The sequence below is a fragment of the Rattus norvegicus genome, chromosome 2 (genome assembly GCF_036323735.1).
Source record: "Rattus norvegicus strain BN/NHsdMcwi chromosome 2, GRCr8, whole genome shotgun sequence".
Lineage (NCBI taxonomy): Eukaryota > Metazoa > Chordata > Mammalia > Rodentia > Muridae > Rattus > Rattus norvegicus.
The window spans coordinates 89,106,560-89,178,648 of NC_086020.1; the positions used below are offsets into that span (position 1 = coordinate 89,106,560).

The following is a 72,089-nucleotide window of genomic DNA, read 5'->3' on the forward strand; positions in this document are numbered from 1 at the left end:
AATCTTTTCAGCTTCTTTAAGTAAATCCTGTAATGTATAGCCCTGCAAATTTTCTAACCTCTGTAACTTAGTCCTGATATCTGGAGCAGCCTGCCAGATGAAGGACATAGAGACACTCGTCATTTGTCCTGGGTCATCTGGGTCATAGGGAGTGTACATACGGTAGGCCTCCTTAAGTCTCTCTAGAAAGGCAGAGGGAGTTTCCCCTGCTTCCTGTAATACCTGTTTTACCTGAGCCAAATTAGTAGGGCGTCGTATAGCCCCTCGGAGACCCGCTAGAAGCAACTGGCGATAAAGGCGTAGGTGTCCCTTACCTTCAGCTGTATTAAAATCCCAGTTTGGTCCTCAGGCAGCTGGGTGGGATGCCCATCATCTCCCAGAACACGCTTTCTGGCCTCTAGGAACACTCTTTGTTTGTTTTTTTTTTTTTTTCTGAGGTTAAGAGGGCCTGTAAGAGCTGTTGGCAGTCATCCCAACCAAGTAGGCTGGTGGGTAAGTAAAACAGATTCTATTAGGTCGGTGAGTGCCACCGGATCTTTGGAGAAAGAAGGGTTGTGTTGTTTCCAATTGTAAATGTCAGCTGCTGAAAACGGCCAGTATTGGGTCTGGCCACCGGTTCCCTGTCTAAGTGGGAAAGCCTTGGAGGTTGAATCTGGCATCACCTCCCGCTTATTGCGCAATCTCCCTGCGACAGGGGAGAAACCCTTATCAGACTGTGGCCCGGCAACTGATCTGGCCGGCGGCTCTGCCTCCTCCATTTCAGCCGGGCCTGTCAGAGAGAAGATCTATGAGAGGGGAGTTTGGGTCTGCCGGGAGGACAGGTTTCTTAGAAGGCTCTGATTTCACAAAGGTAGAGAGAGGAAGACGTGGCCGGCGGACCGGGTGGGGCTGAGCGGACAGGCTGGGGGTTGAGGGGAGGCCAATTCGGGTCCACGAAGGGTTCCGCCCGGGGGGGGGGGTTAAGGCGAGACTCTCTCAAGTGATAATATAAGAAACCTGGTCAGGATGTCCGTGGACGACCCGATCTTTAACCTGTAAAATAATGATCTTATTAAATGTGCCATTCACTGGCCATCCCGCTCCGAAAGTGGGCCACTCGGATGTGCAGAGAGTCTGCCATTTTCCTTTTTTTTAACCTCGACGGACTGGTTGTGTGTCCGGTCGTGGACGTCTTTCTAATGATCAAGAGTGAGACTTAGGGGCATTGTTAGGGACTGTCCCATGTTAGTTCTAAGGAAGATTAGAACACAGAGAAAACAAACAACACCAACAGTCAAACAAACAACAGACAGGCGTGCTGCACGGCTTTGGTACCAAACTGAAAGCAAAAAGTCAGATGGAGGTGGCAAAGGTCCGGGGCCCTCTGAAAGCCAAAAATACAGACAGAGGTGCCGTTAGTCCGGATCCTTCTCCTCTAACCAGAGTCCCAGATTGGGCCCCGAAAAGTCAGGCCCTTAACACCCTTGGAACGTCTTCCAGGGCTGCGGGGCGAGAAGTCCGAGCTCGTCAGCTCCTTCTTCGTCCCGCCCAAATTCCAAACAACCTGGCTGAGCGCTCACAGAACAGACCCGGCTGAGCGCTCACAGAACAGACCCGGCTGAGCACTCACAGAACAGACAGAATAAGGCAGAACGAGACAAAATCAGACAGACAGACAGACGCCGGCCGGCTTACCTCCCAGTGGGTGGTCGGTGGTCCCTGGGTGGAGGATCTCCTTTCCCGGCCAATACACCAAATGAAAAGCTCTCAGGGAGAACTTTCCCTCGGGATGGAGACCCTCCAACTCCAAAGACCAGACCGAGACACCACAGGATGCAATCAGCAAGAGGATTTGGTTTATTGTCGGGATACACAGGCACAGGCACCTGCGGGCGCTTCAGTCACTCGGGGGACTGGCGTGCCCCACGGAACCAAGGATGGGCTTTTATAGGATTTTGGGGAGCAGAAGCAAGCATACAGAAGCAGATGCATGGTTACAGGGATATAATTGGTGGATTCTAATATGGCAAGGGTTTAGCCCGGGGGCAAGTTTCCTAGCTACCTTCCTGAAACATAACGGCTGACTCAGCCCCCCAAGGGTTCAGCCCGGGGGCAAGTTTCTTAGCTACCTTCTTGGAACATAAGGACTGACTCGGCCCCCCACCAGGGTGTGGGACCTCTCCCGGGGCTTTTTTTTCATTGTCAGGTGCTCAACCGAAGTCGTCCTGTTGCCAGGCCTTCAACCAAACACATCCTGCTTGGCAGCCGCTGTGTACTCAGTGTTCTAACCTTTCCCTGAACCAGTCATCTTAAGTACAGCCTTGCAAAATGGCGTTACTGCTGCTAAGCTGGGGTCTTTCAATGCCTTTGTCAACAGAGAGGGCCTCTGTGGTATGCCTTTGAGGTGATTTCTGAGCTCTTTGTAACTTGAGCACAGTGAGAAAGATATGAAATACTAACAGTGAAAATATAATTTTTTGAGAGGTAGGACTAAAAGCATAAAATAACTCCACAGGATGGGGTCAGGTTGAGTGAGCATGATACTCCAAAGTCCCACCTCTTCTGTTCTAGGGACTTTTTATTCATCAAAATATATGGATATGGAGTACTTTTAGAAGGGGTTATCATTTTAGGCTGTGGCAGATGATTCACTGGTTTTGGAGCAGGTTTGTATAATCCTTGAGATGGTCCAGAACTATTCTCTAATGTGTTTTCTTGAGTGTTGAATTCTCAGATTAATGTCTATGTGGCTTATAGTCTTCTGTGTGTGGCTTTATTTTTCTACTTTTGAGAGACCCCGGCTTAGCAACAGTAACGCCATTTTACAAGGCTGTACTTAGATGACTGGTTCAGGGAAGGGTCAAAACACTGAGAACACTGCGGCTGCCAAACAGGATGTTTGTAGTTGAGTGCCTGACAACAAAAGAAAGAAATGTAAAGCCCTGGGAGAGGTCCCACACCCTAGTGGAGGGCCAAGTCAGCCATTATGTTCCAGGAAGGCGGCCAGGGAACTTGCCCTTTGGCTGAACCCTCGCCTCATTAGAATCCACCAATTATGTCCCTGTAACCATGCATCTGCTTCTGTATGCTTGCTTCTGCTCCCCAGAACCCTATAAAAAAACCCGTCCCTGGTTCCGCGGGGCGCGCCAGTCCCTCGAGTAGACTGAAGCGCCCACAAGAGCCTGTGTATCCTGAAAGTAAACCCTCTTGCTGATTGCATCCGGTGGTCTCGGTCTGGTCAATGGGCTTGAGGGTCTCCTTCCTGAGAAAAAGTTCTACTTTTCATTTGGGGTCTCATCTGGAATCCGGAGATCCTCCACCCAGGAGCCACCGACTACCCACCGGGAGGTAAGCCGGCTGGCATCTGTCTTGTCCTGTCTTGTCCTGTAAACAATCGATCAATAGGCTCAGATCTGAGGACTGGTTAGAGGAGAGGGATCCGGACCAACGGCGCCTTTCGAATGGGACCCTTAGTGCCTCCGTTTGGGCGGGCCAGAGAAGGAGCTGATGAGCTCGGACTTCTCCCCCGCAGCCCTGGAAGAAGTTCCAAGGGTGTGTGGAGCCCGATTTTTCGGAGCTCAGCTCGTATTGGAAGGATATGTGGTTTTGGTTGGAGGAGAGGGAACCGGACCCTCGGCGCCTCCGTCTGACTTTTTGTTTTCGGTTTGACACCGAAGCCGCGCGGCGCATCTGTCTGTTACTTGTTTGACTGTTGGAATTGTTTGTCTACAGGTTAAAGATCAGGTCTTCCACAAGGGACCACATGGACACCCTGACCAGGTGCCCTATATTGTCACTTGGGAGAGTCTTGCATTTGCCCCCCCCCCGCCCCCCGTATCGTCTACCTACAGGCTGGGCTGAGGAGGTGGAAGCAGAGCTGCCTGCCAGACCAGTTGCCGGGCCGCAGCCTGAGGCGGTTTCTTCCCCTGAGGCTGGGAGGCTCCGGGGCCCGCGTGAGGTGGCGACGGACTCCACCTCCCAGGCTTTCCCGTTTACACAAGGGGCCGGTGGCCAGACCCAATACTGGCCGTTCTCAGCGGCCGACATTTATAACTGGAAACAGCATGACTCCCCCCCCCCCCCCTTTTTCCAAGGATCTGATGGCCCTTAACGATTTAATAGAATCTGTTTTAATGCTATTTGCCCTGTTCGGCAGATCCGTATCTTCTGGACTCTTGTTTTCTTGCCATCCAATTTGAGATGCTTGTTAGTAACTGTTACAGGTCTTCTTTACCACTGAGGAAAGATAGAATCCTACTAAAGGCCAGAAAAAAAAAGTTCCAGACACGGATGAAAGGCCCTCACTTCTGCCTGTTGGATTCAATACGCCTAAAGGTAGGGAGTGCTCCAGGTCTGCCCCCAGGCTCCAAGGGTGGGTCTCTGAGGGGTTAGAAAATGCCCCACCAATCTGGCTAAGATAAAGAAAAGATATGAAGAGAAAGTTACAGAAATTTAAGTTAGAGAGCTAAAGAGAGATAAAAGACAAGAGAGGAACATATACTGGCCACAGTAGTTAGGGAACCTAAGAAGACAGTACTTGACAACAGAAGAGAATTCCTGGCTAAAAATCAGTGTGCCTAATACAAAGAAAAAGGACACTGGGTCAGGGATTGCCCCAGAAAGAACAAGAGGGGCCACTGGAGAGCCTCTTGGTCCTAGAGTGCTGGCTATGCGCAGAGATAAAAGGGAAGCCCGCCCAGTTATTTTATGGATACAGAGACCCAACACTCTGTGTTCCTATGCCCCAGTGTCAGTATCCAAAGACCTTGGGTACAGGGGACTACTGGCAACAAGCAATACTTATGGACTACCCGAAGAACAGTGGACCTTGGCGTGGGCCAGGTAACCCACTAGTTCATAGTCATCCCTGACTGCCCCATCCCTTGCTCATGAGAAATTTGCTCTCCAAAATGGCTTGTGTGGGCTGAAATGGCTGGGTGAGGCCATGTGTATACATATCTGCAGACTGTGTATGTGGAGCTTAAGACCTGTCTCAGTGCACCAGTACCTGATGCTGGGAGATGTATGGCTTAGTGCCATTCTGCCTGGAACACACCGTTCCTGCCAGCTGGGCACTAACAATTATCACCCAATCCAGGACTTAAACTGTGATAGAGTGGCTGATGTTTTGCCTCTGAATAGAACGTCCCAAAAGATGGGACCACTGGTCAGCTGCCATGGACTAGATTCTCCACCGGTTGGGGGCAATCTGATCACCTTGCTGCCTAATCCTGACCTGGAGCCACCATAACATGAGTATCAAGTACTGACAGCCAATGGGTGGCAAAAAAGACCTCTGCAACTGGCTGATTTATCCCTGCTAAAGGCCGAGGCTACCTTGTCTACCGATGAGAACAGTTCTCTTCCTAAAATTCAGAGATAAGTGCATGCTACAATGAAGGACAACACAAATGTCATCTGGAATGGACAAACCTATACCCCCCAGCACATCAGCGCCACAGATGTCTTACCATCTCTTGGATGCCCTGATGAAGCCAACAACTGTGAGTATTATTCATTGCCCAGGACATCAGGAAGGAAGAGATTCAGTGACATGGGGCAGTAACAAAGCAGATAAAGTGGCTCGGGAAATGGCTATACAGGAGCCTATCCTGGTTACAGGCCTACAAGAGACAGCCACTGGGAACTGGGATTGGACTAAGGGATGGCCTCACTTAGAATGTACAACAGAAGAAAAGGCCCAAATTGCTTAAAAAAAAGACAATGACACACTTGAGGAAAAACTATATTCCTCAGAGAACAAACAAAAGACTCACTTTGCCAAATACAGAAATGGACTCACTTAGATAAGAAGCTTGTCCAAGTAGTTAAGGTGTATATAAAAGACTTTAAGATTTTAGCCAGAGAGACAATAAAAAATATAAGATATGTCAGTAAGTAAATGCTTAGCAAACAAACAGGGCAAAGAGACCTAGAGAGTTTAATAAAAAGTCGAAGTAAACTATGCTGAGAAAAGTATGATCACAAGTATCTCCTAGTGTTTGTAGATACCTTTCCAGGAATAGATAAAAGCTTTCCTCACTAAGCAAGAGACGGCCTCGATAGTCATCCAGAAGATACTAGAAGAAATCTTCCCCTGATTTGGAATGCCCAAGGTAATCTGGTCAGACAATGGCCCTACTTTCGTTGCCAAGGTAAGCCAGAGTGTGGCCAAGTATTTAGAGGTCGATTAAAAATTACATTGTATCTACAGACCTCAAAGTTCAAGACAGAGTAAATAGATAAAGCTCTAAAAGAGACCCTGACCAAATTAACCATGGAGACTGGCACAGACTGGGTGATACTCCTTCCCTCTCGCTCTCTTCAGAGCAAGAAATCTCCCTTCTAGATTCAGCCTAACCCCCTTTGAGATCTTATATGGGGCCTCAGCTCCTCTGACTGTATTAGATGATGTTACTGAACCAACATGTTATAGTAATAAGGATTTGTATTCCAGGCTAAAAGACCTACAGGTGATACAGAAAAAAATCTGCTCACAGCTGACAACAGCCTATACCCCGGGGACCCCCGAGACATCTCATCAGTTCCAGGTCGGAGACTGCAGCTACATACAGCGACATGGAGCCCAGACACTCAAGCCTCGCTAGAAAGGACCGTACCTGGTGCTGCTGACCACCCTGACAGCCATCAAGTCTCAGCCCTCACCAGCTGTATACTAGCTGTTGGGGCTGAGAGCTGGGACCTAGAGGGACACTCAGATCTTCAAAGCTCCCTAGACTTGCACATCAGACATCAGAGACGTGACTGGGAAGTTGCTATAATGCTCACTTGAAGAGTGTGCTTTAGAAACAAGAATTTCATGTTTGCCCTGGGTTCCATCGAGATAGATATAGACATAGGCTTGATTTCTATTACAAATGATATAACATTACATATGTTAGTACTCCTAACACTTCTTGAGACTGTGCCTCAGGGATCACAATCTATATAAGTTTAGAAGTTCTAAAAGACAGTTATGACCTTGGTGTATAGGTTCAGATAGTGTCCAGATTAGAATCTTGATGCTAAAGACTTAATAAGACAAAAAAAAAAAAGAGTTGAGAATTACTTAAGGCTATCTAGGTGCTACAAGGACAGCACAAGGACATCTGCTGTTGCCCTACAATACAAGGCTTATGGAGAATTCAGACCTGCCATTGACTCAGATATAAAAAGAGTAAAAAAGACTTTTTAGATGACCTCCAAGAATACCTAACCTCCCTCTCAGAGGTAGTCCTTCAGAATAAGAAAAGATTAGACCTGATATTCCTTAAAGAAAGAGTCTGTGTGCTACACTTAAAGAAGCTATACAGATCAGACAGGAATAATAAGAGATAATATGGCTAAGCTCCGAGAACGCTTAGCCCAGAGATAAAAGTTGTTTGATTCCCAACAAGGGTGGTTTGAGGGGTGGTTTAACTGATCCCCTTGGTTTGCTACCCTCCTGTCTACCCTGATGGGACCCCTACTTATTCTCCTAATTCTCCTATTTGGACCCTGTATCCTTAACAGGCTGGTACAGTTCATGAGGGATAGACTTTCAGTCATTCAGACTCTCGTACTGACACAACAGTACCATAGGCTGAGACAACAAGAAACAAAGATCTCTTAACCAAGTTAAGTGAAAGATTTCACTCAAAGTTAGCAGAAAAAAAATGAGGAAATGAGAGACCCTAGCTTAGCAACAGTAACACCATTTTACAAGGCTGTACTTAGATGACTGGTTCAGGGAAGGGTCAAAACACTGAGAACACTGCGGCTGCCAAACAGGATGTTTGTAGTTGAGTGCCTGACAACAAAAGAAAGAAATGTAAAGCCCTGGGAGAGGTCCCACACCCTAGTGGAGGGCCAAGTCAGCCATTATGTTCCAGGAAGGCGGCCAGGGAACTTGCCCCTGGGCTGAACCCTCACCTCCTTAGAATCCACCAATTATGTCCCTGTAACCACGCATCTGCTTCTGTATGCTTGCTTCTGCTCCCCAGAACCCTATAAAAAAACCCGTCCCTGGTTCCGCGGGGCGTGCCAGTCCCTCGAGTTGACTGAAGCGCCCACAGGTGCCTGTGTATCCTGAAAGTAAACCCTCTTGCTGATTGTATCTCTCTGAGAACTTTTCACTTTGTCTGTTCTTGAGTGACATGTACTTGAAAATCTTTATAAGAAGCTGAGGCACAGGAAATCTCATCCCCAGTAACTGCTAACAATACAAACACATATTATCTCTATTAGGGATCACGATTTCTCACTTTAAATTATCTAGCTGACACTGTACTTGAATCTTGTTCCAGAATTGATCTGAAAACCTGATATGATAGTAGGAGTTTAATATCATCTTGGTAAGAAGAATGCAATTGATTTAGGATTTTGATTGACAAAATTTGAAGAATAGGACTAGAAAAAACATAAAGACGGACCCTGGGAAGATAAGCAACCAAGACATCTGATATCAAACTATATAACATGAGTCCTGTGATTCAGATAGTTGCTCAATTTTCTGGACATTACCAATTAAATTTTATCTAGAATTTCTGAATAATCATGATTTTTAAACATAAAACATCATTCTTCTTCAAGAAAGAGACACAGTCTTAATGCTCAGTAAATTGTGTTGATGTTTTCCTTAGGAATGGTTTTTAGAGAGCAACACTTTGTCTCAGCAACAGTGAGGGTTGTTTAGGGATTTCCATGGATTCCCTTGGCCAACAGCTCAATTGAAAGCAACTGAATGTTGCCACTCGTGGCTTCACCTGGCATCAAGAGACAGTCAAATTCATGTGAAAGATTTTCCTTTCTTTTATTGTTTCTTAACTCTATCGATCTCCATTACATTCTTATACCTTTTTATATTATACATCCTTGATGGTTCATTTATAGTTTTCTTTTTTCAGTTAAAGTTTATAAATAATTTTATTAATAAAATAAGGTTTCAATATAAACAAAGGAATCCTTATCTTAAACACTGGGACGCCATACTAGCAGTATTTTCTATAAATTTAAATTTGTCAGAAAGTCAAGCCCTTTTATAACATATTTAAAGCCTTGTTTAAAAAATTATTTCTGTTTCTTAATTTGGACTCACCAAATGGCAGGACAAAGTTTTGGAATTTGTACCTTTATTTTGTAATTTTCCCCTCCACTTTAGTTGCCTGATTGTCTCCTCAAGCAATCATATTAATTTCTGAGGCAGACATAGTAGCATGGGTATGTTACTATTTCAATTCTCAGACTAGCAAGGCCTCACAGGACTCTCCATTCAAATTAAAGGTAGCAAATTTGGGTCTCACCGACTTGATCTGGGGGCAACTAGCTGAAACAGTAGGCAAACTCTCTGCCACACAAGACAGAATATCTGAGTTAGGTCTTTGAAATACATTTGAAAGCAGAAGGAAAGAACAAACTCTGCAAAGTTGTTCCCAGACCTCCATAGTTATTACATGCATCACAGAACTGTACTATATACATACTCAGGAATGGTATATATATGGATATTGTGGCAGTTCTAGATATTTTTGAGGGCTCTTTATTATGCTATTTGTAATGGATGTACTCATTTACAATCCAAGTAATGATCTATCAGAGTTATTTATTAATATCTTTACCAACACCAAATTTTAATATCAATTCATTTCCGATAAGAAAGAATATTATATAAAATTGATTAATATTTCCCTAATGGCTAAAGGAGTTGACTTTTTCATATATTGGTGATTTTTACTTTTTTGATGTTTCTGTGTAGACCGTGTGACTATTTTTAAGAGATTCCTCTTTCTCTAAAGAAAATCCAACCACTGCTTGTTGTCAACGTTTATGCATGTATAGGACATCTATGGGAGCCTTGCCAGTCTTTCAAATAGTCACACCTCTGAAAATAAATTATCTCTTTCCTCAGCAGCCACCAACAGCCATGGGTCTTCAAATAGGAGTGGAGTCTTATATGGCCTACCATGTGAGAATTCTAGTTTCTTGATCTTATGCAGAGAACCATTTTTTTCTGAAGCAAAGGCCAAAGAGAGAAATGTCCATGTGATGTCCAGAAGAAATTGTTTTGCAGCAATCCTCTCCATCCTCTGCTCTTATTATCGTTTTTCATCCTCTTTTATGATGTTCTCTCAGTGTGATGTGTGTGTATGTGTGTGTATGTGTGTGTGTGTGTGTGTGTGTGTGTACATATGTGTGTAGGTATGTTATGTTTGTCCTGTCTATGGCTGTATGCTCAATAGTCACTTATTCTCTGCACTGCAACCAACTGTGAATCTTTGTTGGAATTGTGACCTACTGCAATAAGAAACTTCATAGATAACCCTTGATAGAGGTGTAGATTTATGGGTATAAAATGGTTTAATGGTATGTTTAGTAATATATCTACTTTACAAAATAATGGAAGTAGGTTCTTTCCCAAAGTTTATGTGCTCCCCAGTCAAAGACTCTTGGCAAGGTTTACAGCATCAAGTATGAGTTGCTTTCTTAAGACCAGACCTTTAATCTATTCAGAAAGAAGTTCATTACCCCAAAAATAGCCATTTCACCACTGAACCAATGTGCAGTCATTACTGTAAATTGCAGGGCTCATTGTAGCGCAAGAATGTTGAAAACTTCTCCCATAGTCCATATCTTACATTGTATGTTGTAGCACCCTATAAATTAGTTAATTCTCACTCATAATTATTCCTGTCTGAAAGAAATACAGGGATGTAAATGAAGACGTGCATGAGGAAAAGAAAGTCCAGCAACAGCCCCAAAGTGGGTTCCAGCTCAAGGGGAGGCCCAAAGACCTGACACCATTACTGAAGATATGGGGCAGTCACAAAAAGAGACCTACCATGACCGCTCTCCAAAAGACCCAACAAGCAGTTGAAAGAGTCAGATACAGATAAGTACATCCAACCAATGAACCTAAGTTGCTGACCCCTGTCGCTGAATTAGGGAAAAGCTGGAGGAAACTGAGAAGGAGAGCAACCCTGTAGGAGGACCAGCAATCTCAATTAATCTGGACCCCAAGATCTCTCAGACATGAGATCACTAACCAGGCAGCATACAGCAGCTGAGATGAGGCCTCCAACACAAATACAGCAGAGGACTACTGGGTCTAGGTTCAGTCAGAGAAGATGCACCTAACTCTCAAGAGACTGGAGGCCCTAGTAAGTTTAGAGGTCAGCTGGGGTTAGTGGGGTGGGGTGAGTTGTGAAGACTGGGAGGGGGAGGAGGTATGGTGTGTGGAACAGTTAGGGGGTGGACCAAAATGGGAATAAAATCTGCAGTGTAAAAATGAAGAAAGAAAAAAAAAAGAAAAAAGGTTCATTTATTTTATATATGTGAGTACATGTTTCTCTCCTCAGACACACCAGAAGAAGGTATTGGATCCATTACAGTTGGTTGTGAGCTATCATGAGGCTGCTGGGAATTGAACTCAGGACCACTGGAAGAGTTCTTAATCACTGTGAAATTGTATATCATGAATACTTAACATATCAAAGTACAACAGTGAGGCATCACAATAAAAATTATATAAACTAAGAAAAATTAAAGTAGGTGATCAGATTAGTTTGTGTGTTTGTGTTGAAGTTTAGCATCATTTGTATAATTGTTAGTACCAGGAAGTTAACATGATCAGGTGAATAGTGAGAATATAATCAAAACATTTGAAAGTGGACCACAGATGGATACTGAAAATAGTCGGACACTAAATATTTTTAATGTAATAAAAGGGAAAAATCAAAGAACTATGAGGTTCAAAATTAGAATAACAAGAAATTCCGTGTAATAAGGATATATAAGATAAGAGTGGAAGAAGAATGGAAGTTATTTAAGCTAAAGGCATAATTATAATACTATTATAAAAATGTGGTTCATAATAGTTCTTAGTACTTTAGCTACTTAAAAGTATTGATCCTTTTATAATAAATATAAATATTTATGAAATTTTATTATATTAAAAAATAAATTTTAACATGTCCATGCCCTAACTTTTGTTTTGAGAGCTTTTGAGCTCAGAAGTTGCATTGGGACTACATTGTTTTATGCTGTGCATGAGATAGAAATTTTGTGTTTGAGAAAATATGTATTTTTTTTCCTTTTTTCGGAGCTGGGGACCGAACCCAGGGCCTTGCGCTTCCTAGGCAAGCGCTCTACCACTGAGCTAAATCCCCAACCCCTGAGAAAATATGTATTTTTAAAAATAAAAGATTTCAGGAGCTGGAGAGATGTGTCAGCGGTGAAGAGCACTGACTGCTTTTCCAGAGGTCCTGAAGTTCAATTTCCAGCAACCACATGGTGGCTCACAACCATCTATAATGGGGATCCGATGCCCTCTTCTGGTGTGTCTGAAGATAGCAACAGTGTACTCACATAATAATATATAAACAAATCTTTTAAAAAAGATTTCAATTACAATACTTTATTTTATGAAGCAAATATTTAGTAGACTAAATTTTATTCAGAACAAAGGTTTTTGTCTTGTTCGTCAGATGGCAAAACATTAAATAGCAATTGCAAATAACACGTTATTGTTTTAAAATGATCAGCATGTTGATAAAGGTAAACTTGAAGCCAGTATACCACAAATCCACTTAAAAGAAATAAACCTTCATAGATATGCTCGATATTAGGAGACTGAATTATTGGTGCCAAAATGAAAAATGAAGACAGAGCTAAAGATCCAAATACCAATGGCAAGCACACCTGAAAGTAGAAAGAATCTTAAGATTAGTGGTGATTTCATTTTCTATGTTTGACATCCAGATACCATTACTAATATTCAAAAATAAAAGGGCAAGGATGAATACAATCTCTTACAGTATCTTACAGTAACGATACTTACTTGGCAACTGACAAGCTGTGAAACCATAGAATTAAATCTAGCTATTCATGCTATTCCCAGGGATTCTTTCACCTTTACATGGTTTACAATTTACTCATTGAAATCAATGGTTTTGCTAAATGAAAAAAAAAACGTGACACACACACGGAAATACATCATTTACACTAACCAATGTTAGTTCAATAGTTGCTTACTTTACTGACTTGAGAAATAGACTCAGCTGTGTCACCACTGAGTATTCATTCATAATACAATTTTAAATCAGAGAATCTTCATAAAACCCCTACAAATTCAAAAACCTGAATTCATAAATAAGTGTGTTGTTATCTTTATTATTCACTCCTGAAATATTAGCTAAATGAATCCGATGTTTTGCCTATTGTCTTTTGTTTAGCTAAAGTAAGTGCCTTTCATGGAAACTAATTTTTTACTCTCCCAGTTTGTAATCTTGGATTAATTAATGAATCTGCCACTCTGATTTCAATAAGAGTACTCAGTGCATATAATAATGATTGCCAAGAAGCATGGGATTATAGTTTACTATGCACATCATTTTTACATAATGCAGTGTCTGGAATAGCTGGAATGGGTCACATTTATTCCATGGTTAAGCCATAAAGCAAAGACTATGGAACCTCATAGAATATTTGGCTTTCATTGCAAACAGAATAAGTGAATAAAGCAAATGAGTAAATGAAAAGGAAAGGAGGGAAATTAAGGCAAGTATAGAAAAGAATAAATTTAATTCTAATTTAATTTTATTCTTATAAAATTTGATATTTTGCTGAGGACATGAGAAAAAATAAGCCTATATAATTTATGTGTGATGGTTATCAGAGTCCTCTCTTCCCTTATGTTAATACTTTATTGCTCAAATAAAATCACTGGCTAGTTTCTAAATTATGATAATAATATTTATGTATTCCTGCTACAGATAAGTTTTGAGTTTTTATTTTTTAAAACATAAACCAAAAATGGTCCATATTACAAATTTGGAAAAGAGAGACTGAGATCAGATTTGTTATACATTAAGCTTGTAATTGATTGGAAGCATATACACATATGAAACAACATTTCTGCTAATTCAATATTACTCATGTAAGGAAGATAGAAACATAATGTTATCATTTTGATTTACCTTATAAGGTCTAGGAAGAGCTGGCTTCTGGTACCTCAGTTTAAGTATAGCTATCATATATAGCACATCATTGAAAATGCTCATTATTCCTAAATATTTTATCAAATAGGTTAAGTTTGAACATATTATTGAAACTGTGGATAAAATGACAACTTGAGTGACTGCTACAACAGGACTCTGATGGTTATTAAGCATTGAGAAGATGAATGGCATCTGTCCTTCTAGGCTTGCAGAGTAGCAAATCCTTGCTGCTGAAAGTATTCCACAGGCAGTGGTGGTCAATGATGAGAGGGAGATCCCCAAAGACATAACCCATTGCATGGAAGGGTATGCTCTGTTTACCCATGTGATAACAACAGAATCTGAAAAAATCAAACAGAATGTAAAGAATAAAAGCCATTTTACTCATTACGAATAGGGCAACACTCCTTCATTCCTTCTTCTGTGAGCAATGTGACCTTTTGCCTCCCTACAAAAGAAGAAATCTCTTCACTTAGTTTGTGAATGTAATTTGGCCTTATAGTCTTTTTAAGAAAGATAAATTAGAAATTGCTATTTTTCCATGTTGGGCAATTCCACAATAACCTGTAGAATTATGCTTGCTCTGCAGATGGGTGAGCTGCATAACATATGTATGACAATAGCTAATTTGGTAGAGAAGAGGCAAGACAAAACATGCTAGGTCTGGAATCATTCCAATTTATACCACAATCTACAATGAATTATTGTTGTAAGATTCAATTATTTTCTTCTTTGGGTTACCTGACAAGAAGTCACTGTCTATAGATGTGCTCAACATGGCTTACAATTGGAAAAAATAATGGCTATCATTTTGGGGACAATATTGCTACAGAAACATACAGCAGTTTGTCATATTAAGTCTGCAGTCAGGAAATAGAGAATACACAGGGCATGTGGATAGATTTAAAATCCTCAAGGATCATTTCTTGTGACCTACTTTCTCTGATAAGACTTCACCCCTACAGTTTCCACAGTGTTTCCAAGCTGGAGACCAAGCATCCAACTTCACATGCCTATGAGAGATATTTTATAGCCAAACCATAGTATTCAACAACTGCCCTGTAAAGTCATTTGTGCCATTTACATTTATTAGAATATAAAACATCTTGTCCTTTCCTTCATCCCTTTGCATAGTTGCATAGTTGTCCATGAGTCCATTTTCACTTCATATCTCCAACATAAATACTGCACTAATTCAAACTTCATACTTAGAATATCATTTTGGAATTTCTTTTTCAAAAGCAAAAACTAACTTTCAGGTTAGAACCAAAGTCTGTGTGCATCTCTAAGGCAGCTGCTTTACATGTTGAAGGAATCTACAAGCGTGAATAACCTGATAGAAAACAGAAGTCCTTATCTGGATTTATCCTAAATTGTTAATATGCAGGCATATGAAGTATAAACACAGTTGACTTGTGCTAAGAAATGTCTGAAGGAATTACTGAATCAAATCTATGTGTGAAACAGTCTTGAAAACTCCTGTCAAATAAATCAAGAACGGAAAGATTCTTCAATAGATATCAAGATCATGATTTTTAAATGATTTATTTATTATGTCTACCACATTCTGCCTTTATGTATGCTTGTAGGCCAGAAGAGGGCACCAGAAGATATTACAGATGGTTATGAGCTGCCATGTTTTTGCTGAGAATTGAACTCAGGACTTCTGGAAAAGCAGACAGTGTTCTTAAACCCTGAGCCATCTCTCCAGCCTAAGATTATGTTTTTTAAATATTTATTTATTTATTTTGAATATTTTATATATGTACCAGGTGGAATGCATGTATCAAAGTGTGGGTGTGGAGGTCATAAAATAAATTGTCAGGTCTCTTCTACAATGTGGATTCTAGGTATTCAACTCACGTCATCAGGCTTGGCAGCAAATGAGCAATATCAATGGGCCTAAATATTACAGCCTTTACTAATCTAAATATTTGACATTAGGAGTATCAGTAATTAATTATGTTGTAAAATGCACAATAGAGTTCAAAATTATTTCAAATCATGTACATGTCAGCTAAAGTTTAGTTAAAATCAAACAGCATAGTTATATTTTTATGCCACAGTAATATTTTTTAAACCTGTCTGATGAAATTCTAGTTTTATTCCTTTCTCTCTCTTTTTTTAACCACAATGCTTTTAGACTTAGCATTTTCTTGTGCTTACTTGAAAAAAAAAACAAACAAACATATTGAGCTTTGTTTCTGTTGGTCATTTGATCTATAATTCAGAGTTATTATTCAGAGGGATCATTTCTTTCAGAATTTGAGCCAAGTCCTTCCACTATATCTTAAGATTTTAACTGCATTTCAAACTCTTCAAGATGAGATAGTGATGAACATGGTCTCATGAGGCATTTAATGCAAGAAACTTACATCTTAGAAGAAATGGTACTGCACCCAGTCACAGGTTTGTACATGAGGGTGATAGTCTATAGGTGGCATAATGAAATAAGCAGAGGACATAAAGTATGTTCTGGAAATGTTATTTTAGATCCCAGAGTGTCCATGTACAGGACAGTGCATCTTCATTCAGGGAAGAAAGAAGTGACTATTTCACTCTTGTTTCTATCAAACCATACCTGAGGTAGTAATTTCTTTTGGTGTTAAAACTGTCAAATAGGCTACATTAGCCAGTAAATAAGACATAATTGTGATGGAAAGACAAGAAATCACAGCCTTGGGAATTATTTTAGAAGGATTTTTTATCTCACCTGCAAAACAAACATAAGTTTGTTAGAAAACAACATGTTATAAAGCTTGAAATTCTTATAATAAAAGGAATGAAAAACATTCTTTAATTGTCCCAGTTCCTTCAACTTCTTGTAGTGATATTGGTTTCATGCTTCACAATTTTATTCTTAAATGCTGATACATTTTGTGATCCTATGTTAAATACCAAATTACATAGATTTTTCAAAAGTCCCCCATAGATTAAACCTGGACATGAACAACAAAAACAATATAGATCTTACAAACTTGTGAAAAATGAAACAATTTACTACTGAATTGAAAAAAAAAATAAGTCAAAATGGAAATCAGTGAGGAGACAAAGTATTTTTTAGAATTGAATGGAAAGGAAAACACAACATATCTAAATGTATGATACACAGTGAAGGAAATTTTAGCAGTATATGGTATATTTAAAAGGGAAGAGAAAGCTCTCATATTACCAACTTAGCAGCACAGCCAAAAGCTTTAGAGCAAAACCAGTAAACCGCCTCCAAAGAGTGGATGAAAAAAGTGATCAAACTCAGGGCTGAAGTCAATAAAATAGAAACAAATAAGGAAACACAGTGAATAAATAAATAAATATATAAGTAAATAAATAAAATAACATAGAGTTGGTTCATTGAGAAAACTGACAGAATTAATAAATCTCTGGCCAAATTAATTAAGAGACAGAGAAGAGTAAAACTAATAAAATTAAATATGAAAACAGAACCTGAAGAAATCACAAAGACATGCTTTAAAAATCAGTACTCCGCCACACTGGAAATCCTAAAAGAAATAGATAAATTTATTGATATATACCACCTACCCCATATAAATCAAGATCAAACAAGCAATTCAAACAGATCCATAATCCCTGGTGAAATAGAAGTTTTAGTTTAAATCTCTATAACCAAATGAATTCACTGAAGACATTTACTAGATCTTCAAAGAATTAGTGTCAATACTCCTCAATTATCCCACAAAATAGAAGTAAAAGAACATTTCCTAATTCTTTTCATGAGTCCATAATAACTCAGACACCCACAACAGAGACTCAAAATGGAAGAAAATGGACCACAATCCCTTATGAATACACATAAAATATACTTCATTGAGAAACAAAGTATTGCACAAAATGCAAGGACACTTTCAAAAGAATATTCACCATAATCAACTTGGCTTCGTCCTAGTGATGCAGAGGCTCATCCAACATACATAAACTGATAAAGGTAGTCCAGCATACAAATAGATTGAAAGAAAGTCCACTTAATCATCTTATGGGATAAACAAAAGATCTCTGACAACATCTAACATCTTTTCATGATAAAGCTCCTTGAGAAACTAGGGATTTAGGAACATCCATGTGAAAAAGACTATTTACAATACAGCCACAGTCACCATCAACCTAAATGAAAAGAAACTCAAAGCATTTTTACTAAAATCAAGAACAAGACAATTTTATCCACTCTCTCCATACCTGTTCAATCTCGTACTTGAGTCTTCGCTAAAACAATAAGACAACTAAAGAAGATCAAGGAGATATGAATTGAAAAGTAAGACGCCAAAGTATCTATTTACAAATGATATGATTTTATATATAAAAGAGCTTAATAACTCCATGAGTAGACCTCAACAGTTGAAAACATTTCAATAAAGCAGCAGGATAAATACATAAAATCAACACACAAAATTTACTAGCCTTCCTGTATATAGATGATAGTCTGAAAGAGAAATTAGGAAAGCTATAGTTTTCACAGTAACCTGAACTGGAAAATTAAATGAATAGATCTAATGAAGTATGTAAAATCTTCTTTTATAAGAACATTAAGACATTGAAGAAAGAAGTTTAAAAAGACATCAGAATATGGAAGTATCTCCTGCATTCATGAATCCCTAAGACCAAAACAGCAAATGACCATCCTACCAAATGCAACCAACAGATTCAATTCAATCTTTATTACATATTACAGTTCCAACACAATTGTTGTCAGATCTTGAAATTCAATTCGTCCATTTAATGTGGAAACACACACACACACACACACACACACACACACACACACACACTCAAAAAACAAATAAGCAAACAAAAAACAGGACAGCTAAAATAATCCTGAGTAATAAAGGAAATTTGGGAGGTACTATTCACAATTTCAAGATGTATCACAGAGCTATCGTAATAAAATGGTGGGTGGGAGGGGGAGCATTCTCATAGAAGCAGGGGGAGCAAGGATGGGAGAGGGGAAAACTGGGAAAAGGGATAACATATGAAACATAAATACATAAAATATCATCTTGAGTGAGGTAACTCAGACCCCCCCCCCCAAAAAAAAAAAAACACAGCACTGGAATAAAAACAAATATGTTGAAGAACTGAACTGAATTGAAACCATACATAAATCCACACATTTTTCAATTCCTGACTTTTGACAAAAACAAAACAAAACAAATAGCCTGTAAACCCCCCACCCCACAAAAAAAAACCCCAGAAATAAACATGAGAAAAAGACGACATCATCCTCAAATGATGCTCATCAAACTGAATAGATTCATGTAAAAGAATGCAAATAGGTAATACTTCTCACCCTAGATAAAAATAATTCCTTATGGATGAAACACATCAACATAGGACTCGATATTTTGAATCTAATAAGAAAAGAATGTAGGTTACAATTGAGAACTTCTTGGCACAGGGAAAGATTTTCTGGAAAGGACACCAATAACACAGAAGAACAACAATTAATATCTGGAACCTTGTGAAACTGTAGAGATTCTGTATGGCAAGAGCCATGATTTGGGGAAAAAGTGACAGGCTATATAATGGACATATCAAATAAAGAGTATATATCAGACATATCTAAAACATATAAATAACTAAAAATACTGGACAGCAAGAAAACAAATAAACTAATTAAAATGAGGTACAGAAACAAGCAGTTATCAAAGGAGAAAACATAAATGAGAAACATATTTAAGACTTTCAAAATTATTTATCAGTGAAATGCTAATCTAAACTACTTTGAGTCTTTGTATTCTACTAGTTAGAATGGCCAAGAACAATAAAACAAGTAACATCTTATTCTTACAAGGACGAAGGGCAAAGATAACACTGATTCATTCCTGATGGCAATGTCAACTTTTACAGTCACTTATAGAAATCCTTGTGGCTGTTCCTTAGGAAGTTGGGAATAGATATACCTCAAGATCTACATAGGCTACTCTTAGGCATTTTGCTAAAAGACTCTACACTCTCCTTAAGAGACCCTGACTCAGGCATATTTATTATTGCTCTACCCATAATAGTCAGAAATTGAAAACAGTCCCAGAAATCCATCAAATGATGAATGAGTAATGAAATTATGTTACACTGAAATAAGGGAAAGTTCCTCAGCTGTTAACAAAAATGAAATTCTGAGATTTTCAGGTAAATGAGACCTGACTGAAGTCATGCTGAGTGATATAACAGAGACCCAAAACATTATGAAAATAAATACTAATTATTATGTTATTGGGTTGAAAATATCTTAATGGTATCAAGAGAAAAAAGAAAAGCCAAATTTTAACAAAATACATGCAGCTATATGTAAATTGTAAGGTAAAATTAAAGTAGCTCATGCAAAGTTATGTCGAATATTAAATAGAAAAATGTAATATATCACAAGGGACACTTTTAATAAGATATATGCATATTACAGAAGAACTTAAATAAAATTTGAAATTTTATTTCTTCAAAAATAAACATCTGGAAGTGAATGAAAAATATCTGTAGAGTTTAGATTTGTGTATTTTTTATTGGTCATCAAAGAAACTTCTCTTGGAAGAGATGAAGATCTTCACAGAATACCACAGCTAATCAAAATGCAGAGTTGTGAAATCCAGTCCTAATGGGAACATTCATAAAACATTTGCACACCCAAGACTCTAGGAACTTTGCAGAAGAGGAGGCAGACTGTAAGAGCCAGAGGAAAAGAAAATTTGTTATGAGATTTTTTTTCCAAGTCATATCAGATACTAAGCCTATAAAATTTTGCCAACATGACTACCCAACCATGTACTGAGCAATGAGGACAGCAACTGATAAACCAAAATGTACTGGAAAAAGCCCATAAATCTTTAACCCTATCCAAAAATTATAGGTAATTGAGGAATGGTGAGAGCCAGAGAGGTGGTCTTCCCCAAGGAAGAACACACTGATTGGTTGTCCAGTGCTAAATGGTCAGTCATGAAAACATACATACATATAACAGAATATGACTCAACAGGTAATATTTAGGAGCATATATGTATATACATATATGCATTAAATAATAACTAGTGAAAAAGAGGCCACAGGTTTGAAGGAGAATGGGTATTGGGTTATGGGAGGGTTGACAGTAAGAAAGAATATGTAAAATGTAAAATTATAAAATAAAGGGAAATATCTGTGGAGTTTATAGTGTGTGCTGAGTAGGGGAAGTTCTGAATTAAATTCTGACTACTAGAAAACTGAGGAGAAATGAAGCTCCAGAAAATGTTAGAAGAATAAGAAGACCAAGGAGTGCAGACATCCTGAGACCGCAGGACAGACTGCCACTTCTGAACACCTCTGCCCACATCCCTGGTCCAAAGGGAAACTGTACAGTGCCTTTGAACACAGGAATATAGGAACAGACAGCCGCCAGTACCCATGGTTCTGGTCTGTGCCTAGGACAGAACTGAACAGGCCAAACAACTCCCTGCACCCAAATTGCGAGGGGGGGGGGTTGAGCCCTCAGAAGTGTGGACACTCCTGAGAAGTCAGATGAGACTACCCGCTGCCCACAGTCCAGACACAAGAGGGAATTGCCTAGTGCCAACTGTGCCCCCTGGGTTCAAGGACATAGGAGCAATCAGGGCAGGACCCTTTGATTCCTGCCTGTGCCTAGAGCTGAAAGACAGTCTCCAGGAGCACAGACACACCTGAAATCAGAGCACCTGTTCTCAGAAAAGGCTGAAAGAAAACAGGAAAACAGTTGTACAGGAGTGTGAACACAGAGGTCCACAGCAGGGCCAAGTCACTCTCAGAAACAGCAAGACAAGCAAACACCAGAGACAACCCAAATGCTAGAGGCAAGTGCAGGAATCTAAGCAACAGAAACTAAGACTACATGGCATCATCAGAGCCCAGTTCTCTCACCAAAGGAAGTATGGGATATCGAAACACACCAGAAAAGCAAGATTTAGACTTAAAATCACATTTTTGATAATAATGGAGGACTTTAAGAAAGACATAAAGAACTTTGTTAAAGAAATGCAGGAAAAAACAAGTAAACAAGTAGAAGCCCTTAGAGAGGAAATACAAAAATCTCTGAGAAAATTACCAGAAAACACAAGCAAATGGGTGAACGAATAGAAAATGGAAACAGAAACAATAAAGAAAGCGCTAAGGGAGACAACCCTGGATATAGAAAACCTAAGGAAGAGACAAGGAGCTGTAGATACAAGCATCACCAACAGAATACAAGAGATAGAACAGAGAATCTCAGGGTCAGAAGATACCATAGAAAACATTGACACAACTCTCAAAGATAATGTAAAAGGCAAAAAGCTCCTATACAGAAACATACAGAAAATCCACACCACAATGAGAAGATCAAACCAAAGGATAATAGGTATAGAAGAAAGTGAAGACTCCCAATTTAAAGGGCCAGTAAATATATTCAACAAAATTATAGAAGAAAACTTCCCTAACCTTAAGGAAGAGATGTCCATAAACATACAAGAAGCCTACAGAACTCCAAATAAATTGGACCAAAAGAGAAATTCCTCCCATCACATAATAGTTAAAACACCAAATGAACAAAACAAAGAAAGAATATTAAAAGCAGTAAGGGAAAAAAGTCATGACATATAAAGGCAGACCTATAAGAATTACACCAGAATTTTCACTAGAGATGATGAAAGCCAGAAGATTCTGGAAAGATGTCATACAGATCCTAAAAGAACACAAATGTCAGCTCAAGTAACTGTATCCAGCAAAACTCTCAACAGATTGAGAACGAACATATTCCATGACAAAACCAAATTTACACAATATCTTTCTACAAATCCAGCCCTACAAAGGATAATAGATAGAAAACTCCAACACAAGGAGAGAAACTACACCATACAGAAAGCAAAATGTAATTTCCTTGCAAGGAAACCAAAAGAGAGACACAAAAACATAATTCCACCTCTAACCATAAAAATAACAGGAAGTGACAATCACTATTCCTTAATATCTCTCAACATCAAGAAACTCAATTTCCCAATAAAAAGACATAGATTAACAGACTGTACATGTAAAGAGGACCCAGCACTTTTGTGGCATGCAGGAAACACACCTCAGAAACAAAGACAGACACTACCTCAGATAAAATGGCTGGAAAACAACTTTCCAAGCAAATGGCCTGAAGAGACAAGCTGGAGTTCCATTCTAATATCAAATAAAATTGACTTTCAACCAAAAGTCATTAAAAAAGATAAGGAAGGACACTTCATATCCATCAAAGGAAAAATACACCAAGACGAACTCTCAATCCTAAATATTTATGCTCTAATTGCAAGGGTACCTACACTCATAAAAGAAACCTTACTAAAGCTCAAACCACACATTGCACCTCACACAATAATTTTTGGAGATTTCAATACCCCACTCTCATGAATGGACAGATCATAGAAACAGAAATTAAAGAGAGATGTACAGAAACTAACAGAAATTATTAACCAAATTAATCTAACAGATATTTATAGAACATTCCATTCTAAAACAAAAGGATATACCTTCTTCTCAGCACCTCATGGTACCTTCTCCAGATTGACCATATAATCTGTCACAAAACAGGTCTCAACAGATACAGGAATATAGAAATAATACCATTCATCCTATCAGATCACCACGAACTAAGACTGGTCTTCAATAACAATAATGACAAAAAGCCCACATATACATGGAAGTTGAACAATGCTCTATTCAATGACAATTTGGTCAAGGAATAAATAAGGAATGAAATTAAAGAATTCTTAGAATTTAATGAAAGTGAAGATAAAACATTCCTGAACTTATGGGACACAAAGAAAGTGGTTCTAAGAGGAAAACTCATAGCTCTGAGTGCCTGCAAAAAGAAACAGGAGAGAGCATATTTCAGCAGCTTGACTGCATACCTAAAACTCTAGAACAGAAAGAAATAAACCCAAGCAGAGTAGAAGGCAGAAAATAATCAAACTCAGGGCTGAAATCAACCAAGTAGAAAACAGAAAGGAGTATACAAAGAATGAACAAACCCAGGAGCCGGTTCTTTAAGAAAATCAACAAGATAGATAAACCCTTAGCTAGACTAACCAGAAGTCACAGAGAGTGTATGTAAATTAAGACAATCAGAAATGAAAAGGGAGACATAACAGAATTGGAATAAATTTAAAAAATCATCAGATCCTACTATAAAAGCCTATATTCAAGAAAACTTGAAAATCTGGAGAAAATAGGCAATTTTGTAGACAAATACCAGGTACCAAAGCTAAATCAGGAACAAATAAACCATCTAAACAATCCCATAACTCCTAAAGAAATAGAAGCAGTCATTAAAAGTCTCCCAACCAAAAAGAGCCCAGGACCAGATGGGTTCAGTGCAGAATTCTATTAGACCTTCATAGAAGACTTCATACCAATACTGTCCAAACTATTCCACAAAATTGAAACAGATGGGGCACTACCAAATTCCTTCTATGATGCCACAATTACTCTTTTACCGAAACCACACAAAGACCCAACCAAAAAAAAAAAAAAAAAGAACTTCAGACCAATTTCCCTTATGAATATTGACTAAAAAATACTCAGTAAAATTCTTGCAAACTGAATCCAAGAACACACCAAAGCAATCATCCATCCTGATCAAGTAGGCTTCATCCCAGGGATGCAGGGATAGTTTAATATACGAAAATCCATCAATGTAACCCACTATATAAACAAACACAAAGATAAGAACCACATGATCATTTCATTATATGCTGAGAAAGGATTTGACAAAATTCATCACCTCTTCATGATAAAAATCCTGGAAAGATCAGGCTTGCAAGGCCCATATCTAAACATAGTGAAAGCCATATACAGCAAACCAGTAGCTAACATCAAACTAAATGGAGAGAAACTTGAAGCAATCCCACTAAAATCAGGAGCTAGACAAGGCTGCCCACTCTCTCCTTACTTATTCAATATAGTACTTGAAGTCCTAGCCAGAGCAATCGGAGGGTGAAAGGAGGTCAAAGGGATACAAATTGATGAGAAGAAATCAAAATATCACTATTTGCAGATGATATGATAGTATAATTATGTGACCCCTAAAGTTCCACCAGAGAGCTACTTAACCTGATGAACAACTTCAGCAAAGTGTCAGGGTATAAAATTAATTCAAACAAATTAGTAGCCTTCTTCTACTCAAAGGATAAACTGACTGAGAAAGAAATTAGGGAAATGACACATTTCACAATAGTCCCAAATAATATAAAATACTTTGGTGTTACTTTAACCAAGCAAATGAAAGATCTATATGACAAGAACTTTAAGTCTCTGAAAAAAGAAATTGAGGAAGTCTCAGAAGATGGAAAGATCTTCCATGTTCATGGGTTGGCAGAATTAATATAGTAAACATGGCCATTTTGCCAAAAGCAAAATGCAATCCCCATCAAAATTCCTGCTCAATTCTTTTAGGGATAGAAAGAGCAATTTGCAAATACATTTGGAATAGCAAACAACTCAGGATAGCAAAAACTATACTCAACATTAAAAGAACTTCTGGGGGAATCATCATCCCTGACTTCAAGCAGTATTACAGAGCAATAGGCACAAAAACTTTATGGCATTAGTACAGAGACAGGCAGATAGATCAGTGGAACAGAATTGAAGACCCAGAAATGAACCCACACACCTATGGTCACTTGATCTTTGACAAAGGAGCTAAAACCATTCAATGGAAGAAAGATAGCATTTTCAACAAATGGTGCTGGTTCAACTGGGGGTCAGCATGCAGAAGAATGGAAATCGATCCATTCTTACCATCATGTACAAAGCTTAAGTCCAAGTTGGTCAAGGATCTCCACGTCAAACCAGACACACTCAAACTAATAGAAGAAAAAGTGGGGAAGCACCTTGGAACACAGGGGCGCTGGGGAAATTTTCCTGAACAAAATACCAATGGCTTATGCTCTAAGATCAAGAACCGACAAATGGGACCTCATAAAACTTCAAATCTTCTGTAAGGCAAAAGACACTGTCATTAGGACACAACAGCTACCAACATGTAGGGCGCCCTCCTGTGGTGAACAACGGTAGTGCGCATGTGCAGGCTTTGCACGTGGCATCAGTTGGCCGGTAATATGCTAATGAGGGAGCAGCACCATGCTAATAAGATAACTCATGCTCCACCAATCCCTAAAGGACAATTAGCATAGCCTCAGCCTGCTGTCTATATAAGGGGAGCGCTTGAGGTCCCCCTGTCCCTGTTCAAGAGAGCTGTACAGTAAACGCTTTGCTGCAAAAGGATCCTGGTGTCTGCATGCATTCTTGCTGGCGAGACGATAGCGCAGGACACCAACAGATTGAGAAAAGATCTTTACCAATCCTACATCTGAGAGAGGGCTAATATGCAAAATATACAAAGAACTCAAGAAGTGAAACTCCAGAGAGCCAAATAACTCTATTAGAAATGTGGTACAGAGGTAAACAAAACATTCTCAGCTGAGGATTATTGAATGGACAAAAAGTACCTAAAAAGTGTTCAACATCCTTAGTCATGAGGGAAATGCAAATCAAAACAACCCTGAAATTCTACCTCACAGCAGTCAGAATGGCTAAGATGAAAATCTCAGGTGACAGCAGATGCTGTAGAGGATGTGGGGAAAGAGGAACACTCCTCCATTGTTGGGGGGATTGCAAACTGGTACAACCACTCTGGAAATCAGTCTGGAGGTTCCTCAGAAAATTGGACATTCTACTACCTGAGGACCCAGATGTACCTCTCCTGGACATATACCCAAAAGATGCTCCAACATACAAAAAAGACACATGCTCCACTATGTTCATAGATGCCTTTTTTTTCTTTTTTCTTTTTTTTTTTGGAGCTGGGGACCAAACCCAGGGCCTTGCACTTTCTAGGCAAGTGCTCTACCACTGAGCTAAATCCCCAACCCAGATGCCTTATTTATAATAGTCAGAAGCTGGAAAGAACCCAGTTGCATCATACTGAGTGAGCTAACCCAATCACAGAAAGACATACATGGTATGCACTCATTGATAAGTGGCTATTAGCCCAAATGCTTGAATTACCCTAGATGCCTAGAACAAATGAAACTCAAGACAGATGATCAAAATGTGAATGTTTCACTCCTTCTTTAAAAGGGGAACAAGAATACTCTTGGCAGGGAAGAGAGAGGCAAAGATTAAAACAGAGACTGAAGGAACACCCATTCAGAGCCTGCCCCACATGTGGCCCATACATATACAGCCACCCAATTAGACAAGATGGATGAAGCAAAGAAGTCCAGACCGACAGGAGCCGGATGTAGATCGCTCCTGAGAGACACAGCCAGAATACAGCAAATACAGAGGTGAATGCCAGCAGCAAACCACTGAACTGAGAATAGGACCCCAGTTGAAGGAATCAGAGAAAGAACTGGAAGAGCTTGAAGGGGCTCGAGACCCCATATGTACAACAATGCTAAGCAACCAGAGCTTCCAGGGACTAAGCCACTACCTAAAGACTATACATGGACTGACCCTGGACTCTGACCTCATAGGTAGCAATGAATATCCTAGTAAGAGCACCAGTGGAAGGGGAAGCCCTGGGTCCTGCTAAGACTGAACCCCCCAGTCAACTAGACTGGTGGCGGGAGGGCGGCAATGGGGGGAGGGTTGGGAGGGGAACACCCATAAGGAAGGGGAGGGGGGAGGGGGATGTTTGCCCGGATACCGGGAAAGGGAATAACACTCGAAATGTATATAAGAAATACTCAAGTTAATAAAAAAAAAAAGAAGAAAAAAAAAGAAATCAGAAAAAAAAGAAGAAAAAAAAAAAAAAGAACCCAGTTGCCCTTCAAGAGAGAAATGGATTCAAAAAATGTGGTACATCTACACAATGGAGTACTACTTAGCTATCAAAAACAATGACTTCATGAAATTCATAGGCAAATGGAATGAACTAGAAAATATGCTGATTGAGGTAATCCAATTACAGAAAAACACACTTGGTATGCACTCATTGGTAAGTGGATATTAGCCCAAAAGTTGAAACTACCCAAGATGCAATCCACAGACCACAGGAAGCTCAAGAAGAAGGATGACCAAAACTTGGATGCTCCCACTCCTTCTTAAAAGGGGAAAAATATCCATAGGAGGGTTATGGAAGCACAGTTTAGAACAGTGACCGAAGGAATGGCCATTCAGAGCTTGTCCTACATGTGGCCCATATATATACAGCCATGAAAACTAGATAAGATTGATGAAGCTAAAAAATGCATCCTGAAAGCGACCAGGTATAGATCTCTCCTGAGAGACACATCCAGAGCATATCCAATACAGAGGTCAATGCTAGCAGCAAACCACTGAACTGAGCATAGGACCCCCTTGGGGGGAATTAGAGGAAGTATTGAAAGAGATGAAGGAGCTTGCAACCCCACAAGAACAACTATGCCAGTCAACCAGAGCTTCCAGGAACTAAACCAATTTTGAAAGACTATACATGGACTCACCTAGGGCTCCAACTCCATATGTAGCAGAGAATAGCCTTTTGGGGGCACCAGTGGAAGAGGAAGCCCTTGATCCTACTAAGGTTGGATCTCCAATGCAGTGGAATACGGGGAGGGGCAGTAAGGGAGATGGATGCTGGGGGAATACCCATATGGGGGAGGGTGAAGGAATGGGGGGGCTTATGGACAGGAAACCGGGAAGAGAATTACATTCGAAATGTAAGTAAAGAAATACATTTAATAAAAAATAAATAAATAAAAAAGATTAAGAAGAATGGATATGTATGCACACACATATATACATATGCATATCTGTACCCCTTCACCAATGCTTTTTATGTCTTGTCATATTTTACCACTATTGGAAAGGATTGATTAGTAATCATTGCATAATATATTTTAATTTAATTTAATTTATTAATTTATATGCTATCTTTTTCTTTCTTTCCACTAGTCTATATAAAGTTCCTATTTCATATTCTCCATGTGTGAATTGCTTAAAAATAAAAGGTAGGATCTGAAGTGACATCAAAGCTGTAGCTCAGAATATTTTCAGTTCAGTTTTCCTGAAATAAAAAGGAGAGATAATCCACAAGCATATGGGTTCTGAAAGTATGAGAATGATGGTAAACGTATCCCCATGTCTTGATCAGTGATGTTCTATATTATTTGAAATAGCCCATTTTACCTTGTCTTGCTTCCATATTGTGCCCTGATGTTTTCAGTTTGTTTCTAGGGGTTACTTTTCAAGCAAGAGTTATAGAGAAGCTTCCCAGTTTGTAAGGATCCACTGTGTTCCTAAATCAGCTATACCCTAAAGTAGTATTCCTACAGGACATGAGAGCTTTTATCAAAGGTGCCAAGTCCATCATTCAGAACAGTGGCAGAAAAGACCACTAGAAGAAAAGATACTCTAGAAGATGGTATATGATCTTGGAAATATTTTCATTTTAATGATGAGAAAAATGAAAAGTTCATGGCCATAAAATGAAGTGTGTGTCTTGACTCTCTAGAATAATATTAGACAATAAGCACTCAATTGTATATCCTAAATGAATCATAAGTGATGGATCCTCTGGAGCTCACAAGAAGCACCACAATAATCCAGATGAAGTACAAATATTCTTAAGGAAAGTCAGTAAACATAAGCATAATTAATAGCCTTAGAGAAATGTAATAGCACAGTCTTTATGGAAGAAGACAATGAAGATGAAGTAAACCCATGATTATAATATTAGTAAAAATTAAAATTCAGTATATTTTAGAATGCAGAAATAGTAATTTTTAAGAAAAATTCAATTATTGAGCCAAATAGATATTGTCAGTGTAGCTCAAAGTCTAGTATGAAAGAAGGAATGAAAAAAAAACTACAAGGTATCTTGAAGAGCATTGAACTATTATGACATATAGTTTTGGGAAAGAAAACAAAAAAAGGTGGAAATAAATATTTCCAGCAGCATGAAGACACATGCTTTAATGTTGCAGCATAAAACAGAAGTCAATAACAAATATAAGTACACCTTGCTGAGTCCTTTTAGTGTTGCTTGCATGTATGTGTCCTGGGGCCTGACTTTCACTTGCTATGGGATAACCACCATGGGGACTTAACCCCGGCGAAGGAGGGGCAATGGTATAAAGCTATATTAATTGAAAATAAAGAAAAAGCAAATTAAGTACATACAGCATGACTACCATAGAAAACAAAACCAACCAACCAACAAGCCAACCAAACAAATAAAACTAAAAAACGAACTAGTGAGACAATTCTGAAGATTTGTCCAAATTCTCTCAATTCTATATCAAAGCTGGTTAACTCTGTTATAGAGAATGACCAGTGCATGCAAAAATTGATCTGGTCATCACACTGCTCTTTCTAAATGTAAAACATTCTAAAAGAATTAAAATGCTTGTGACAACTAAGTACAACAGTAAAATGAATGTCTTATATACCTACACATATACAAAATTAAATCTAAAACGGTAAAATACAAATGAGGAAGTATTTTACTGCTCCGAAGAAGACATGAAAACATGAAAATCCCAACATACAAGATCACTGATAATGAACTTCTATCAAATTGTTGACACTGGTTACTTCTTTGTAGGTAATTGTGTATAGGACGTTATAGAGAATGTTCCTCAAATCAAACATATGTAATACATTTTAATTAAGTACATTAACTCACTTACTATCTAATTATTCTTTAAATGAAAATGCCTCAAAATGCAAAGAATTATTGCAGTAAATCTGAGAATACAGTCTATTTTTGAAATATTTTCTAGATATTATATTAGAAATAAAAATTAACAACCTCACTAAATTCTATATAGTCTATTTGATTGATTATAAGTGTTGGTTTAATGATGGTCTTACACAATGGAACATGTGAATTTTTTTTAGAAAAAACATAGCAATCAGATTTAATTTTCACCATAGGCTCTGGAAATGTTTATAATGCTGTTATTTTTAAAATATAAATAGATATACCTGCTATGTTGATCACGATGAATATTCCTCTGTATGCAAAACATCCTTGGAGAATGGCTTCTACAGTTTGCGAGGCATTAGGAAGTTCAGCATCCAAAGCATTCTCAAACTTGGACACATTTTCCTTTTTGCCAATCACTAACAGCACAAGCCCAGTTAGAGAAATGAAACAAAGAATACTCATCTTTATCATACTGCTGATAGTCTGAAGCCAAGCCACTGTTTTCACTCCTCCAGCATTGAGAATTCCAAATGACCACAAAATAGCCACAGACAGGCATTTTATTGGAAGTTCTGGAGCTGGGCACCCAGTATAGAAAGGTTGAATTAGATAAGTAGCTATTAGTAAGGTATGAGCACCCAGGCCTAGACAATAAGAAAAAAGTTGAATCCAGAGACTCAGAAAAGCAGCAAGGGATCCAAGAGATCTCTTCAGGAAATAATAAGATGCTCCACTCACAGGAAAGGTCGTTGCCAGCTCTACCAAAGAGAGAGCATTCAGCATGACCAGCAGGCCACAACCTGCCCAAATACCAAGAGAAACAGGGATGTTCAGTGAGGAGTATTTTAATACTCCTTTAGGAGACACAAAAATCCCTGTCCCTATAATGGTTCCAAGTAAGACCATGGTTACATGGAAGAATCCTACTGTTCTTGAGAGACGCATGGTTTTGCCTTTTTTTCTGAAGTTTATCTTAAAAAATTATACACAAAATTATACAAGTTCCTAAATCGTTGACCTCTACAATCCAATTATGTTTGTTCTCGTATCAAATATCTTGTACCAAATATCATTCTTATATATGTCTAATTATCTTACTAAAATGTAATTAATTATTAACTGATCAGTTTCTCCAAGAAATCCAGATCTCCTCTTAAGACCAATGTTAAAATATTTCTTATATTAAGTTTTAAAAAATAAAATATGCTGCTGACCAAGTAAACAACTAGGAGCTAGGAAATTAGTACTTTAAATTTCTTCTTAGAATTATTCATCTCTAGCAGTGCAAGAAAGTCATTATTTAACTAATAGGTAATTATTTGTAGATTTATACCAAGAGCTGAAATTATAGTTTAACCAGCAAATTTTAAACTGTGAGGTTCAGTGAACTGAGATGGGACTTTCACATTTATTTCCTTGAAGATGCTTTTATGGCTTCAAAATATATTGTTTCCACAGAAGCAAATTAAATGACAAGTGAAATGTGTAATATTTGCCTAATGAATGTTTAGTAATAACACCTGTACATATTGCTACCTAGTAGATTGCACCTAAATCTATGAGCTTAGAACAAAAATATTATCTATTATTTTTAATCTTAAATCTAGGTTCTACTTCTTGGTTAAGGGTGGCTATCACCTAAAATTTGCAGGCAAAAAAGCAGGCACCTACAAATTCTCTTGTAGTTCTATCAAAATATAGAACTTTAATGGGATGGGAGGTTGCTCTTTCACTCTATTTAGATAGCTACTAATTCTTTTCAAAGTAGTACTTGGTTTGAAATTACTAGAAATTATGAGTTCTTTAATTTTTAAAAATATTGGTTCAAAATTTCACATATGTATGCAATGTGTTCTGATCTAATTGATCCTCCAATTCTTTTTATTTATTTATTGTTTTTTATAAAATGGAAAATGAACTCCTCTACTAGAAGTTCTGGAGACAGGAGTACAAGGATACCTGCTCACATCTTTTTTTAAAATTTATTTTTCTTGGATATTATATTATTTACGTTTCACCTGTTATCCCATTTCCCACCTTTCCTATCCCCCTGCCCCCTTCTCCCTCTTTCTATGAGGATGCTTCTACTCCTTCCCACCCATTCCCACCTCAATGCCCTGGCATTCCCCTACATCGGGGCAATGAACCTTCACAGGACCAAGGGCTTTTCCTCCTATTGATGCTGGACAATGCTGTTCTTCGTTACATATGTCGCTGGAGTCATGGGTCCCTTCAAGTGTACTCATTGGTTGGTTGGTATAATCCCTGGGAGCTCTGGTAGAGTCTTGTTGGTTGATATTGTTCTTCCTACGGGGTTTTCGAACCCTTTCATTTCCTTTAGTTTTGTCTCAAACTCCTCCATTGGAGTTCTTTTCTTCATTCTAATGGTTAGGTGCAAGCATCCTCATCTGGATCAGTAAGGCTCTCACAAAACTTCTCAGGAGACACTCATATCTGGCTCCTGTCAGCAAGCACTTCTTGGTATCAGTAGCAGTGACTGGGTTTGGTGGCTGCAAATGGGGTGGATTCCCAGGTGGGACAGTCTCTGGATGACCTTTTCTTCAGTCCCCGATCCACTCTTTGTCCCGGTAATTCCTCCTGTGAGTATTTTGTTCTCCCTTCTATGAAGTAATGAAGCATCCACATTTTGGTTGTCCTTCTTCTTGAGCTTCATATTATCTATGAATTTTTTCTTGGGTATTCCAAACTTTTGGGCTGACATCCACTTAACAGCGAGTACAAACCACGTGTGTTCTTTTGTGACTGAGTTACCTCATTCAGGACAATATTTTTTTTAGTTCCATCCATTAGCCTATGAATTACATGCAGTCACTGTTTTTAATAGCTGAGCAGTACTACATCATGTAAATGTATGCCAGTTTCTGAATCTGGGCTCTTTCTAGCTTCTGGATATTATAAACAAGGCTGCTATGAACATAGTGAAACATGTGTCCTTTTTATAGGTTGGAGCATCTTTTGGGTGTATTCCCAGGAGTGGGATAGCTGGGTCATCATATAGTACTATGTCCAATTTTCTAAGAAACCACCAGACTGATTTCCAACGTGGTTTTACCAGCTTGCAATCCCACCAGCAATGGAGAAGTGTTTCTATTTCTCTACATCTCCACCAGCATCTGTTGTTACCTGAGTTTTTGATCTTAACCATTCTGAATGGTATGAGGTAGTATCTCAGGGTTGTGTTTTGATTTGCATTTCCCTGATGAATAAGGATGTTGAACATTTCTTTGGGTACTTCTCAGCCATTCCATATTCCTCAGTTGAAAATTTTTTGTTTAGCACTGTACCCCCATTTTTAATAGGGTTATTTGATTCTCTGGAGTCTAACTTCTTGAGGTCTTTGTATACATTAGATAGTAGCCTTCTATCGGTTGTAGGATTGATAAAGATCTGTTCCCAATCTGTTGGTTTCCATTTTGTCCTAATGACAGTGCCTTTGCCTTACAGAAGCTTTTCCATTTTAGGACATCCCATTTGTTGATTCTTGATCTTAGAGCATAAGCAATTGGTATTTTGTTCAGGAAAATTTCCCCAGTGCCCATGTGATCGAGACTGTTCCCCACTTTTTCTTCTATTAGTTTGAGTGTATCTGGTTTTATGTGGAGGTCCTTTACCCTCTTGGACTTAAGTACAGTGCTATAAGAATGGATGGATTTGTATTCTTCTATATGTTGACCTCCAGTTGAACCAGAACCATTTGTTGAAAATGCTATCTATTTTCCCACTGGATGGTTTTAGCTCCTTTGTCAAAGATCAAGTGACCATAGGTTTGTGAATGCATTTCTGGGTCTTCAATTCTATTCCATTGATCTACCTGCCTATCTCTGTACCAGTATCTTTATCACTATTATTAATTCTTTCTTGAAAAACCTTTTATTAATCTGGGTGCTTCTTAATGTAACCAAGTTAAGAATCAATATTAACCATCATTAGTCTACTTCTTATTAAAAATATACCATTTAAAGAATAATATTTCACCTAGATCCCCCAAAGCCATGCATATCTTCAAGGGGAAAATGTTCTAAGTTCATCTCCAAGTGTCTTCCACGGTCTGAAGAAGAATGCTAGCCCTGATTGAAGATTAAAGTACAGTTTTTCATGACATTTAAACCTAACGCTTTTCTTTAAAATAAAAAACAAAAACAATATAATCAAGTTATATTCATGCACAAATGGTATAGACATTTTAATTCAGAAAAAAAGAGGAATGCAAACATAGAAAAAAAGGGTAAAGCATTAATACATTAATTTAATGCTAAGCCCTATAGCTATATGATGGCATTCTAGTATGTAGTACTATAAGCATAACTTGAGAGAGCTTGAACAGAAACTTTTCTTTTTTCTCCATCTTTATTAACTTGGGTATTTCTTATTTACTTTTCGATTGTTATTCCCTTTCCTGGTTTCCAGGCCAACATTCCCCTAGCCCCTCCCCCTCTCCTTCTATTTGGGTGTTCACACCCCCATCCTCCCCCCATTACCACCCTCCCCCCAATAATCATGTTCACTGGGGGTTCAGTCTTGGCAGGATCAAGGGCTTCCCCTTCCACTGGTGCTCTTACTAGGCTATTCATTGCTACCTATGAGGTTAGAGCCCAGGGTCAGTCCATGTATAGTCTTTGGGTAGTGGCTTAGTCCCTGGAAGCTCTGGTTGGTTGGCATTGTTGTTCATATGGGGTCTCGAGCCCCTTCAAGTTCTTTCAGTCAGCTCTTTCAGTCCTTTCTCTGATTCCTTCAACAGGGGTCCCATTCTCAGTTCAGTGGTTTGCTGCTGGCATTCACCTATATATTTGCTGTATTCTGGCTGTGTCTCTCAGGAGAGATCTACATCCAATTCCTGTCAGCCTGCACTTCTTTGCTCTATCCATCTTATCTAGTTTGGTGGCTGTATATGTATGGGCCACATGTGGGGCAGGCTCTGAATGGGTGTTCCTTCTGCCTCTGTTCTACACTTTGCCTCTCTATTCCCTCCCAAGGGTATTCTTGTTCCCCTTTCAAAGAAAGAGTGAAGCATTCGCATTTTGGTTATCCTTCTTGAGTTTCATGTGTTCTGTGCATCTAGGGTAATTCGAGCATTTGGGCTAATAGCCACTTATCAAGGAGTGCATACCATGTGTGTTTTTCTGTGAGTGGGTTACCTCACTCAGGAAGTTATTTTCCAGTTCCATCCATTTGCCTATGAATTTCATAAAGGCATTGTTTTTGATAGCTGAGTAATATTTCATTGTGTAGATGTACCACATTTTCTGTATCCATTCCTCTGTTGAAGGGCATCTGGGTTACTTCCAGCTTCTGGATATTATAAATAAAGCTGCTCTGAATATAGTGGAGCATGTGTCTTTGTTATAAGTTGGGGCATTTTGGGGTATATGCCCAAGAGAGGTATAGCTGGGTCCTCAGGTAGTTCAATGTGCAATTTTCTGAGGAACCTCCAGACTGATTTCCAGAATGGTTGTACCAGTCTGCAATCCCACCAACAATGGAGGAGTGTCCCTCTTTCTCCACATCCTTGCCAGCATCTGCTTCACCTGAGTTTTTGATCTTAGCCATTCTCACTGGTGTGAGGTGAAATCTTAGGGTTGTTTTGATTTGCATTTCCCTTATGACTAAAGATGTTGAACATTTCTTTAGGTATTTCTCAGCTATTTGGTATTCCTCAGCTGTGAAACAGAAAGTTTTTATGTCATTTTTAGCAAATATGGTTTCCCTCGATACATTTTTGTCAAATAAAGCATTCCTTAATGGATGTTTCATATTATAAAACATCAAATCCTTAATCTCCAATGATTCATTCTTGTTGATTAGAAAACACCCTCTCTCTTAGGTTGGTTCCACATGTAGTCTGCAACTTTTCTCATCAGGTATCCTAAGATGCTGGCACCGCCAACATCTTCAGATCTTGAAAATAGTCACCTTTAAAGATTCATAGGATGGCTTTTCTGGGCCTTTGTATAGGGACAGTCCAGGCCCACACCTGAGCTCATCAGCTTTCCTTAGCTATGGAGTGAATTTCCACAACCCCTTCCTTGTACTCTTGATTCTAAAGCTACTAAATTCTTCTTATTCTGGGCCTTGAGCATGTCTCCCTTCTCTGTTGTTTGATTGCATCTGCATAATCTTTTAGTTGTTGATGGTTCTACACTTGATCTTAGCCAAAAGGCCGAGAAGCGATAGTTGTTGATGGTTCTTTCCACTGCTTAATTTTTTTGTTTAATTTTTTTTTCACAAGTTGGAAGCTTACCTTGGTCGGGTCTTTCCCTGAAGTCTCCACTGGAGTTTTTCCATTTGTAATCAGGGTTTTCTTCATGCTTTTTATCTTGTTGGGCATGGGGCTAAACCCCATTACATTTTCCAGTACTTGTTTTCCCCTCAAACTGTAAAATTTGTATTTTTCCTTGCTCATTTTCATTATATATCTACAGAAGAGTAACCACAAATAACCATAAAACAGAGTCACTATTAGGCTGTCTTGAAATCTCCTCTGCAAATGCCATTAATCTAAATTCTTTACTATAGCCTTAGATATATTTTTGTTTGTTTGTTTTAGACAAGGGCCGAAATCAGCAATGGTCTTTGCCAAAATATCAGACAAAAGGTCTCTAGGCCACTTACAACCTCTGAAATCACTTGAGCCCAGTCCCCATATTCTACATCACCCTCAGCACCATGCTCTTCCATGTGCCTACTATGGAGGCTCATCAAGCTCAGTTCAATTGGTTTTCTAGTCCAAAGTCTCAATGTCTTCCATATTTCTTCAGATAAAAACATCAAAAGGTTTATCACATCAATACCTGATGCCCAGTACCAAATTCTCTCTTAGTCTGTGCTCTATGGCTATGAAGCAACACCATGACCATGCAACTACTGCAAATGGAAGTATTTAATTGGTCTTCTTTTTTAAGTTTCAGAAGTTTAGTTCACTATCTTCACTGTGTGGAGTATGGTAGTACATAGGCAGAGACAGTGCTAGAGAAGTAGCTGGAAGTCCTAAATCTGAAGGAATCAGAGAAAGAACTGGAAGAGCTTGAAGGGGCTCGAGACCGCATATGAACAACAGTGCCAAGGAACCAGAGCTTCCAGGGACTAAGCCACTACCTAAAGACTATACATGGACTGACCCTGGACTCTGACCTCATAGGCAGCAATGAATATCCTACTAAGATCACCAGTGGAAGGGGAAGCCTTTGGTCCTGCTAAGACTGAACCCCCAGTGAACGTGATTTTTGGGGAGAGGGCGGCAATGGGGGGAGGATGGGGAGGGGAACACTCATAAAGAAGGGGAGGTGGAGGGGCTAGGGGAATGTTGGCCCGGAAACCGGGAAAGGGAATAACACTCGAAATGTAAATAAGAAATTCTCAAGTTAATAAAGAAAAACAAACAAACAAACAAACAAACAAACAAACAAACAATACAGCTAGGTATGTCCTCTCTTTTTAAGCTTGGACTAAGCAATCCAATAAGAGGAACGGGTTCTAAAACCTGGAAACAGAATCTGAAACAGTCCTTATTCCCTCTGTTAAGACTTTCATAAAAAAAAAAAAGACAATAAAATTGTACCATACATGCAGAGGACCTAGATCAATGCCATTCAGATTTTCTGATTGGTGTTTCAGACTCTGTGAGTCCCTATATGCCCATTTTAGTTAATTCTGTGAATTTTCTCATGGTTTCCTTGACTCTTTTGCCTCCTCCAATCATTTATCCTCCTCTTTCGCAGAATTCACCTGCTCTGGCTCTGGGTCCCTGCATCTATTTCCATTAGATACAGAAAAGAATCTTAGTTTTGGCGAAGGCTTGTTTTTAGCACCTCATAAGATGATCACGTGGACTTCTTTTTTTAAAGTTTGTTTGTATGGCAGATTACAATGATAGATTTTTCTATGTTGAACCATTCCTGCATTTCTGGAATGAAGCCTACTTGATTGTAGTGGGGATCTTTTCGATGTTTTCTTGGATTTAGCAGAGTTCATAAAGGGAAATATTCTGTAATTCTTTGAGTCTTTGTATGTTTTGGATGTCAGGGTAACTGTGACCTCATAAAATGAATTTAGCAATGTTTCCTATGTTTCTATTTTGTGGAGTAATTTGCAGATTATTGGTATTAGCTTTTCTTTGAAAGTCCAGTGGAATTCTGCACCTGGATATCTTTTACTTTTGATTGGGAAATATTTAATGATCACTTCTATTTCCTTTGGGGATATAGGCACATTTAAATTATTCATCTGATTTTGATATGTTTGGTGAGCTATATCTATTGAAAAAATTTCCCCCCTCATTTATATTTTATAATTTTGTGGATTAAAGGTTTTTGAAGTGAGACCTAATGATTCTTTGGATTTCCTTTGTTTCTGTTGTTGTATCCCTATTTTCATTTCTCATTTATGAATTTGGATAATTTTTTCTCTCTGCCTTTAGTTTATAGAATGATTTGTTTATCTTGTTAATTTTATCAAAGAACCTACTCTGTGTTTCATTGGTCTTTGCATTTTTCTCATTGTTTCTAATTTATTGATTTCAACCCTGAGCTTGGTTATTTCCTGTCATTTACTCCCCTTGGGTGTGTTTGTATCTTTTAGTTCTAGAGCTTTCAGTTCTGCTCTAAAGTCCTAGTATAAGATCATTATACTTTCTCAATGGAGGCAGTTTGTGCTATAACCTTTCCTCACAATACCTATTTTATTGTGTTCCATAAGTTAGGGTATGTTGTACATTCATTTTTCATTGGATTCTGGGAAGTCTGTACTCTCTTTGTAGAGCAGAGTTTAGGCTTTATGAGTATGTAGGTGTTCAGTTTTTTCTGTTGTTGTGGAAAGTCTGAAGTTCAGCTTTAGTCATGGTAGCCAGATCATTTAATGATCTCCCTTGACATGCAGCATGATGGGTGTGTAAGACATCTTACATCTGGATCTGCTTTCTCATTCTGAAACATTTTGGCTGCAAAAGTCGTCTGTTTGTTCAAATTTCTTTTTCATCTCTTATTAATTCGGATTAGTCTCAATAGCTAATATTTTGCTACATCTTTTTGGTCAAACTACTTAACATAGCTTTACCGGGTATTTCATGTTTGCTCCAAATATATTAAAAGTTACTATTTACTTATTATTATTTCATTATTTAGTTATTACATTACTAATAATTACCAATGTTAATAAATATTTATCAAATGGATAATTCAATCACATGGTTTTAGTTCCCATAATTCTGAATGATTGAGTCAACAAATTCTCTAAAAACACAACTGAATTCTATGGTCCCTCCATACACGGTTTTAACTTTAGGAAACCAGCTCGTAAATACTACTTGCTTTCTTGCCAATGGAGAGAATCCTGCCCATTGCATTCTCTGCAGAGCTACTGGGTGAAAATAGAGTCCACATTGTGTGAAGACTGTTAATCTAGCCCCGTCTATGCACAAACACTCAAAATGAAACAAATTGATGCAATTAACTGAAGGTTAAACCATTAAATGATATTCCCTAAAACATGTGAGGAAATGGGTTGAGAGGCTTAAAGGATCAGTTTAATTTCCTTAATTTTCTGAGTTGCTTTTACAAGTAGACACAACTTCATGGCATCTAACAGACGACTCCAAATTGCGGGTTTAGATGTGTTTGCATTTCATACTGGAAGCTATGGTTGCTTGGCATTCTTGTTCATATGGGGTCTCGAGCCCCTTCAAGCTCTTCCAGTTCTTTCTCTGATTCCTTCAACGGGGGTCCTATTCTCAGTTCAGTGGTTTACTGCTGCCATTCACCTCTGTATTTGCTGTATTCTGGCTGTCTCTCTCAGGAGAGATCTACATCGGGCTCCTGTCTGCCTGCACTTCTTTGCTTCATCCATCTTGTCTAATTGGGTGGCTGTATATGTATGGGCCACATGTGGGGCAGGCTATGAATGGGTGTTCCTTCTGTGTCTGTTTTAATCTTTGTCTCTCTATTCCCTACCAAGGGTATTCTTGTTCCCCTTTTAAAGAAGGAGTGAAGCATTCACATTTTGATCATCCATCTTGAGTTTCATGTGTTCTATGCATCTAGGGTAATTCAAGCATTTGGGCTAATAGCCACTTATCAATGAGTGCATACCATGTGTGTTTTTCTGTGATGGGGTTACCTCACTCAGGATGTTATTTTCCAGTTCCAACCATTTGCCTATGAATTTCATAAAGGCATTGTTTTTGATAGCTGAGTAATATTCCATTGTGTAGATGTACCACATTTTCTGTATCCATTCCTCTGTTGAAGGGCATCTGGGTTCTTTCCAGCTTCTGACTATTATAAATATGGCTGCTATGAACATAGTGGAGCACATGTCTTTTTTATACGTTGGGGCATCTTTTAGGTATATGCGCAAGAGAGGTATAGCTCGATCCTCAGGTAGTTCAATGTTCAACTTTCTGAGGAACCTCCAGACTGATTTCCAGAATGGTTGTACCAGTCTGCAATCCCACCAACAATGGAAGAGTGTTCCTCTTTCTCCACATCCTCGCCAGCATTTGTTGTCACCTGAGTTTTTGATCTTAGCCATACTCAGTGCTGTGAGGTGAAATCTCAGGGTTGTTTTGATTTGCATTTCCCTTATGACTAAAGATGGTGAACATTTCTTTAGGTGTTTCTCAGCCATTAGACATTCCTCAGCTGTGAATTCTTTGTTTAGTTCTGAACCCCATTTTTAATGGGGTTATTTGTCTCCCTGCGGTCTAACTTCTTGAGTTCTTTGTATACTTTGGACATAAGCCCTCTATCTGTTGTAGAATTGGTAAAGATCTTTTCCCAATCTGTTGGTTGTCGCTTTGTACTAACAACAGTATTCTTTGCCTTACAGAAGTTTTGCAGTTATATGAGATCCCATTTGTCGGTTCTTGAACTTACAGCATAAGCCATTGGTGTTTGGTTCAGGAAATTTTCTCCACTGCCCATGTGTTTGAGATGCTTCACCACTTTTTCTTCTATTAGTTTGAATGCATCTGGTTTGAGGTCCTTGATCCACTTGGACTTAAGCTTTGTACAGGGTGATAAGCATGGATCGATTTGCATTCTTCTACATGTTGACCTCCAGTTGAACCAGCACCATTTGCTGAAAATGCTATCTTTTTTCCATTGGATGTTTTTGGCTCCTTTGTCAAAAATCAAATGACCATAGGTGTGTGGGTTCATTTCTGGGTCTTCAATTGTATTCCATTGGTCTATCTGTCTGTCTCTGTACCAATACCATGTAGTTTTTATGACTATTGCTCTGTTATACTCCTTGAATTCAGGGACAGTGATTTCCCCAGAAGTCCTTTTATTGTTGAGGATTATTTTAGCTATCCTGGGTGTTTTGTTATTCCAGATGAATTTGCAAATTGTTCTGTCTAACTCTTTGAAGAATTGGATTGGTATTTTGATGGGGATTGCATTGAATCTCTAGATCGCTTTTGGTAAAATGGCCATTTTTACTATATTAATCCTGCCAATCCATGAGCTTGGGAGATCTTTCCATCTTCTAACGTCTTCTTCAATTTCTTTCTTCAGAGTCTTGAAGTTCTTATTGTACAGATCTTTTACTTGCTTGGTTAAAGTCACACCAATATACTTTATATTATTTGGGACTAATTTCTTTCTCGGCTTGTTTCTCTTTTGTGTAGAGGGAGGCTACTGATTTATTTGAGTTAATTTTATTCCCAGTCCCCATTGCTTATCCAGTTTGTTAATCTATGTCTTTTTATTGGGGAGTTGAGACCATTGATGTTGAGAGATATTACACAATAGTGATTGTTTCTTCCTCTTATATTTGTATCTGGATGTGAGATTATGTTTGTGTGCTTTTCTTGTCTTTGTTTTGTTGGCAAATGATTAGTTTCTTGCTTTTTCTAGGGTTTAGCTTGCCTCCTTATGTTGGGCTTTATCATTTATCATCCTTTATAGCACTGGATTTGTAGAAAGATATTGTGTAAATTTGGTTTTGTCATGGAATATCTTGGTTTCTCCATCTATGTTAATTGAGAGTTTTGCAGGATACAGTTACCTGGGCTGGCATTTTTGTTCTCTTAGGGTCTGTATGACATCTATCCAGGATCTTCTGGCTTTCATAGTCTCTGGTGAGCAGTCTGGTGTGATATTGATAGGTGTGCCTTTATATGTTACTTGACCTTTCTCCCTTACTGATTTTAATATTCTTTCTTTCTTTTGTGCATTTGGTGTTTTGACTATTATGTGATGGGAGGAGTTTGTTTTCTGGTCTAATCTATTTGGAGTTCTGTATATTTATCTCTTTCTTTAGGTTAGGGAAGTTTTCTTCTATGATTTTGTTGAAGATATTTACTGGTCCTTTGAGCTGGGAGTCTTCACTCTCTTCTATACCTATTATCCTTTGGTTTGATCTTCTCATTGTGGTGTGGATTTTCTGTATGTTTTGGACTAGTAGCTTTTTCCATTTTCCATTATCTTTGACAGTTGTGTCGACGATTTCTATGGAATCTTCTGCTCCTGAGATTCTCTCTTCTATCTCTTGTATTCTGTTGGTAATGCTTGTATCTATGGCTTCTTGTCTCTTCCTTTGGTTTTGTACATCCAGGTTTGTTTCTCTATGTGCTTTCTTTTTGCTTCTATTTCCTTTTTTAATTCCTTCACCTCTTTGATTGTGTTTTCCTGGAATTCTTTCAGGGATTTTTGTGATTCCTCTCTATAGGCTTCTACTTGTTTATATATGTTTTCCTCCGTTTCTCTAAGGGAGTTCTTTATATTTTTCTTGAAGCCCTCCAGCATCATGATCAAATGCTCTTTTAAATCTAGACCTTGCTTTTCTGGCATGTTTGGTTATTAAGTATTTACTTTGGTGGGTTAATTGGCCTCTGATCATGCCATGTATTCTTGGTTTCTGTTGTTTGGATTCCTGTGCTTGCCTCTTGCCATCAGGTTGTCTCTGCTGTTACCTTGTACTGCTATTTCTGACAGTGGCTAGACTGTCCTATATGCCTGTGTGTCAGGAGTGCTTTAGACTCGTTTTCCTGTTTTCTTTTAGCCAGTTATGGAAACAGAGTTTTCTGCTTTCGGGCATGTAGTTTTTCCTGTCTACTGATCTTCAGCTGTTCCTGTGGCCCTGTGTCCTGAGTCCACCAGCCAGGTCGCTTGGAGCAGGAAAGTTGGTCTTACCTGTGGTCCAGTGGCTCAAGTTGCTCATGGGGGGCTGCTTTAGAGCTCTCCATGAGGGCAGCAACCAGGAGGGCCTGCGCCACCTTTTCCCTGATCCTCCATGCACTGGGGTCCCAGATGGCATTAGATGTTTTCCTCTGGAGCCTGAAATGTGGGCAGAGTGTAGTCTCTTCTGGCTTTCCAGGCATGTCTGCCCCTCTGAAGGTTTAGCTCTCCCTCCCATGGGATTTGGGTGCACAGAACTGTTGACTCTTTCCCTTCAGGTCTGGCTGGTGTCTTATCAATGTCTTTCAAGTCACCGAGACCACTGTCCTGTAATTGAACAAATAGATGTGTAAAACCATACATAGCAAAATTTAATAAAAATCAGAACCCATTGTAGTTGTTCTTTTTTTTTTTTTTCAGAGCTGGGGTCCGAACCCAGGGCCTTGTGCTTGCTAGGTAAGTGCTCTACCACTGTGCTAAATCCCCAAGCCCCATTGTAGTTGTTCTTGTCCCTTAACCTTTTGAGTCCTTCTGGAAAATAGGAAGTTCATACCAATATTAAATGATGGACCATATGCCTTTGGGTACATCTGGAGACTAGTAATTTGATTTTAAAATGTTGTGACACAGGTTAGCCAAGATAGGTCAGATAATAATCAAAGCACTAGGAATATTGCTATTAAATATTCAATATTTTACAATCTGTTTTCCTACGTGAGATATGCTCATCATGTCTTGATAAATGAATATTCTGATGGAAAACATAAACCAACACATACTTCAACAAACCCATACTATGAAGGTTTGTCAAGTAGACTTGATAGAGCATATACATACTGCCAGTGAAAAATGAAAATATACTCTCACTTATGTTCACAAAGTCATAGGTCTCTTCAAAGAATTTCCATGAAAGTGAGCAATATATGAAGACTTCATGAAGAGTCTTACATGAGGAGGTCTGTGCAAATATGAGGCAGGGAAACAAACCGTGAGTGGGTAAGAATAAAAATGTGGTTCAGATTGACTTTATGAACTTGGATCAAACTTTATAGAGAGTCTGATGCCATGCAGTTTATTCCCAACAAATTTAAACATAAAATAATTTTGAAAAATGTTTCCTGATGTAATATAATACTTGGGGCTTAAGAATAGGTCTCATTTGGGCTACTAGCCACCTCTGGTCCTAGTTGTGGGAGCTTGTGGGGAGTTTCTGGCTATACAGATAATATATGGGTCTTCAAAACTATTATGTATCTCCTGTCCTGATTATAAATGCTTAAGAAGTCCCTGCCTGGAAGAGTAATTTTGATGGCTAGCCATATCCAGTCCTGGCTGATACTGCCTGACCTAACAAATAACACAAGTCACTTTTAATTTCCAGCTATCTGGATGGAAGTACATGTTTTACATCTTAATCCTGTGTGCTTAATGTTACTGGTTTCTCTGGAAATATGTGTACACAAGGACCTTCATCTTGTGTTTCCAATACTTAATCAAAACAGCATTACATAGACAACTAATGAGAACTGACAGTGATAAAGATACTCACTTAATAAACATTCATGTACTGAACTCAAGATAATCAGGTTCAATGGTATCTTATACTTGACTGCTCTGGGATAAAATTGGAGCAAAAGATCTTAAATAAACTACATCCTTAAGGGATGAAAAGTAGAACTCTCATAAACACATAAATTTGTTGCATGAAATTTTAGTTGTAGGGGTGGACCCTCCCTATGAGTTGTCCCAGGAAACTACTTATGTGATGTAAATCATAAATGCTATTGCCATTGCTGCTAGTTGCATTCTATAAAGAAAGCACAAACCCCATTGTTTAAAACAAAACAAAAACGTTACATGCAAAGATACACAACATAGAGAAATTTGCCTGAGAATGAACTGAAAGCTTTCCAGCTAATTGCATTGATAATGATGGAATGTACCATCTTTCCTACTGTGTGAGAATTTCCACTAACAATCCTTTTGATCTATGTCCTCTGTATATCATCATAATATGCCAGGCCCACTGTTACAATAGTGTTATAACAATTGTGTATTTACTCAACCACTCTTCAGTTATATTCAATATCATTTTATAAAGAGTATCATACAGCTACAAAGTGGGTGATATAGTTTTTTATCTGTCAAAATGCCCCATCAAAGTTGTTTAGGCCTATGTGCACAAGTCTCTAAGAAAAGTCATACAGCGTGCAGAAACAAGCAAAACAATGCTATCAATTTCTTTGAAGTATATGACCTATTTTTCTTCCTCAAGTAACAACTTTTGCTCTGGATTCAGAAAGCTATTTGGTTTAATCATAGACAATAAGAACCACTAATCTTCATGCTATCCATCAAACTGAATTACCTCCAAAAGTGAAGAAGTTGTTTTCTTAGAGTTACAAGAGAATTTTTTTTTACCTTAGAGAGAAAAGTTATGACACACTAGATGAGCACTTACCATTGTGTCAAAAATTTATAATTTTGGGTTTTAGGAAATGGAAGCTTCACAGCAAGTGTATGTTAACTGCTCCAGGCCAACAAGATGAAGCATAGTATCAATAGATCAGACAAAAATTTTTACATTTTTAAATGGTCAATGAAAGTAAGTAATTTTTACTGTATTAAGAGAGGGCTATATTAAGGGATGATTACCTAGTAGATGCACATATTGAAAAGAGGGGATGTTTCATATATGGTATATCTGCATCTCCAGGAAGCAGAGAGTATACAAAGTTTGTCACAGAGACCATGAGATGAGCAGTATGGGGCATGGAATGATGGTATGGAAGTTTCTGGGAATGAAGACCTTGACACTTAATGGACTAAATAGAGCATTGAAATGACAACACAATCCTATTGCCTGTTTTTGGATCCCTGTCTCCTAACAGGGTTGGCTTGTCTAGCCTCAAGAGAAGAAGATGCCTCTAATCTAACTGCAAGTTGAACTGTCAAGGCTGGTGGATATCAATGAGAGGACTTTCCTTTTCTCAGAAGGATGGAAAGAGGGGTAGACAGGGTTAGGGGAGGTGAGAGGGAGAGACTCTAAGAAGAGGAGGGAGGGGAAGCTGTGGTTGGTATGTCAAGTAAATAAATAACTTAGTCAATTCAAAATGAAAAGAGAACTGTGACAGGAAAAGTTTGAGTTAATCATCTGAATACAGTGAAAGCTAAGTAGTATCCCTGAGATGAAAGTCCACAGAAAGTTTAACCAAGTTCTAAATAACTCAGTGCAAAATATCATCAAATGCTTGTTTTGGTTAGTTTGAATATCAATCTCTGTTATGCACTGTTACATTTATTCTTAGTAGTTAATCAGTAATGCTGCAGAATTTTTTTAATGTTTTAATCCTTAGAAAGGAATTTAGTTTTTGTTGCATTTCTCATTCTCTAACTGTCCAGTTAACAAAGTGTGCTTAATGGGGGCACCATGAAGGAGTTAGAGATAGGACTGAAGGAGCTGAAGCAGTTTGCAAAACAATAGGAAGAAAACAATATCAACCAACCAGACCCCCCCCCCCCAGAGTATGCATGGAGGAACCCATGGCTCCAGTCACATATGTAGCAGAGGATGGCATTGTCCGGTATCAATAGGAGGAGAAACCCATGGATATGTGAAGTCTCATTTCCCCAGTGTAGGAAAATTCAGGGGTGTTGAAGTAGGAGTGGGTGGGAGGGAGTGGGAGCATCTTCATAGAAGGAGGGGGAAAAGAGAGGCAGGATGGGAAAGGGGGGAAGGGAACAGTATTTGATTGTGAATACATAAAATATCCAATAAAAATGTTTTAAAAAGTGTGCTTGCTTCTGGTTTCTGCTTGTGCTCAGAACTGAACTGGTCCCACTGTACCCAAATCCAGTAGGAGAGAGAGGTGGACTCTCAGAAGTAAGGAACATCCTGAGAGCTCAGGGAAGTCCACCATTTCTGCTCACATACCTGGCCCAAAAGTAACCTTACCTAGTGCCCTCTCGATACAGGAATATAGGAGCAGTCAACAGCAGGAAACTTCTGGTTCCTCCCTGTGCCCATGACTGAAAGCCAGTCATTATGAGCACTGACACACCAGAGAGCAGAGGTAAGACTAACTCTTCTGCTCCAAGTGACCTGCCTGGAGGCTTCAGGACACACAAAAGGAGGAACAACTTCTTCTTCCCAGATCTGGCTGAAAGAAAACTGATCTGCAGGAGTGCTGACACACAGGCTTATAGGAGGGTCAATCCACTGTCAGAGACGGAAAGACAAGATAACACCAGAGACAACTTGATGGTGAGAGGCAAGTGCAGGAATCTAAGCACCAGAAAGCAAGACTATTTGGTATCATCAAAGTCCAGTTCTCCCTCAAAAGAAAATGCTGGATATCCAAATACACCTTAAAAGCAAGATTTGGATTTAAAAATCACATCTCATGTTGATGATAGAGGACTTTAAGAAGGACACAAATAACTCCCTTAAAGAAGTATACGACAACACAAGTAAAAAAGTAGAAGTCCTTAAAGAGGAAACAAAAAATCCCTTAAAAAATTACAGGAAAACACAACCACTCAGGTGAAGAAATTGAAAAAAACCCAGAATTTAAAAATGGAAATAAAATCAATAAAGAAATCACAGTGGGGGACAACCCTGGAGATAGAAAATCTAGGGAAGAGATCAGGAGTCATAGATACAAGCATCACCAACAGAATACAAGAGATAGAAGAGAATCTCAGGGGTTGAAGATACCATTGAAAACATTGACACAACCATGAAAATAACTGAAAACACAAAAAGCTCCTAAGCAAAATATCCAGGAAATCCAGGACACAATGAGAAGATCAAACCTAAAGATAATAGTTATAGAAGAGAGCAAAGACGCCAAACTTGAAGGGTCAGTAAATATCTTCAACAAAATTACAGAAGAAAACTTCCCTAACTTAAAGAAAGAGATGCCCATAAACATACAAGAAACCTATAGAACTCCAAATAGATTGGACCAGAAAAGAAATTCCTCCTATTACATAATAGTCAAAACATCAAATGCACAAAACAAGAAAGAATATTAAAAGCAGTAAGAGAAAAAGTCAAGAAACATAAAGAAGACCTATCAGAATTACACCAGACTTCTCAACAGATTCTATGAAAGCCAGGAGATCCTGGGAAGTTGTCATATAGACCCCAAGAGAACACAAATGCTAGCCCAGGATACTATAATCAGCAAAACTCTCAACTAACACAGATGGAAAAACCAAGATATTCCATGACAAAACCAAATTTACACAATACCTTTCCACAAATCCAGCCCTGCAAAGGATAATAGATGGAAAACTCCAAAACAAGGAGGGAAACTACACCCTAGAAAAAGCAAGAAAATAATCTCCCTGCAACAAAGTCAAAAGAAGGGAGCCACCCAAACATAATTCTACCTTTAACTGTTGCTATAAAATTATAAAAACTGCTGTCTTTTATTCCCTACTAGATCCAGCATTGTAGTGCCCCAAGATATCTGGTAGATATTTTCATCTCAGTCAGCAAAGCCTCTCATCCACTTTGCTTTATCCCATATCACACTGCTGATGGCTTCGCTCTGAGTCTGCAACAATCTCTCTACCCATCTACTTCCCAAGGCAGGTTTCCACCATGCCAGATACATATAGCCCAATTTCATGGCGGCCTAGTGTCTCCAGCCACCACTGACTCTCTTGAATTTAATTTGCCACATGAAAGAACACACAACATAAAAGCATCTGGTTGAATTGATAAGATATAATTGCCCATGTAGACAAACAAAGCCTTGTACACATCCATTACTTTAGAATATTCATAACAACCTGTAAATGTGCAGAGAGGAATCTTTTTTTATTGGATTTTTTTTTAATTTTTTTTAAATTTTTTTCGTTTCAAATGCTATTCCCTTTCCTGGTTTCTTGGACATAACCTCCCTATCCCATCCTCCTCCCCTTCTTCTATAGGGGTGTTTCCCTCCTTACTCACCCCATTCCTCTACACTGGGGGGTCCAACCTTGACAGGTCCAAGGGTTTCTCCTTGCATTGGTGCCCAACAAGTCCATCTTCTGCTACATATGCAGTTGGAGCCATGGGTCATATATACTCTTTGGGTAATAGTTTAGTCCCTGGGCGCTCTGGTTGGTTGGCATTGTTGTGCTTATGAGGTTGCAAGCCCCTTCAGTTCTTTCAATTCCTTCAACGAGTGGTCCCATTCTCAGTTCACTGGTTTGCTGCTAGCATTCACCTCTGTATTTGACGTGCTCTAGCTGTGTCTCTCAGGAGATCACAAAAAGCACACATGCTAGGCAGTCACTGATAAGTGAATATTAACCCCAAAGCTTGAATTACCCAAGATACTATCCACAGACCACATGAAGCTCAAGAAGAAGGATGGCAAAATGTGGATGCTTCGCTCCTTCTTAAGAGGGGGAACAAAAACATTCATAAAAGGAGGTATGGGACAAAGTTGGAGCAGGGACTGAAGGAATCGCCATCCCGAACCTGCTTTACCTGGGCATACAACCCATATATATACAGCCCCCAAAACTAGACAACTTGATGAATTCAAGAAGTACATGCTGACATGAGCCAGATATAGCTGTCTCCTGAGAGGCTCTGCTAGAGCATGACAAATACAGAGGAAAATGCTAGCAGCAAACTATTGAACCAAGAATGGGGTCCCCACTTGAGGAGTTAGACAAAGGATTGAAGGAGCTGAGGGGATTGCAACCCCATAAGATCAACAATTCCAACCAACCAGAGCTCCCAGGGACTAAACCACTGCCTAAAGAATACACATGGACAGATCCATGACTCCAGCTGCATATGTGGTGGATGGCTTTGTTGGGCACCAATGGGAAGAGAAGCACTTGGTTCTGCCAAGACTGGACTCCCCACTCCCCAGTGTAGGGGAATGTCAGATTGGGGTGGTAGGAAGGGGAGGTGGTTGGGAAGAAGGAACACCCTTATAGAAGTAGGTGTAAGGGGATGAGATAGGAGGCTTATGGTGCAGGAACCCAGGAAAGGGAATATCACTTGAAATGCACATAGAAAATATCCAATAAAAGTATGCATAAGGTTTAACTACTGACATAAATCTCCAATTAACTTCAATAAATGTTGATAATTCTGATCTTAGGTACTGAGTTAAATTTTTATGTCAGCTAAATATTTACATATAAAAATACTTGCTTGCTTGTTTTTAAACACATTATCTCACAAAATATGATTTTATTTTTATCATAATGAATATGCCAAAAAGAAATTACAAATAACATGAATAAACAATAGTTTCGATACAAGTTTCTAGTCTGGTAGGATAAAAGTATTGGATTAACACTAAAAGTATTGGAAGATATTCATCAGAAACATTCCTTTTAAAATTATGTGCTTTTTATTTAGTATTTACATTTAAAAAGGTAATTTATTGAGACTTGTGAATACTGTAGAGATTTTGATCATATTCATTCTCCCACAGCTCTTCCAAGCACCACACCACCTTGCTTTTCCACTCAAGTTTCTGTCTTCTTGGGATCCAGCACAAAGGGAGGCCCCAAGGCCTGACACTATTACTGATACTATGGTGTGGTCACAAATAGGATTCCAGAATGACTTCCATCTGAAATGCCTAACAAGTACCTGAAAGTGTCTGATGCAGATACTTACATCCAACCAATGGACCGAAGCTTATGACCCTTGTAGTTAAATTAGGGAAAAGCTGGAAGAAACTGAATAGGGCAACCTTATAGGAAGACCAGCAGTCTCAACTAACCTAGGTCCCAGAGATCTCTCAGACATTGAGCCGCAAACCAGTCTGCATACATTAGCTGATAGGAGACCCCCAACACACATACAGCAGAGGACTGCCTGGTCTTGACTTAGTTAGAGAAAATGCACATAACCCTCAAAAGACATGAAGTTCCAGGGATCAGGGAGGTCTGTCGGGGTGGCCATGTGGATTGGTGGGATAAGACATATTCTCGGAGATGGGGGAGGAGGTATGGGATATGGAACAGTAAGATGGAAGACTGGGAGGGGGGGATAAAGACTGGCCTGTAAAAAAATTAAAAATTTAAAGAAACAAATGACCAAAAAACTAAAACCAAAACCAACAACAAACAAAAACCACCACAAGTTCCTGGAGTATGCACAATAGTGAGCTTCACACACCCCTGTTCTACATGTTTCGGCCTATTTCTTGCTCTGCCTGTATTCCCAAAGACCTGTAGGCAGCAGAACAAACACATAGGACCCTGTTCCAGGTCCCCACCAGGTCCCCTTAGGACCAACCTAGCAGTACAATTGTGGCCGATCTCCTGCATCTCATGTTCTCACCCATAACTGTGCCTGCATTCACAGAGTCCTGACTGCAACAGGGAGAATCAGGTAATACCACTCAACCCTATACCCTGACTATGAAGTCCCCTAAAACACAGCCAACAGCTGTAAACTATTCTACATTGCCTGCACTACATTTTCTTACCAACATTCCTGCATTCTCAGAGGTCTGATAGCAGAAGAGACAACAAGATGGCTAGGTCAGTGTAAGAATACAATCACAACAGCCAGGACAATGTGGCACAACTAAAGCCCAGATGTTATCCTACTATAGAAAGGCCTGGTATCCTAAAACTGCAGAAATACAAGAAAATGACCTTAAATTCATTCTTATCCTTATGAAGTCCAATCTTATATCTTTTTTTCTGTCAATTACCATTTACTCATACCAAATATATAGTAAATTTTACGATTAAACTGTTTTGTACAGTTACACAAAAAGTCTTCCCACATGGGAACAAAGTAATACATTACAAAAACCTATTTATATCATTTTTGTTAAATTTAAAACTAAAATGTTAACACATTATTTACAAGTATTATGCATTGAGTAATACTGACTTCAAACTAGGGCAAGGGAACAATGGCATTTAGACTAGGTAGGTGATATTATTCATTCATTTTTATTTTATTTTATATTTTATTTATTTATTTACATTTTAAATGTTATCCCATTTCCCGGTTTCTCCTTCAGAAACTCACTATCTCCCCTTGTTTCTATGAGGGTGCTCTCCTACCCACCTATCACTCCCTCCCACCTCCCCATCCTGACATTCCCTTACACTGGGGCATCCAACCTTGACAGGACCAATGGCCTGAAATACTGAAACTAACAGAGGTTATGAATCAAATGGACCTAGCTGATATCTACAAAACATTTCACCCAAACACAGAAGAATATACCTTCTTCTCAGCATCTCAGGGAAAAATCTTAAAAATTTACCATATACTTGGTTAGAAGTTGCAAGTGGCAACAGATAAAAGAAAATTGAAATAATTCCTTGTACCTTTTCAGCCAATTGTGGATTAAAACTGGATTTTAAGAACAACAGAAATAGCAGAAAGTCTATAGATTCATGGAGACTAAATAACTGTAATCAGTAATCACTGGATCAGGGAAAAAATAAATTGAAGACTTTCTTGAAGTCAATGAAAAATGAAGGCACAAAACATTGAAACTTATGGGACAAAATGAAAGCAGAGCTAAGAGGAAATTTCATAGTGCAAAGTGATTTCATAAAGAAATTGGAGAGATCTCATATCAGCAATTTAGAAGCATACCTGAAAATTCCAGAACAAAAATGCAAACACAGTAAGAAAAGGAGATGGCAGAAAATCATAAAACTCAGAGCTACAGTCAAGAAATTTGAAATGAAGAGAACTATAAAAAAAAAAAAAAACCTCCACAAACCCAATAGCTAGTTCTTTGAAAATATCAGCAAAAAAGACAAATCTTTCGCCAAAATATCCAAAAGGCAGAGAGACAGTATCTATTTTAACAAAATCAAGAAGGAAAAGGTGGGGAAGGGGTATAACAACAGACACTGAGGAAATCCAACAAATCATTAAGTCTTAATTCCAAAGCCTGTACTCTACAAAATTGGAAAGTCTAAGTGAAACAGATGATTTTTTAAAAAAAAAGATGTCACTTACAAATGTTAAATCAAGGTAAACTATTTAAATAGTCCAATAACTCCTGAAGAAATAGAAAGTCATTAAAAGTCTCCCAGGGCAAGATGACATCAGTGCAGAGTTGTACTAGACTTCAAAAAAAATCTAAAAACCAATATTCCTCAAACTATTTCACAAAATAAAAAAGGAGAAAATGTTATCAAAATCTTTCAATGAGATCACAGTAACGTTGTTATTTAAAACACACACAAACACTCAACAACAAAAGAATTTCAGATCAATTCCTCTTATGAACACTGATGCAAAGGTACTCAATAAAATAGAAGTAGATTGAATCACATTAATAACATTGCCTATCATGATCAAGTAAGCTTTATCCCAGAGAGGCAGAGATGTTTCAATATATGAAAAATCCATTAATGCAATCTACTTAGTGTATAAAGAAATTTAAAGAAAAACATGCATGACCATCTTATTGCATTCTGAAAAAGCTTTTGATAAAATCCAACACCCTTTCATGTTAAAAGTCTTGCATAGAATAGGGATACAAGACAATAAAAACAATATACGGCAAGCCAATAGTCAACATCAAATTAAATGGACAGGAATTTTAAGCAGTTCCATTAAAATGAGGGACAAAAAGAGCTGCCCCCTCTCTCAATAACTATACAATATATTTTATGATCTGGCTACAGCAAAAAGACAGCTAAAGGAGATTAAAGGAATAAAAACTGAGAAAGAAAAAGTGAGGGTATCTCTGTTCTCAAATGATATGATAATGTATGAGTGGCCTCAAATATTCAACCAGAGAACAATAGCTGATAAACACCTTCAGCAAAGTGGCTGGATTCAAGTAAAAAAAAGTCAGTACCCCACTTTTATACAAATGGTAAACGGTATAGGAAAGACATAGGGGAACTAACACCCTTCCCAATAGCCACAAGATATATAAAATGACTTGGTGTAACTCTAACCACGAAGGTGAAAAACCTGTATGACAACAACTTCAAGTCTCTGCAAAAGACATTGAGGAAACTATCAGAAGATAGAACCATCTTTTATCATCATTGATCTATATAACTAACATAATAAAAATGGCCATCTTACCAAAAGCAATTTGCGGATTTAATGCAATTCCAAATAAAATCCCAACAGAATTCTTTACAGATATTGAAAGAGCAATTCTCAACTTCATGTGCGAAGATAATCTCAGGACAGTGAAAACATTCCTGTATAAACAATGTCTAAAAATATCAACATCCTTAATTTCAAGCTGTTCTACAAAGCAATAGCAAAAAAAACCCTGCACGGTATTGGAATAACAATACACAGGTTAATCAAAGAAATTGACTTGAAGAGAAGAAATAAACCCACACAACTATAAACACTTGATTTTTGACAAAGAGGGCAAAATCTAACAGTGGAATACAGATAATAAATAAGCTGAGAAAGAAATTAGGGAAACAACCCCCTTCACAATAGCCACAAATAATATAAAATATCTTGGGGTAACTCTATCCAAACAAGTGAAAGATCTGTATGATGACAAGTTTAAAGCCTCTCAAAAAGAAGTTGAAGATCTCAGAAAATGGAGATCAATCTATATATTGATGGCCTACCAAGGGCAATCTACAGATTCAATGCAATCCCCATCAAAATCCCACCACAATTCTTCAAAGGCATAGAAAGAAAAATTCTCAAATTCATCTAAAAAAAAGTCAGAATAGTGAAAACAAGTCCTAATAATAAAAGAATGGCTGACTCACAATTGTTTCTGCTTGAAAGAACTGCATGGATGAAAATGTAGAGGAGCCTGAGGAAAAGGAGGTTCAATGATAGGCCAAAAGGAGAATGCAGCCCAGGAGAGGCCCCAAGACCTGACACTATTACTGAGGCTATGGAGCGCTCACAAAAAGGGACCTATCATGATTGCCCTCCAAAACACCCAACAAGTAACTGTAAGAGTGAGATGCAAATATTTGTACCCAACCAATGGACAGAAACTGCTGACTTGTGGTTGAATTAGGGAAGGGCCAAAGGAAGCTGTAGAGGAAGACAACACAGGAGGAGGACCAGCACTTTCAATTCACTTGGACCCCCAAGATCTCTCAGACACTGAACCATCAACCAATCAGCATACACCAGCTGATATAGGACCCCAACACGTATAGCGGAGGACTACCACATCTGGGTTCAGCCAGAGAAAATGCACCTAACCCTCACTAGACTGGAGGCACCAATGAATTTAGAGGTCTGGTTTTGTGGGTGGATTGGGAATATCTTCGGGGAGACAATGGTTGGAGGGGAGGAGGTATGGGATGTGGAACAGTTGGAGGGTGGACCAGGAGCGGAAAAAAATCTGGAGCATAAAAATAAATAAATAAATAAATAAATACATACATACATACATACATACATACATATTAAAAAAATATGTTGAACTCTCGCCCAAACCTCTCTGATCCTGGCCTATAGTTCCCTGCTCCCAAATCCCGGGGAAGAGAGAGCTGAACACCCAGAAGTACAGGCAATCTTGAGATTGCAGGACAGGAGAGACTACCACTTTGCTCATCTTTGCCCACATTCCTGGCCCAAGAAGAAACTGCATAGTGCCTCTGGATACACGAATATAGGACCAGTCAAGTTACAGGAGCCTGGTGGTACAGACTGCACCCTGATCTGAACTGAACCTATCAAACACCTCCTTGCACCCAAACCCCATGGTGTGGGGGGAGCTAGACCATCAGAGGGTCAGACACCGCTGAGATCTCTGCTCACATTCCCAACTCAAGAGGAAATACTTAGCTCCACCTGGGCTCCCTGCACACAGGGACCTAGGAGCAGTAGGGGCAGGACCCTTCTGGTTACTGCCCTCATGGAGAGCTGAAAGCCAGCCTGGAGGAGCAACTAAATACCTGAGACCAGAGGCGACACTAACTTTTCTTCTCTAAGTGACCTGCCTGGTGGACTCAGGACACACAAAGGCAGAACTCCTCTGGGATTGGGCACTTCCAGTTTCTAGCTGGCACCCAACCTCTGTGATCCTGGCCCACAGCATCCTGTTCCCAAATCCTGTGGGAGAGAGAGCTGAATATCCAGAAGTGCAGGCAATCCTGAGACTGCAGGAGAGGACAGACTGCCACTTCTGTCCACCTTTTCCCATATCCCTGGCTGAAGAGGAAACTGCATAGTGCCTCTGGGCACAGGAATATAGGAGCAGTAAAGCTGCAGGAGCACCACGGTACAGACTGAACCAGGATCTGAACTAAGCCAGTCAAAAGGTCCCTGCATTCAAATCCCATATGGAGTTGGGGGAGAGCTAGACCTTCAGAGGGGCAGACACTACAGTGAAACCAAGGGAGACTCCTCTCTGCCCACGTTCCTGTCTCAAGAGGAAAATGCCTTGTACCATCTGAGCCTACTGTGCACAGCGACCTAGGAGAAGTAGAGGCAGGACCCTTCTGGTTCCTGCCCATACAGAGAGCTGAAAGACAGCCGACAGGAACGACTGCATGCCTGAAAGCAGAACACTTTGTTCCCAAAACTGACTGAAAGAAAACAGGAAAAACAGGTCTACAGCAGTGAGGACATACAGGCATACAGGAGGGTTAAGTCACCATCAGAAACAGCAAGACAAGCAAGCACCAGAGACAACCTGATGGGGAGAGGCAAGCACAGAAACCCAAGCAACAGAAACCAAGACTGCTTGTCATCATAAGAGCCCAATTCTCCCACCAAAGCAAACACTGAATATCCAAACATACCAGAAAAGTAAGAGCTAGATTTAAAATCACATTTTATCATGATGGTGGAGGACTTTAAGAAGGTCATAAATAACTCCATTAAGGAAATACAGGACAACACAAGTAAACAACTAGAAGTCCTTAAAGAGGAAACACAAAAATTCCTTAAAGAACTACTGGAAGAAAACAACAAAACAGGAGAAGGAAGTGAACAAAACCATCCAGGAGTTAAAAATGGAAATAGAAACAATAAAGAAAGCACAAAGGGAGACAACCCTGGAGATAGAAAAGCTAAGAAACATTGGCAGGGAACAGAGAGGCAAAGATTAAAACAGAGACAGAAGGAACACCCATTCAGAGCCTGCCCCACATGTGGCCCACACATATACAGCCACCCAATTAAACAAGATGGATGAAGCAAAGAAGTGCAGGCCAACAGGAGCCGGATGTGGATCTCTCCTGAGAGACACAGCCAGAATACAGCAAATACAGAGGCGAATGCCAGCAGCAAACCACTGAACTGAGAATAGGACCCCCGTTGAAGGAATCAGAGAAAGAACTGGAAGAGTTTGAAGGGGCTCGAGACCCCTTATGAAAAACAATGCCAAGCAACCAGAGCTTCAAGGGACTAAGCCACTACCTAAAGACTATACATGGACAGACCCTGGACTCTGACCTCATAGGTAGCAGTGAATATCCTAGTAAGATCACCAGTGGAAGGGGAAGCCCTTGGTCCTGCTAAGACTGAACCCCCAGTGAACTATATTGTTGGGGGGAGGGTGGCAACGGGGGAGGCTGGGGAGGGGGAGGTATTAGGGGGATGTTTGCCCAGAAACCAGGAAAGGGAATAACACTCAAAATGTAAATAAGAAATACTCAAGTTAATAAAAAAAATGAAAAAAAATCAGTGCAAAAAAAGATGAAAAGATAAATATTTTATTTTGTTATAATAGTTACTACAAAATAATAATGAGAGTATAGTAAAATGAGATATTATTTTTCAAAAAAAAAAGAAAAGCTAGGAAAAAGATCAGGAGTCATAGTTGCGAGCATCACCAACAGAATACAAAAGATAGAAGAATCTCAGGAGCAGAAGATACCATAGAAAACATCAAGACAACTGTCAAAGCTAATGTAAAATGGAAAAAAGCTCCTAGCCTAAAACATACAGGAAAGTCAGGACACAATGAGAAGATCAAACCTAAATATAATAGGTATAGAAGAGAAGGATAACTCCCAATTTAAAGGGCCAGTAAATATCTTCAACAAAACCATAGAAGAAAACTTCCTTAACCTAAAGAAAGAGATGCCCATGAACATATAAGAAGCCTACAGAATTCCAAATAGATCGGACCAGAAAAGAAACTCCTCCCATCACATAATAGTCAAAACACAAAATGCACAAAATAAAGAAAGAATATTAAAAGCAGTAAGGGAAAAAGGTCAAGTAACATATAAAGGCAGACCTATCAGAATCACACCAGACTTCTCGCCAGAGACTATGAAAGACAGAAGATCCTGGACAGATGACATACAGACCCTAAGAGCACACAAATGCCATTCCAGGTTACTGTATCCTGCAAAACTCTCAATTAACATAGATGGAGAAACCAAGATATTCCATGACAAAACCAAATTTACACAATATCTTTCTATAAATCCAGCCCTACAAAGGATAATAAAGGGCAAAGCCCAACACAAGGAGGCAAGCCAAACCCTAGAAAAAGCAAGAAACCAATCTTTCTGCAACAAAACCAAAAGAAGAGAACACAAACATAATCTCACCCCCAAATAGAAAATAACAGGAGGCATGAATTGCTATTCCTTAATATCTCTCAACATCAATGGACTCAATTCCCCAGTAAAACATCACAGATTAACAGACTGGATACATAATGAGGACCCAGCATTTTTCTGCCTACAGGAAACACACTTCAGAGACAAAGACAGACACTGTCCAATCAAAAAGTCTGATGAAGCAAGCTGGAGTTGCCATTTTAATATCCAATAAAATCGACTTTCAACCAAAAGTCATCAAAAAAGATAAGGAAGGACACTTCATATTCATCAAAGCAAAACTCCACCAAAATGAACGCTCAATCCTAAATATCTATGCTCCAAATACAAGGGCACCTACATACATGAAAGAAACCTTACTAATACTCAAAGCACACTTTGGAACTCACACAATAGTAGTAGGAAATTTCAACACCCCACTCTCAGTAATGGAAAGATCATGGTAACAGAAATAAACAGAGAAATAGACAGGTTAACAGAAGTTATGAACCAAATGAACTTAACAGTTATTTATAGAACAATCTATACTAAAATGTCGTGCGCCCAACGTCTCGCCAGTAAGAATGATGCGCAGCAACAGGATTCTTCTGCGAACAAGCCTTTACTGTACAGCTCTCTTGAACAGGGACAGGGGACCACAAGCCGCAAAGTCGCTCGCCTTATATACACAACAGTATGCTAATAATCTCTCAGGGATTGGTGGGGCACAGATCACCCTACTACTTGTCCTCCAGGGATTGGCGGAGAATGAATCACCTCACTAGCATGGTACCGCCCACTCATTAGCATATTAACGGCCAACTGACACCAGGTGCAAAAACCGCACATGTGCAGTACCGTTGTTCACCACTGGAGGGCGCCCTACATCTCCCCCTTTTTTGTTTAATAAAATGATTGGTCTAGATCTGGGTGTTATGTCAATCTTGTCATTGCTCCTGTCTTAGGTCGTTCTCATCCAAACTTGTCGCTGGGTTACCCTATCGCCACCGGGCCCCGTGTCTTGGGTTGGTCCGAGCTCGAGGAAAGTTGCCCGTCCCTGGATACAATGACTCCACATGACTGTGACAAAAATGATCTAGGGCGAACTCTTGATCTTTCAAAGAGGCCAGCCATATATTGGGAGAAGCACCCTTTTTAATGGTGGTCATAGCCTGGTAAACAACCACTTTGTGTCTGGCATGCTCTCTTTTTGAATGGCCAATAAGCCAGAGACGTACTCTGCATCCCAGGAGGACAATAGCTCCCCAGGCAAACATGCCCGCCCACTCCTTAAAAAAGGAGAAAGCATTGGTAATCCATGAGGTAAAGTCTTCAATTGTGATGGGGTCCAGCCTAGTGCTGTTGAGGACAGCAATCTGCATCAGCAATTGTCTTGATAGTTGCTCTGCTTTCATGGACCAGTTTCCTTTCAGATAATTCGAGATTTCTTTGCTCTGTTGAGAATGCTGAGAAAAGTTAGCTCGCAAAGGAAATAATGCATAAACCTCTAAGGGCGGAAACGCAAGACAGCTGTGTCATATGATACAGTGCTTCAATTTGTTCTTGAACTAAATCTATCCTTTGATTGGCTAATAGAAGGCCAGATGCCAAATGGGTATTAAATTCTTCTTGTATCTCTAGCGCCACTGCAGTTCTTTCTACAATCTGATTGACAGTCTCAGCCGTCTGTATTTGATTGGTCATAGCGATTGCAGCTGTGGTAGCTGCGGCAACAGACAGCACAATGGCTGAAATTATGGCTGCCGTAATTCCAAAATCTCTTTTGGCTCTCAGCAAATTAAGAATAGGAAAGATATCTGGGTTTGCCTCCACCGGGATTGGCACAAAGGAGGGAATCTTAACCATCACTGTGGTGTCATTGGTGCCATCCCAGCATTCAGCTAAATAGCAGACTACATCAGAGCTATTACAATTTAAAGCACCACTGCTTACATTAGTGTTTATCAGAAAGAAAAAAAAAGGTGATCTAACACATACTGAAGTACTAGTGGCAGTATTATTTGTCAAGAGGTTATTATATTGAATATTGGTCAACCTGGTATCATTTTTTCTGGTAGCTGAAACATTATACAGCATGAAGTTCTCACCCATCAACCTAGCAAAGGGGGTCAGGGATGTATATGCCCCTTGCTCATTGGACAGCACCCATTGAAACCAAGGCCAGAGATTATGCTTGCCAGTCTTATTCTCAAAACAGTAGAATTGCTATGAACTGGCATGGGTACTGGCCAGGATCTGGCAATAGCCCACAGGGTGAGCGAATTAACCTGTATTACCATTCCCAGTAGTAATAGTAGGGTTCGTAGTCTCATCTTCAGGAAGAGCAGAAGGTAATTTTCGAGTCAAGCGCTCAGGTACCCAAATTGGATTTTCTTGATTCTGCGGAAAAACACAAATCGCTCCCCTAGATCTCGAAATCATGGGATCTGGGCCACGCCATTCATCAGTTAAGACATACTTCCACTTTACTTCTTCATTAGTTATAGGTGTAGTAGTAGCATGGCGATCCACAGCAGGGAGGCCATGCGCATCCAGAATTAAGAAATTTAGAGTAAAAAGAGCTAAAAAAAAGTTGTTCTTTTGGTTCTTCAGCTGCTGGCAATTCCCTCTTTTTGTTTTTGTATAAGCTCTTTTAAGGTACGATGTACTCTTTCCACAATTCCTTGACCTTGGGGATTGTATGGTAAGCCTGTAGTATGACCGACCTGCATTGTCTGGCAAAATGCCTGCAGTGTAGGCAGGCTCGTTGTCTGTCTTGAGACTATCAGGCTTTCCCCAGGCTGCCCATGCCTCTAAGCAATGGCTAATGGCATTACGAGCCTTTTCACCAGTCATCAGAGTAACGTGTATAATACCGGAACAGGTATCAACAGAAACATGAGCATATTTTAAATTTCCAAATTGAGATATGTCTGTGACATCCATCTGCCAAAGTTTTAGCGGGATCAGACCACGAGGGTTAATCCCCACATGAGGAGGGTGGTGAAATTGAACACAATTTTGGCAACGTAACACCACATCATGAGCTGCAGCTCTAGAGATTTTAAATTTTTGTTGAAGAGTAAGGGCAGGTACATGAAACTTTTGATGAAATTCTCTAGCGAGATCAACCAGAGCGGCATGAAAAATAAACTCTCTACGAGTACTAGCATCCACCAAGGCGTTATTACTGGTCATGGGACCAGGCAAATTAGTATGGCCTCGAATATGTTGTATGAAAAATTTATTTTTTCTGGCCCAAATCAATTTTTGTAATTCTAAAAGAATTTGACATACAGTACTAGTCGACCGAATTGGCCCTGCAATTTCAAGTGAGCGCACCGCATTAACTACATAAGCAGAGTCAGAAATTAAGTTAAAAGAATCATGAAATCTTTTGAAAACTTCCAATACACTTTTACATTCTGTAATTTGGGGGGTACCTGGGCTGTATTGAATTAATACTGGTTCTTCAGAATCAACCATATAGGCACCTACACCTGTTTTGGAGCCATCTGTATAAATATCTAACACCCCCGGCAAAGGCTCTGAGGCAGTGATCTTAGGAAAGATCACTGGGTGTTCAGTAAAAAATTGTAGCAACGGATCCTTAGGATAATGATTGTCAAACTCTCCATCAAAACTACAGCGTAATATGGCCCAATCATCTATCAAGGCACACAATGTTTCTATCTGAGCAGTTGTGTATGGTACAATAATTTTCTTGGGTAAAATACCAAAATGCTGAATGCAAGATTTAACGCCTAGCACAGCAAGCTGTGCAACAGCAGAAGGGTAATATTCAAGGGTCTTATTAGGAGAAATATGGGGATAAATCCAAAGAAGTGGACCTTGTTGCCATAATACTCCTGTAGGCTGATGAAAGGTTCTTAGTATACACAAAAGCAGATCCTCCTTTTCCTTGTATCTTTTTAGCATTGCCTTTTCTAATCTTTCTTCTACTTTCCTCAAGGATAACCGTGCTTCCTTGGTTAAAACCCGGGGTGAAGTAAGCTGAGAATCCCCTTTCAGGATCTCATCAAGTGGTTGTAAATCTACACTGGGCATTTTAATATAGTGTCGAATCCAATTTATGCTTCCTAGTAATTTTTGAAAGTCATTTAATGTTTCTAAATGATCTTTTCATAATTCAATTTTTTGAGGAGAAATACTATGAGGAGTGATTTTTGTTCCTAAATATTCTCCCATTTGGCCCATTTGAACCTTTTCAGGTGCTATGAACAATTGATTGTTTTCAAGCACCTTAACCACTTTTGCATAGGCCCCTTCTAGGGTGCCACAATCTTCATATCTCTCCCTCTCACACTGAGCAGCCTCTTCCTCGAGATCAGCCTCATCATCCCAAAATCCAGTCTCCAAAACACCGAGTCTATCCTTCATGCTACAAGGTTTGACTGCCAATTCCTACATATGAACACATGATGGTGTGGTCTCCAATACCTCAACAAAGAGACATTGCCTTAAAATCTTTTAGAAGCCTGGTTTCTAGGATAAGATTTCCATAAAAATATCATCCCAATTTAGACCTGTTTCTCTAGATTGGCTCATGCCACATGTTGTCTAGAATGACTCCATCCAAATTTACCAGTTTTATGACAACTTTCTGTTACCAATGTTACATTTGTTTTTAAACCATATCCAATAACTTAAAAGCCAATAGTGCATAACCAAGGCATGTAGAGAATATTTATACATTTAAAACCTATCAGAAACAAAAATGAAGTGGCTACACATACCTTTAATATTTAAATCAATCACCATTTTTACTTTTTCTAGCCATAGTTTTAAGAGAAACACTTTGTCACCTGTTGAGTCCAATAATCACAGTCAAAGATTTTTCTAAGAGAGACAGCCATCAGTTCCATTTCCTTAGAAGCTGTGAAGCTCCTGGTGTCTTTTGGATCGGCTAGTATAAACATTTAGCCAGCCCCCTGGGGAGCTTGCCCAGCCGACCTAGGCTTCTAGCTACAGATGCAGGCTCCAAAAGCCAATTGAAACTTTTTATTTATTTGTTCCTTTCTTGAAAGGAGTTAAAGCTACATCAATGGGTGAATCAACCAGCATTTAAAATTTTAACCTTTTCTTTTAAACATGAAACACAAAACATTCAAACAACGAGAAGCAAAACCCAGACATAAATTGACATACATGGACAACTTGGTGCACCAAGGACAGACAATAGACACAGAGGAAAAGAACTAGATGGTGTTCCACCAAAAGGACCCAAACATCCTACCTAAAGAACCTAGAACCAGAAATAAGCACTTCTCCAATAGGAGCCAGCAAGGAGGCAAGACGTCTCCCACCTCCTTCTGTTCCCAGGAGAGCTCCAAAAAGTTTAAGCTCATTTCCTTCTTTTGCCAAAGCATCTGTGGAGAGTTTGGGAGGACTGTTTTTCTCAACCCCATTCTCTCTCTTGTCTAGGGTGTAAACTGTCTCTAGTCTGGGTCCAAAAACTAAAAGCATCTATGAGAATCGACTTTGCTTCTCTAGATTTTAACATAACTCTAAAAGAACACATACACAAAAGCATTTTACCATTATTACCTTGTCCCCTTTTGACCACTACCACTACCCCAAATCTTTATCTTTGCTTTCAATTTCTGAGATCCTTCTGAATTCTGCTTACTGTGGCCTTTAAAATCTGTATCCACCACCTGAGTTCCCATTCGAGGGGTCAATACGAGTCTGGTGGTGGAACTGAGGTCCAGTCCTGCGCTTCCTTTTGTTGCTCTGCGGGAGGCCCGGGACCCGATGGTTCTACCTTTAGTTTCACTTTCTCTAAGCTGTTGGTGATGCTTTCTAGATTGTCTGACATTTCTAAGGTCAAGGCTTTTAAAGAAGAATATATCTTATTTGTTTCCTGGTCCTGACTATCCTCTTTTTTTATCTCTGCCTTCTCTCTGTTCCTTTTATCTCCTTTTCTTTTCTTTTTTCTTTCGAGACCTTTTCTCCCTCCGACATACTTCCTTGTTGCTCTGCAAGGACCCTCTGACTTGTCCTAACCACTCTAATGGCTTCCTCACATCGTTTATCCTCTAAGCAGGCAGGGACCATTCGCCAAAGAGGTTTTGGTCCGGGCTTAAACTTGCCGTCTGTGGCTTCTCTATCCCACACAAAGAAAAAAAAGAAACAAAATTACCAGCCTTGCCCACATAGGATCCATAACTTTTGGTTTCTTCACAGTGGCTCTCCACCTAGGCCCATATCTTTCTTCCTCATATATGGCTGCCTCTTCCTCTAATTCCTCCTCCTCCGACTCTGACAACTCTTGCTCAGAGTCACTGCCAGCCAGTTCTAAGGCTTCTAATTCTTTTAATGGATACAAAGTATCCGCTCCGGATGACTTGTACTTCGTCCTCCGGGGCATACCTATTTTTTCCTCCAGCGGCATTTCTTCTGCCTTTTGTATCTCTTTCACTTTTGTTTTAGTAACATTTTTCTTTTTGTGCACTCCTAATTTCTCACTCTGCTCCGTTTCTGACATGCTCTCTTCCAAAAAAGGGGCATGCCTCTCGAAGCTTACCTTTTAATTTACCTTCTCGCAGTTTTGAATCCTCTTCAGCACACTGAAGGGTCCCCTCAGCACCGGCGATGCTGTTTCCCGGGTTTCGCCACCACTTGTCCTGCACCCAATGTCTCGCCAGTAAGAACAACTCACGGCAACAGGATTCTTCTGCGAACAAGCCTTTACTGTACAGCTCTCTTGAACAGGGACAGGGGACCACAAGCCGCAAAGTCGCTCGCCTTATATACACAACAGTATGCTAATAATCTCTCAGGGATTGGTGGGGCACAGATCACCCCACTACTTGTCCTCCAGGGATTGGCAGAGAATGAATCACCTCACTAGCATGGTACCGCCCACTCATTAGCATATTAACGGCCAACTGACACCAGGTGCAAAAACCGCACATGTGCAGTACCGTTGTTCACCACTGGAGGGCGCCCTACACTAAAACAAAAGGATATATATTCTTATCACCACCTCATGGTGCTTTCTCCAAATTTGACCATATAATTGGTCAGAAAACAGGCCTCAACAGATATAGAAAGATAGAAATAATCCCATGCATCTTATCAGGCCAAAACAGACTAAAGTTGGTCTTCAATAACAACAATAAGGAAAGAATGCACACATACACATGGAAATTGAACAATGCTCTACTCAATAATAACCTGGTCATGGAAGAAATAAGGATAGAAATTAAAGACTTCCTAGAATTTAATGAAAATGAAGGTATAACATAGCCAAACTTACGGACCACAATGAAAGCTGTGCTAAGAGGAAAACTAAGAACTCTGAGTGCCTGCAAAAGAAATAGGAGAGAGCATATATCCGTAGCTTGACAGCACACCTAAAACTCTAGAACAAAAAGAAACATGGAGGAGGAGAAGGCAGAAAATAGTCAAACGCAGGGCTGAAATCAACCAAGTAGGAAAAAAAAAAGGACTATACAAAGAATGAACAGAACCAAAAGCTGGTTCTTTGAGAAAATCAACAAGATAGATAAACCCTTAGCCATATTAACCAGAAGACACAGAGAGTGTGTCCAAATTAACAAAATCAGAAATGAAAAGGGAGACATAACAAGAGAATCAGAGGAAATTCAAAGTATCATCAGATCCTACTACAAAAGCCTCTATTCAACAGAAATTGAAAATCTGGAGGAAATGGACAATTTTCTAGACAAATACAACATACCAAAGTTAAATCAGGAACAGGTAAACCATTTAAACAAACCCATAACTCCTAAAGAAATGGAAGCATTCATTAAAAGTCTCCCAAATGAAAAAGAGCCCAGGACCAGATGGATTTAGGGCAGAATTCTATCAGACCTTCATAGAAGACCTCATACCAATATGGTTCAAACTATTCCACAAAATTGAAACAGATGAAGGACTACCTAAATCATTTTATGAAGCCACAATTATTCTTATACCTAAACCACACAAAGAACCAACAAAGAAAAACAACTTCAGACTATTTTACCTTTTGAATATTGATGCAAAATACTCAATAAAATTCTTGCAAACTGAATCTAAGAACACATCAAAATAATAATCCATCATGATCAGGTAGGCTTCCTCCCAGGTATGCAGGGATGACAATAGATGGAAACCATCAACATAATCCACTATATAAACAAACTGAAAGATTAAAAACCACAAGATTATTTCATTAGATGCTGAGAAAGCATTTGACAAAATTCAACACCCCTTCATGATAAAAGTCCTGGAAAGAACAGGAATTCAAGGCCCATATCTAAACATAGTAAAAGCCATATACAGCAAACAAGTAGCTAACATTAAACTAAATGTAGAGAAACTTGAAGCAACCTCATTAGAAGCAGGGACCAGAAAAGGCTGCCCACTTTCTCCCTCCTCATTTAGTATAGTTCTCAAAGTCCTAGCTGGAACACCCAGAAAACAAAATGAGGTCAAAGGGATACAGATCGTAGAGGAAGAAGTCAATATATCACTATTTGCAGAGGATATGACACAATACTTAAGTGACTCCAAAAGTTCCACCAGAGAACTACTAAGCCTGATAAACAGCTTCAGAAAAGCGACTGGGTATAAAATTAACTCAAACAAATCAGTATCCTTCCTCAACACAAAAGATAAACAGACTGAGAAAGAAATTTAGGGAAAAGACACTCTTCATAATAGTCCCAAATAATATAAAATACCTCAGTGTGACTTTAAGCAAGCAAGTAAAAAATCTGTATAATTAGAATTTCATGTCTCTAAAGAAAGCAATTGAAGAAGATCACAGAAGATGGAAAGATCTCCAATGCTCATGGATTGGCATGATTAATATAGTGAAAATGGCCGTTTTACTGAAAGCGATCTACAGATTCATGTAATCCCTATCAAAATTCCAATCCAATTCTTCATAGAGTTAGACAGAACAATTTGCAAATTCATCTGGAATAGCAAAAAACCCAGGATAGCTAAAACTATACTCAAATAAAACTACTTCCAGAGGAATCACCATCCCTGATAAAAACTGTATGGTATTAGTACAGAGACAGGCAGATAGACCAGTGGAATAGAATCGAAGACCCAGAAATGAACCCACACACCTATGGTCACTTGATTTTTGACAAAGGAGCTGAAACCATCCAATGGAAATAAGAAAGCATTTTCAGTAAATGGTGCTGGAAATCAACTGGAAATCAGCATGTAAAAGAATGCAAATCGATGCATTCTTATCACCCTTTAAAAAGCCTAAGTCCAAGTGGATCATGGACCTCCACATCAAAACGGATACATTCATACTAATAGAAGAAAAAGTGGGAAAGAATCTCGAACACATTGGCACTGGAGAAATTTTCCTGAACAGAACACCAATGGCTTATGCTCTAAGTTCAAGAATCAACAAATGGGATCTCATAAAGCTACAAAGCTTCTGTAAGGCAAAGGACACTTTCATTAGGACAAAGTGGCAACCAAAAGATTGGGGAAAGATCTTTACCAATCCTGAAAATGATAGAGGGCAAATATCCAAAATATACAAAGAACTCATGAAGTTAGACAAATAATGCTATTTAAAATGGCATACAGATCTAAACAAAGAATTCACAGCTGAGGAATACTGAATGGCTGAGAAGTACCTAAAGAAGTGTTCAACATCTTTAGTCATCAACGAAATGCAAATCAAAAGTACCCTGTGATTCCACATCACACAGTAAGAATTGCTAAGATAAATAACTTAGGCAACAGCAGATGTGGAGAAAGAGGGACACTCCTCCATTGTTGGTAGGATTCCAGACTGGTAGTGCTATTCTGGAAATCAGTCTGGAAGTTCCTCAGAAAATTTGACTATCTGAGAACCCAGCTTTACCATTCTTCTGCATATACCCAAAAGGTGCTCCAACATACATCAAAGACTCATGGTCTACTATGTTCGTAGCAGCATTATTTATAATAGCCAGAAGGTGGAAAGATTCCAGATGCTATTCAACAGAGGAATGGATAAAGAAAATATGGTACATCTACACAGTGGAGTACTACTCAGCTTTCAAATGGGACCTCATAAAACTGCAAAGCTTCTGTAAGGCAAAGGACACTGTGGTTAGGACAAAACGGCAACCAACAGATTGGGAAAAGATCTTTACCAATCCTACAACAGATAGAGGCCTCATATCCAAAATATACAAAGAACTCAAGAAGTTAGACCGCAGGGAGACAAATAACCCTATTAAAAATGGGGCTCAGGGGGCTGGGGATTTGGCTCAGTGGTAGAGTACTTGCCTAGCAAGCACAAGGCCCTGGGTTCGGTCCCCAGCTCCAGAAAAAACAAACAAACAAACAAAAAAAAAACCAAACAAAAAATGGGGTTCAGAGCTAAACAAAGAATTCACAGCTGAGGAATGCTGAATGGCTGAGAAACACCTAAAGAAATGTTCAACATCTTTAGTTATAAGGGAAATGCAAATCAAAACAACCCTGAGATTTCACCTCACACCAGTGAGTATGGCTAAGATCAAAAACTCAGGTGACAGCAAATGCTGGTGAGGATGCAGAGAAAGAGGAACACTCCTCCATTTGTTGGTGGGATTGCAGACTGGTACAACCATTCTGGAAATCAGTCTGGAGGTTCCTCAGAAAATTGGACATTGAACTGCCTGAGGATCCAGCTATACCTCTCTTGGGCATATACCCAAAAGATGCCCCAACATATAAAAAAGACACATGCTCCACTATGTTCATCGCAGCCTTATTTATAACAGCCAGAAGCTGGAAAGAACCCAGATGCACTTCAACAGGGGAATGGATACAGAAAATGTGGTACATCTACACAATGGAATATTACTCAGCTATCAAAAACAATGATTTTTTGAAATTCATAGGAAAATGGATGGATCTGGAAAATATCATCCTGAGTGAGTTAACCCAATCACAGAAGAACACACATGGTATGCACTCAATGATAACTGGATATTAGCCCAAATGCTTGAATTGCCTAGATGCACAGAACACATGAAACTCAAGACGGATGATCAAAATGCGAATGCTTCACTCCTTCTTTAGAAGGGGAACAACAATACCCTTGGCAGGGAATAGTGAGGCAAAGATTAAAGCAGAGGCAGAAGGAACACCCATTCAGGACCTGTCCTACATGTGGCCCACACATATACAGCCACCCAATTAGACAAGATGGATGAAGCAAAGAAGTGCAGGCCAACAGGAACCGGATGTAGATCTCTCCTGAGAGACACAGCCAGAATACAGCAAATACATAGGCGAAAGCCAGCAGCAAACCACTGAAGTGAGAACGGGACCCCCGTTGACGAAATCAGAGAAAGGACTGAAAATGCTTGAAAAGGTTCAAGACCCCATATGAACAACAATGCCAACCAAGCAGAGCTTCCAGGGACTAAGCCACTACCCAAAGACTATACATGGACTCACCCTGGGCTCCAACCTCATAGGTAGCAATGAATGGCCTAGTAAGAGCACCAGTGGAAGGGGAAGCCCTTGGTCCTGGCAAGACTGAAGGCTGAGTGAACGTAATTGTTGCGGGGAGGGCGGTAATGGGGTGTGGATGGGGAGGGGAACACCCATATAGAGGGGGGGCAAAGAGTTGGGGGATGTTGGCCCGGAAACCGGGAAAGGGAATAACATTCGAAATGTTAATAAGAAATACCCAAGTCAATAAAAAAAAAAAAAAAGAAGTCCACGTGATCATCTTATGAGGTGCTAAAAACAAGCCTTTGCCAAAACTAAGTATTTTTTCTGTATGTAATGGAAATAGATGCAGAGACCCAGAACCAGAGTTGGTTAATTCTGTGAAAGAGGAGGATAAATGATTGGAGAACGCAAAAGAGTCAAGGAAACCATAAGAAAATTCACAGAATCAACTAAACTGGGCATATAGGGACTCACAGCGTCTGAAGCACCAATGAGAAAATCTGAATGGGATTGATCTAGGTCTTCTGCATGTATGGTACAGTTTTATGATTTGGACTTTTTATGAGACTCTTAACAGTCGGAATAAGGGTTGTTTCAGATTCTTTTTCCAGGTTTTGGAACCCATTCCTTCTATTGTATTGCCTAGTCCAGGGTTAAAAAGAGAGGAGGTACTTAGTTGTATTACAACTGTATATGCCATGGCTGGTTGATATCCATGGTAGACCTGTCCTTTTTTAAAGAGAAAAAGTATATATGAGAAAAAGAGAGAGAAATGATAGATAGATAGATAGATAGATAGATAGATAGATAGATAGATAGATGATAGTAGATAGATAGATAGATAGATAGATGATTGTAGATAGATAGATGATAGATAGATAGATAGATAGATAGATAGATAGATAGATGATAGTAGATAGATAGATAGATAGATAGATAGATAGATAGATAGACAGACAGACAGACAGACAGACAGACAGACAGACAAATGACAAATGATCATAATGTCCTCTTGGTGGATTTTTCCTTTGTTGAGTATGCAATTTCGTTCCCTCTCTGTTTTGCTTACTTTTGGTTTAACTCTATTTTTCTAGATATTAAAATGACTATACCACCTTTTTTCTTTACATTTCTGCTTAGAACATCATTTTACAACTTTTAACCCCGAAGTGAAGTATCTTCTTCCGTTTAAGATATGTTTTGGATTCTGCAGGAAAATGTGCCTTGCCTATTCTAATTAGTCTATTTCTATGTTTTGTTTTTGAGAAATGAACTGAATTGTTTTGAAGGTGGTCGTTTTCAGGATCTGAAGATATTGCCGGTGCCAGAGTCTTAGGATACCTGTTGAGAAAAATTGCAGACTACATGTGGAACCAACCTAAGAGGGAGTGTGTTTTCTAATCAACAAGGATGAATGGTATTGGAGATCAAGGA

General features: G+C 39.2%; 1 protein-coding gene and 1 long non-coding RNA gene across 3 annotated transcripts in view; both read right to left on the reverse strand.

Annotated features, from left to right (window-relative positions):
• Positions 1 to 2,333, reverse strand: part of LOC134485877 (uncharacterized) — a 5,544-nt gene extending 3,211 nt beyond the window's left edge. Inside the window, exon 1 of the long non-coding RNA XR_010064170.1 lies at positions 1 to 2,333. This exon is cut by the window's left edge and continues 1,622 nt beyond it. This is a non-coding gene — a long non-coding RNA (uncharacterized LOC134485877).
• Positions 2,334 to 12,357: 10,024 nt separating this feature from the next.
• Slc7a12l1 (solute carrier family 7 (cationic amino acid transporter, y+ system), member 12 like 1) lies at positions 12,358 to 31,838 on the reverse strand. 2 transcript variants are annotated; one of them, XM_001066729.8, is made up of 4 exons: positions 30,891 to 31,838; positions 16,534 to 16,665; positions 13,932 to 14,293; positions 12,358 to 12,654 (listed from the first exon to the last, which is right to left on the reverse strand). In XM_001066729.8, exons 1-4 carry the CDS (start codon positions 31,555 to 31,557, stop codon positions 12,406 to 12,408), a joined length of 1,410 nt encoding a protein of 469 aa, XP_001066729.3. In that variant the 5' UTR covers positions 31,558 to 31,838; the 3' UTR covers positions 12,358 to 12,405. The 2 variants fall into 2 exon arrangements, with proteins under 2 accessions (XP_001066729.3, XP_063138935.1); XM_063282865.1 differs by lacking the exon at positions 16,534 to 16,665.
• Between the last annotated feature and the right edge of the window lie 40,251 nt (positions 31,839 to 72,089).

Bases quoted from the DNA above. Each gene is read 5' to 3' on its own strand.
- Slc7a12l1 (XM_001066729.8), bottom strand. From the start codon at position 31,557: ATGCGTCTCTCAAGAACAGTAGGATTCTTCCATGTAACCATGGTCTTA. The intron at 14,294-16,533 runs GTATGGTTTGAT...TGATTTTTTCAG, and splicing joins AAAAGAAATTACTACCTCAG to ATTCTGTTGTTATCACATGG. The intron at 12,655-13,931 runs GTAAATCAAAAT...TTCTACTTTCAG, and splicing joins CTCTTCCTAGACCTTATAAG to GTGTGCTTGCCATTGGTATT.